We start from the raw sequence: 72,089 nt of genomic DNA on the forward strand, positions 1-72,089 counted from the left end.
TTGGAGTGAGGGGCCCAACACTTAACACAGCATTCGAGGTGCGGCCTCACCAGCGCCGAGTACAGGGGCACGATCCCCTCCCTACTCCCGCTGCCCACACCATTTCTGACACAGGCCAGGATGCCGTTGGCCTTCTTGGCCACCTGGGCACACTGCTGGCTCACATTCAGTCGGCTGTCGATCAACACCCCCAGGTCCTTTTCTGCGGGGCAGCTTTCCAGCCACTCGTCCCCAAACCTGGAGCGTTGCATGGGGTTGTTGTGACCCAAGTGCAGGACCCGGCACTTGGCCTTGTTGAACCTCATACAGTTGGCCTGGGCCCATCCATCCATGGGTGTGCACACAAATCTTACCCCCTCTTCCTGCAGCCTTAGGCATCATTGGAGGAAAATGCACTTGGCGGGCGCTAACAGCAGAAGGCAGACGGACGCCTGGGGAGCCCAGCATCCCCAGTGCCCCTCTGGGCACAGCCCGGGGGTGCGAGCAGCCCCTGCCCCTGCCAGCCCAGCCGCGGAAGCACCAACGTACTTACACCTGCTCGAAGGGGCAGTTTTTTCACCGTGCAAACGGATGCTTGGAAATGACGAGGGTGAGGGACAGAAAGCATGTCCTTCCTCTGAAATGTGATATGTTGATTACTATTTGTGTCTCTTCCAAACCTTATTTTCTGCTAATTGTGGCTTAATACGTACACAGCAGGCCTCTAATTTTCAATGGCTGCTTTCAGCCTGGCAGTCCATTAAGCCCCTGCCACGCTGGCAATCATTTTAAGGGCCTTTCTATTGATTGAGGCAGCGCAGAGAGCCGGCAGAATTTTCACAGAAGCCGTGACTTAAAAGCGGGGCTCCCCAGCAGGACACTGCTGAAATCAGTGGAGGAGAGCATCTCCCTGGCCTCAGCTGCTGATGACGCCTTTCCCCTGATGCAAGCAGAGAGCTGGTACAGACAGAAGTGTGGATCGAAACCCTTAGCAGCATCTCTGCAAACTGGGATTCCCAGGCCACTGCCTGACAGCGGTTTGGCAGCTGCTCTGAGCCGACTACTTCTTAATAACTAGAAGTCCTACTAGAATAACATGACCCAACAAATTCCTTCAGTGCAGAGGTAAATGCAGCATGATGGCCTGTGCTGGTGCTGGCAAATCCCTGTGGGAGACTGCAGCACACGCAGGACCCTGCGGCAGCTCCCCAGGAGGGACCGCAAGGACGAGGTTGTAGCGAGGTGGGTGCTGGTCTCTTCTCCCAAGTGACAAGTGATACGATGAGAAAAAATGGCCTCAAGTTGCACCAGGGGAGGTTTAGGCTGGATATCAGGAAAAACTTCTTCACTAAAAGGATTATTGAGCATTGGAACAGGCTGCCCAGGGAGGTGGTGGAGTCACCATCCCTGGAGGGATTTAAAAGATGTGTGGATGAGGCGCTTAGGGACATTTTAGTGGTGGACTTGGCAGGGCTAGGTTAATGGTTGGACTCAATGATCTTAAAGGTCTTCTACCACCTAAATGATTCTATGATTTTTTGATGCTGGGGCTGTGCAGAGTCAGTGCTTCTCCGTGGGGTCCCCAAGTCCTGGGCTGCACTGGAAATTTTATTCCTGTGGCCATCTGAAAAGAAGTGGAAACTATTTTTTCTTTTTGCACCTGCCTTTTCTTTTTTCATTGTAGGAAAAAAATGCATGCATGTCCGCGGCACAAAGTATTGCCTGTGCTGACCACGAGATGGTACTGCAACACAAGCATTTTTGTCAGAGACCATCGCTGCTCATGAAACGCCTCCTTTAACATGCCTGTGTTAGGGGTATCTGGCAGGAGTAACTTTTTGTGACACCGTTGTGCCTTGTCTTTAATAAAAGAGCGTTTGGCTTAGTTGGAAGATGGATTAGTTTCCTGGCAGAAAGATATATTCAGAACTGTGACAACTTCACTGTTTATCTTCAGTTTATTAAGCTGCAGCATACAAGCCTGTGCACTGGACTCAACAGATAACAACATCATTTTCCACGTAAACCAGTGCCTGTTTTTCTTAGCAGGAGATCCTTTGTTTTGACGGTACTTCTTCCAGCCAGCCAACATGCTTGGCCCAAACACGCAAGGTCTTACAGAAAACACATTTCACATTCTTCTGCAGTAGCAGCAAGAACATTTGGAAACAACCCTTTCCTCAGTGCCTTTGCACCCAGGGAAGCTGCACCTTTGCCTGATTACTTTTGTTCAGCAGAGATAAGAGGAAACACAGTACAAGACACACATTTTCTAAGCTCTTTGCAAAGAGCCACTGCTATGCTTTGGCAAACATGAAAATATATTGTCTTGATAGTAAGTTCAATTTCTTAGCGAATTACTGTTCTGGAGATGTAGGTCAGCTCAGCGCTACAGTGAATAACAACAAGAATATTGAATTTCTTCACAGCTAGAATTGTCAACAGAAAGGTAAAGGCAACTGGAAGAACTTGGGATGGGCCTTATCCTACGTAGAGATTTGCTGTGAGGCTGGAGTGAAGCTGCTGAATGGCAGCGGTACACTGTCTGCTCTGTGGATGAAGAAGAGGGGTCTGACACCCAGCACCATCACATCCCTCAAGAAAATCAAATGCTATTTTATCTGAGTCACCAGACCAATACTATTTTTACAGTCTGGACTAGAGAGCAACATCATTGCCTCCAAGATGCCCTCTTGACAATTAATTTGCTACTTTTTGATATTTAGTCATGCCACAACTCAACCGCATAAGGTTGCAATGTGTTAAATCAAGAGATCTTATTTTGGAGCTCATGAAAGAGATGAAGACATAAAAGCGGCCTCATTGGAGACTATTTTCAGAAGGACCACAGGCTCCTAACAGATCAACTATAGCTACAGCCCCTTCCCCATGTGTTATTGTGCTACACGCAACATGATGACACTCAGTGCACCAACTGCTCTTTGTTGAGCTTATCTACACTTGGGCACCTGTGGTCACCACTGTCCGCTTTCGTGCAGGGAACCTTCAGCCTTTCTCCTTCCTGTGAGTCAGAATTAGGCAAGACTTCGATCTAGCAGGGGATGGTTCAGCCTAGAGTGGAAATTTTGACCATGAAGCATGTTTTGATTTAGATTATATACATAGGCAAAGGGTAGAGAGAATCTCCCCGACCACTGGCAGACTGCACGGGTCTGCTGGTAGAAATTAAGAGTTCAGCACCGTACATCAGTGTGGCACAAACTAGTGTGTGTGATTTGTTCATGGAATTAATGCTCACACTAAAAGATAATGACAGATCCATTCATTAGCTTTTAGGGCCGGAAAGATAGTATCATTAGATCATGGTTGTAGCTGACAGCTAAATGGAAATACTTGACCATGGCAGATCAGGTTAGCAAACATTTTGTATAGAGTTATCCTGACCACACAGTGTTGACTCTAATTCAGAGCACAGCTGGCAGAAATCTTTAGTGTAAACAAATCGTTGACTGAAAATGTTACATTTGCAAATGGTGAATTCATTACGATTCTCTGATTCATGCTGCCATGATACTTTTTTTGTACTGGTAAAATAGTCCATTCTCAGTTCTCTAACCATTTTTGGTCTGCAAGCATTTCTGAAATAAAACTAATCTGTTCTGGTTGTCTAGAACTGCTTCCCTAAATTACTTGCTTTAGGCTTTCCAAACACCAGACAGAATCCTTTTTAAACAGCGCATTACCAGTTGGCAAAGGACCTAGAAATGGACATGTCATGACACATGTCATCAATCATAGTCACATGTGAAATGTTGAGGATTCATGAAGTTTTCAGCACTAATTCTCAACTTAGAAACACAGGAGGTGAATAACATGTCCCCATGGAGGAGGATGGTGAATAGTTACCCTCAGTATTTGTAAATGTATTTGTGAATCGGTCAGTAAGCTGTATCAGGGGGTCCAACATAAAGGTCGAAGGGCACATGAAGCCAATTAGAGACGATTCTCTGGGCTTTTGATACCTGCTAGCTAGATGCCAGCTTCATTTGACCCACTCAACACACATTCAGGGAAGAAACAATCAGTTTAGCCCTTGAAAGGAAATTATCAACAGGAAGCATTTTCATTTGTCTCTTAAAAAAGTCCCTAGCTTAGGTAGACTATGCTGGCCAGTTCTACCTGCAGGAAGGCTGGAGACTGTAGCTGACAGTGACCCTAACCAGGTGTGTTTGAAATCAAATATTGAATTACTGCACATCTATACAAAAATTTGGACATGTTAGTCAAATAAAAGCATTCAGATAGTCCAAAGTTTCTCCATAGCTTTCAAAATGTTTGTTTCTCAAGTCTGCATATCTCAACTTTTTAAACTGGATATAGACATCTTCTTTCCTGAAGAGGGAAACACCTAATGTGCAACTAATTCATTAGTTAACGTACCCTTCCTATGAGGATGCAAGATGCTGTGCATCCTGTCCATTTATGCATTTAATAACAAGATTTCATAATGATTTTAAAATGTGTATTTCTTTGCAATGGAGAAGAGTAACTGTGTAGAACCTAACAGAAAACTCCATAAAAGCTCTCCATGGCCAGCAGTGGACTTTACATCAAGCCCATTAGTGGTTTCCTGTGCGAAAACGTGTGAGTGATATGAATAAATGATATATATTCATATTTACATGAACAAAATATGGAAGACAATGGATTTGTTATGCTAAACACTGAATGTGGCCTGTTGTTTAGATTTCAGTCATCCATTCTTACCTGGAATAGAAAATTTTCTTTTACAAGAACTGTGGCTAGGGAAGTCCATTTATCTTGAAGATATAAATTACACTTGGAAATTTATGCAAATGCAATTATCCTTTATCTTTGTTTCAGAATTAAGGAAACATAAAAACCTTAGTGTGAGTGAAGACCATTTGTGAATATGCTGACAAAAAGAAACAAAATTTTAGGTTGAATTCAATTAAAAACTTTAATGACTAAATGACATTGATAGTTTGAAAAAATGAATGAATAACATATATTGAAAATGAGATTATAAGCGTAATTGTAGGAAACTGATGCTAATTCTGTGTTGCAGCATCTTAGAGAAGGTTAAACTTCAACATCCCCGTGGAGAGTGTAAGACATCATCTTTGTATTAACGCTTTTCCACTCTACACTTCTGCCGGGGTAAAAGAAGTTGCAATAAACTGATAAGCAAGATGCTTTACATTCTCACAAGGAAAATGTGGTATAACTGTCGTGAAGTGTGCTGACTGAAGGTGAGAGTCTCAGCTCATCAATCGGCTTCTCTTTGGAATGGGAAAAATGTAAATATCCACGCACAAAAATAGAATTTAAAAAAATAAAAACTCCTTTAAACACTGTATTTGTGGCACTAAATTTACATATTATGTCCTTTTCCATAAAAAAGCATCATCAAAAAGAACTTGTGCCAGTTTTGTATTAAAAGGCCTATAGAAATCTCGTAAAATTGCCTTCGTTGTTGGTAGCATAGGTCCCAGACTTCTGTCTTCAGGTCGTCTAGTGTTTGATGCAGGACTCTTTGTAATCAGAGCTTCTTGTTTCTCACTTAGAGGTCCTGTGGAAAAATAGAATATTATCTTAAAATATTTCACCAAAAATGCCCATGCTAAAGAAGACAAATGACTAACTCAGAAGGTTTGCCAAGGGAAGACAAATGGAATTTGTGTTAGTGGCAATGATGTTTCAGAATATTGAATATTTCAGAATACTGAATATTGAATACAGACTTAGATTAGTAAAATAAATCACTGTTAGTAAATATGGAAATAATACATTTTCCTTTCACATTAATTAATCATCTCTACAACAAGCAGCATAAATCATTTTTGCAGGAAAAAATCTGTTTTCAGAAAACAGCTATGACACTGAATACAACTTCCTGTCCATTTCGGAGTTGCAATTATTTTATACTGTTATTTCATTTTATGATGCGAGTTGTCTAATACCTGGTAGAAACTCTACAAGCTTCACTCAGGTAACCCCTTTTTTTGTTTGTTTTGGAGACTGTCAGTGGGATCAAAGTGGTACACAGGTATAGCGATGCCCCTGTTCCAGGAATAAATGTAAGCCCTTGACAACGTACTTCAACAAGATAAAAACCCACAGACTTTTCCAGTGTAAACCATATTCAGGAAGAAGATGCCAAGCTCTTCATCTGTTCAGTCTGCTACATCCAAACTTTCTCATCATCTAGGCCAGTGTTTGGACCAGCCAGACTATTTTGCAGCCACATTTTCATCCTCTTGCTACTGTCAAATCAACATTGGGCAACATTTTGTCTGCCAGCGTTTCTCCAAGGATTAGCAACAGATGTCTCAATCAACAGAGCAAAAACACAATTTCCCCCTTCTCCCCGGCTAGAAATGCAACCTTTCATCACACTCAGATTTAGATTCTGGATTGGTGCATGCTGGCAACAGCACGCACACCACGGTAGCACTTCAAGTTGTTTAAATTGCATGGGATAGCTCTTGCGCCTATGTAAGTCCATGACAAACAAGCCCTGACTGCCTTCAGAAGCAGGACTGGCTTCCGTATGGTAAGATGTATCCCTACATTCGGAATGGTTTTGCTTTTTTTCTTAATATAGACTTATTAAGATCTTCTAACACCAGCCCTTCTATGGGAATTTGGGAATTTTAATTTTGCTTGACTTCAGGCAACAAGATTAATGCATCCTTCAAGACAGATTCTCATGCTTCTGTTTTGTCTCTTAATAAAGAAAAAACAACCTAGAAGAAGGATAATAATGATTTTTTGCACTTATCTCAAAACAGCCAGAAGGCACCTACCCAGATTCAGAAACTGGAACACCATGTGCATGGTGTATTTCACATTTGATGCATGATCCTCCAAGCGAAGAACAAGTATCTGATCTTTGTCAAAAACTGTCAGCCAGTCCAAAAGATACACAACATAGAGCCCAACCTGTAACCTTACCTGTAAGCACAAAAAACCCAAAACAAATAAAAATTAATTCATCTTACAAGCTTCTAGCAGTAACAAACCAACACTCACCTCTGTCTTCTGGGCAAAAATCCCAAATATGTGCCTTTGAGGAACCATGAAAAGACAGTATCTGAACATTTTTTAATCTTCCTCTTGTTTTCAGTGCAACTTAAGGAAATCTTTGCAAATGGCTTTTCTGTTGGTTTGAGATGTTATTTTACTAAGGGCTTGGCTGTGCACTTGCTGCTTCAGCCACAGGTCTGCATAAAGCACTGCGCAGAGACAACCATATGCAGAAGGATGCTCGGACACCTTAACTCCATGCTCCTCTGTGCTTGGGATGACCCAGCTTGGGATGACGGAGACACTGAGGGCTTTGAGCCCCTGGATGAAGAGCAGTTGAAGGGAAGATGCTTAGTCCCACTACCTTCTCCAGGCCCTAAGGCTGCTTATTTCACCTTGATTATCAGCTGCACCAGATCACGCTGCCATGAGTAGTACAAATATTCTGATTAGGTGTCAGGAATTAGATTTGGGTGTATTTGCTTGTATCCTCTGATTGTAATAATTAGATTTAGATCTAAGCTGCAGTGGCAGTGGCTGCTAGACAGTGTTAATGGTGCATTGTCTGAGTACGCAATGAGACTGCCAGACTATGTTAGACCAGAGATGTGAAAAGGCGGTTTCTCAGCCTGCCCTGACCTAATCTCTGTTTTCCTTCCCGCCTCAATTTTACATAACAAGTTGAAACATGAAAAGGGTAGTCTGGTGTTCTTAAAAGTCCAACCTCCAACTGTGCTTATAAATATTTTTCTAAATCCCTTCAGGCTCAGAAGAGAGAAACATGAATCCCAAGTCATCAGCATCTTTCATAAAAGAGACTTAACATCTTCAAGTCGCATTACCGCAGAACCAATGAAGTCGGATAACAATAGTCTCTTTCGCTTCTTACACTGACTCATGTGACCTACATTGATACCTAAATTCCAGTAAAACAAGCCGTATTTTGAATTATTGCTAAGTCATTATTATCATAATGTATGATTCTGATGTGTGTCTTTTGTAACTTATAACAATAAACCTCCATATTTAGCAGAGTTCTTTATATATGTGTTACACAAGAACTTGAAACATGTTATTTGATTAAAATATCAGCCTAACATGCAATAATACCGGCAGGGCAGCACTCCAGCCCTTAGTTAATACCCCATTTCACTGAACACTGGGGCAAACGTGATGGGTTTTGCTTTTCTTTGTCCTAGGAGATGGAGGTGAGTGAAAGGCAAGCATCAGCTGCATGGTATAGTTTGGGATTGCAGCGCTTTCCCACACGGGCTTAGAAGGTTTTTAAAGCTTTTCACCAGAAAGAGGAATTTTAACTGGTATGTCCCCGTAATTTTCAGTTTTCTTGGGATCAGCAAGAACCTTGATTTTCTTCCCTATACAGTGTGTTGTACCGACTTCTTTTGCATTGCTGTTCTTCTGACCCAGATTGTCTCCTTCTATAAAGCTCCAGTGCTTCCCCCTATACATCAAAGGCATCAGCAGAGTTTCCCAAGCCATTCCTCGCTCCATAATATCCATTTCTGCATTTTCAGTTTGATCACCCTGGCTTGGCATGCCTTTCTCTGGGTAATCTGCTCTTCACTGATTCTAAGTGAGGATAAGCTGCCAAGCTCCCCTTTCTTTACAGATTAGCATCTATCAGTATTGACAATGTCTATGACACCTCTCGTTTCAGGAATATATTAACAAACAGCAAAACAAAATTCTTCTGGTATAGTCGCACAATGAGCACTGTAATGAGCTCACCAGGGAAAACAATCCCTACTTTTTCAATATATAACAAACCATGCACATAACAGACTTCAGCAGCTTGGCTGAAGAAGAAGCTCGAGAAGCCCATTGAGGAGCACAGTTAGCATTTGTGTTTTATTACGAACACCTGCTTGTGGCTCCCTGGAACGAGGCAGCCTCTGTTCATTTCCAAAAGTATCTTCTTCAGAGGGCTGCCTAAGACAACAAATGAAGATTGGTTCTGCACCCTGAGGACGAAGATAAGAGGAAAATCTTTCCTTCTGGTTCTCTCTCTGTTTTTCCCTCCCCACACTGGAAGAAATGCATTTGAGCAAGCAGATGGCTGGAAAATACTGTGATACTGCCTGGCAGCAGCTCGTGCCTGCGGAGGTCCTGGAGGCTATCATCAAAGACGAGCAGCTCCAGTCTACCTGCCAAGGTAAGTAAGAGGAATGTCCTGTTTGCCCTACTGCTGCGGGGCTCAAGCCTGTGCAATACACTCTTTTATGGTTATTTTATCGAGTGGAGGAGGCAATAAATTCACCTCGGAGACAAAGGAGGGAAGTATTCTCTCTGAGTCCTTTACAGCCTGAGCAAATAAAATAGGATTGAATGGCAAACTAGCCAGACGTGCTACTTCAAGTCAATCTCTTCCATATTATTCTCCCCCCTCCAGCAAAATTTGAAGTCAGTTCTAAAAATGTGAATTTTGGAATACTGAGCCTGTAATTCTCACCCATTCCCCTGCCAACAGTTTCTGTATTTCCTTTTATCATTTTCTGATGTGCACAATTTAGAAAAAAAAAAGAAAGGTTTTATCTAGTTATTGGTAGCCTTTTCTTGAGAAAGAATAAATAATTTATTCTGATTTTGAGGCAATTTCGTACCACAAAGATCCTTGCCAGAGCTACTTTTCGGAGAGATCTACAAAAAGCTTACACATTAAACTGTAATCTTCACTAAATGTGCTCTCCATACACTTGCACAATAGAAAGACTGTATTATTACTGTTGGCATTCATCAGGGAACAGACTGAGGAGACAGCTGAGCCAGTACATCAGCTTTTACTTGCTTACATATATATTCGTGTCATCCACTTTACAAATGAAAAGGGAGAAAGTTTTATTTCTTGACGCTTATTTGCACAGCATTTTGGTATTTTAATAATCTTGACCCAACGTACCATTAAACAAGCAAGGAATCAAATGTTCTTGGAAATACGTACGGGCATGGCATTGTTCAGGGTGTTGTTGTAGACACAGGCTCTCAGTGAGTAATCCAGCATGCAATTTTCAAACAGCTGCAGTGATTCTGCCACTTTTTCATGAAAATCTTCCACAGATTTATTAGCACTTGCAAAGTACAGATAATCGGAGTACAATCTGCAAATGAGATACGTGCAAGTAAATGACAGAGGGAATGAAAGAAGATTTATTTACATGACAATGGCAATCAGTTACGTGAGTGGAGGGAAAGGGCACATGTGTGTAACATTGCCCCACCGCCAGCCCGTTCAGCCAGTGACACATTTTCTATTCATTTTGATGGGTTTGGGCTCAGAGTAACAACCACTCCAGGGAGCTACTAAACATCATCCTTGCTTTCAAGGTCAGCATCCCTTGAGAACCTGACCCTCGTAATTGTGTGAGCCAATATTTTCTCCTGAAGGCAAGTTTTTCAAATGTATATACTTTAAATTTGTGTTATCTATGAACAGTAGCACTGGTCTCAGCACCCTCCTATATTTGGTGCTCCACGCTGCCATAGCTAGAAACAGTCCTCGTCTCAAAAGCTTAAAGCTGATTTCAAAACCAATAGAGGAATGGGATGGGTTAGAAAGAGTGATTTTTATACGATTACCAAGCTGGCTACCATCAAGAGTAGGAAAGAGTCCAGATTTCCTTGTTTTTTGCAGAAAGCTCCACCTCCAATCCTATATTGTCTTTCCATCAAAAACTTCCAATTTACAGCACCCTACCTCTTGGGTTTTTTAAGCTGAAATACTACAGCTAGGTGAGTGGTTCACATTTGTGCTACGGTCTGTAGTGCTGCATTCCCCAAGCAGTCCCACCTCTGCTTTGAGGACAGCAAGACGTGGGCCCATGCATGTCTGCAGCTTGCAGGCAAGCAGAGCCCCTGCATCAGCTGCTGCTGTGAGAAAAAGCCACCCACAACAGGAATTTCTCTGAGCTACAGCGGAGGAGTTTCCCCTCAGTTCACATTTTCAGCACAAGCTTTACAATTGCTTAATATCACTTAAAAAACATTATCTAAATTCAACCCCCTTTGGGGTGTGGTGGTGGTGAAACAACCCAAAACCTACAGGCAAGTAAAATATCTGCTTTAGCATCAACCCCTGAAACCTTGATTAAACTTTTCCAAGATAAACATGGTTCAAAGGGACAAAGGAAATGCTCTGACATGGCATAAATATCAGACGTGCTGAACATGATATTTTAACTTAGAAACTCTGACCAGAACCCCAACAATACCGCAGGATTTTGGAGACAATTTTGTAACACTTGAGAAGGTGTCACTTCCCCGAGTGTGTTTGCAGCACAAATATTACACCTCCATAGCACCCACCTCTCGACAAAATTCCAGAAATCCTAGATATCTTTCAGCCTCTTTCAAAAAACACAGGTGTCTAAGAAATTACCTAAAAAAATCAATTTATTTAGGTCTCATTTTATTGCTGCAGTAACCTTTTGTATTGCACTTACGTTATTTATTTTTTAACTTCCCTAGATTTCCACAGGTACTTAAAAATTCATCATTTAATTTAGAAGGTTTAGGCCCTAATCCAGCAAAGCACTTAAGCACAGGAATAGCCCCTCTACACTCATTATTTATGTTAGTGTTTTGCAAGAACAGGATTTTAATTCCCGTATGAAACAAATGAAGACTCTCCGTTCATTTAAAAAGGAAGAAAAGGGATACATTTGTTGCAGGATGCTTCTAATTCCATTTTTACACACTTTTTAAAAGAAAAATCACAGCAGACTATAGAAAATGAGTCAGGTCAGTGGCGCCCAACGCTATCTACAGGAGTCACCAACTAAAAAAGGCAAAGACTGATTTTTGTCCAGTTCTTCCCAGTCTGGCAAATGCACTTCAGACAGTTTTCTTTAAATGAAAAAACCCTCCATCTCAGACCAGAGGGAGGGTACCAGACTTGGATCAGTCTGGTCAGGCAGCCTATTTCAAAGCAACGCCCACCGGTGCTTGAGGACCACAACCACAGCACCACGTGTGTCCTTTCCCTCTGCCATGGCAGACCTTGGGTCCCTCATGCTGCACCCACCAAAGAGCCGCCCCACCAGCGCAGGGTACGAGGACGAGCTGGGGAGACGCTAAGGGGCAAAACCAGCCAACTTCAACTAAATTAGGCACACAACAGTATCTCCTGTTTGCAGAAAAGCACGTACATCAACAAGACTTGGGCTTGCCCAGCTTGTCCCAGGGATGGCAGGACCAACTGCTCCTGGCAGAGCAGGGGAAAAGCTTCTTGCAGGGGGAAATCAGCCAGCAGACATCATGTACAGCATGGGCCAGACTGCAATTTTATCTAAAAGTTTTAATATGACTGCTTAGTATTTCTAATCATCCATTAAAATAAATGCATCATTTTAAAGACATGCTGACATCTTATGGAAAACTACGTTCTTGAAGACAAGTTCACTCTCTGCAGGGCAGTTGAGATTTTTCTGTATTTCTTTCCATCTGTTTTTAATTCTGGGGACATCTGCCTGGAAATAAAACCTTTGCTGATTAGGATTTCAGCTGATCCGGCTCCTTGAAGTCATTTCCCTCAATCACCATCCATTACAATGAAATAATGACACCATTGACATGCACCATCACAAACCTTGGTGTCCTCCAAACATCCCCCATTGGGGGATAGACCAGACCCTGTGGAGGATAGACCAGACCCTGTCCCAGACCCTGTGCAGCACCCACGTCCTCGTGGCTACTGCAAGACAACTGCCCCGCTGCCCTGCATCGCCGGTGGGGCTGCCCAGGCTGCCTCTTCTGCCACGGCTGCTTTTGCTCCTGCAGTTCTGATGAGCTATCAGCAACAAGGGCGTAGGGAATGGTAAACAAAAAGAAACCAATTTATCATAAATACAGTAAGGGAGATGAAGCTGACTTTTTATCCCACCCTTATTAAAGCTGGCAAAGAGTTACACCCACATTACAGAGGGTGGTTAAAGCAATCAGGGAATTTGTAATTTACATGAGGAAGCCACTTCAGCCAGCTCTCGCATAAAATTACCATCTGTTAAATCCTGAGGTCAGGAGATGCCATTAAAAGTTGAGAGCTGTATTTCCTGACATAGGAGATGGAAAACACTCTCACAGCTCTGCCTCTCACCAGTAGCCATGTCCTGCCATCGGGGAAGCTCGTCAAGGAGCACCCGTCCCTTCCCGCCGCCAAGTCGCTCCGGGCAGCTGGGCAGCTGCCGGGCAGCGGGGTATGGGCCGCCTGCACAAGCACCCCATGACTGCCCTTCTCCCAGTGCCCCAACTTGCACCAGAGCCTGGTCCCCATCATCATCTGCACCCCTTTCTCTTCCCTGGGTGTTTCTAGGGTTTTGCCCTTGAGCACTGCCCTAGCCCTAAGTATCCAGAATATCCCTATGGAGCTACAGAAAGAAGGAATTCACACCCCCTTGGTCTGATCCTTTTGGACTCTGCCTCCAGGCCCGCCACCCTCCACGTTACCCTCATCATCCTCCTTCAGAGGACACAGTGGAAAGAAATGCCCCAGAAATCTGGAGGAAGACTGGAGAGAAAAAGTGAGATGCAAGTGGAAAGACGGGCATTCCTGGCTAATGCAATGGAGAACCATTCAAGAACAGCCCACACCTTTGCAAAAGCAGAGCCTTTTCACTGCAAACAAAGTCAGGAAGACCAAGGATGAACTCCTAAGCAGCTGTTGGCTGTGCAAGTTAAAATTGCCTCGTGAAGCTTGATATGAGTGTTGCACCAAGCATTTTTAAGATTAAAAAAAGTTTGTGTCATTTTCTGACTCTGGAGCTATTTGCAATCCTTTAATCACTTTGAACAGCATGCCCATGAAGACATAAACCTTATTATTTAACATGAATTGAAGCACTTCACAGGACCACTTATGCTGAGACCTATAAATGCAGTGCCATACTCAGTCTAGTGAGCCCTGCTGAGAACCAGGGCATATTAGCTCAGGTAATGGAGTTATATTGCATTTGGCAATGTATACATTCTTTTTTTTGGAGTACCTCAGGTGTCCATGCATGGCACTCGCTGTGGCATTTACACTCACATGCCCCTCTTTAAAACACAATCACAATTACATATGGCAAAATACACGGAACAAAACCCCTTGGCAGCTCTCATCATAAACCAAGTGACTCTGTCAAATACCATGTGAACATTTGTTTGCATCCAAGAGAGTGAGAGCGAATAAAATTATTATAGTAAGAAAATTGTCTTGCGTACTTTAGCAATATGATCCTCGCTTACCTTTCAACAGGGTCTCTCAGCATGATGATAAGTTTGGCATTTGGTTGGAAGGCATGGATAAAATCCTGGATTAAGAAGGGAGGTTCTCCTTCAGTACTGTTGTCATAAAAGAAAATCCAAGCGTTGTTGTCCCACATAGTCGAGGCACTGGCCTCCCCTGGAAATTAAAAGCATCTCTGCTAGTAACTCATGCCATTCTTTGTATCGGAGTGGAAATCAGCTGAATTTTGAATTGGTGTAGACTGTTTAAAATTCACTTTATTAATTTCAACATACCGTGCTGATGCTTGCAAATTGATCTGCCTAGTACTCCCCAGAACCAGAGCAGTCACACCGCCTTGTACCTTTGTGAATGTCGTGATGGCTAAGGCAGGTTTTATTTAATTCCACCTGAAATATTACCGTCCGCTAATCACACTGCTTCCTGTTAGTGGTTAACGCTTGCAAATATATTTGATCTGGGCTGGAACGGACTGCTTATGGGGTTGGCCCACCCTCCAGCGAGGAGGCAGGAGCTCGTCGCTGCAGAAGACCTGCCGTGCTCTCTGCAGCACCCAAGGGTTGGTTTTAACACTCCCGATCGCAGAGAAGTAACTCGTTAACAAATTATACAATTTGACACAGACAAAGAGGTGAAAACCACCATTCCAGTGGATCAATAGTGCTTAGAACATAAACAGGAGCGTCTGTGAGCACATGGGAAATATTTAAAAAAAAATGCACTAACCAGCTGAATTGTGTCACTGCTGTTTGAAATACCCCTTTTTCAGAATTAGCCATTATCAGAGCTTTTTTATAGAACTACAATTATTCATGTAGGCTAAGTCAAATGTAAGTATTTGCTAAATATTAGACAAAAGAAAAAGTCTACAGAATAAATGACACATTTGGTTAAATGCCAGATTCTGATATCCTTAACTTCTGAAGAAGCTTACTCTGAAAGTAATGCTACAGGGAGAAACACCATCAGTAACGTCTCTGCCACAACAAGGTATATGATGCTTCAGCTGCTAAATAAATGATCTGATACGATGTTTTGAATTGTGTAATCTTCCCTGTCTTTTTAAGTAATACTGGCATTTATGTGGCACACCACTGTTTAATAAAACATATACAGAAGCTTTTTGGAAACTTCCACTCTTTGACAGTCTAATGAGAGCTAATTCTTGTTAATGAGGTTTTTTGAATCAAAAGGAAGGAGATGAAAAAATAATAATGTTGTAGGCTTATAGACTTGCACATGATTTCCCTTTTTTTTTTCTCTCCTGGGAAAGTCCAATAAAGATTTTAAAAGATGGCCAAAACACAACATGAAATAGTCACTGGCTCCAAACTCCAGCTTTACATAATGTGATTCATTAATAAAGTCTGGGAGTTGTTAGAAAACACATTAATCTTCTGTCATGTTCATTTTGCCTGTTTTCAGAAGGAGGAGATCAGGTCCACTGGCTAAAGCTGAGTGTCCACAATAGCTCTGCTTTTCCGCTCTAAATTAATTAGCCAAAGCACTACCTAATCATTGGTGGGCTTTCACTTGTCAATTAAAACTCAATTAGCCCAGCTCCCACACTGGGTGAAGCAGAAACACAGAAGACTAAATACAGGAGAAGAGCTGAGATAGCCGTACCACAAAAGCATCATGCAGCTATTCCTGCGCCAGCAGAAGATGGTATAATGCAAATGGGTACAAGCACTTGTGTACGCGCGTTTACAAAACACTGCACTCCAGGGATGAGAGTGACCTTGGAAAGTCAATGCTACGTCTCCGTGACAGGAATGGCTAGGCTCAAAAATGCTTGCCTAAATCATGCCAACGATTAAAGTCTATGACCTCATCAAGCCACCTATTCCTCTCTAGAATGCCTTTTATGATCTTCCTTCATACTGCTCTGCTCTGTAGACCTTGGATCATATTTGATGCTCTATTGGATTTACTCCAATTAGCTCATATATAGTGACCAAACCTAAGAACATCTGCTTACACATGTGCTATCTGAACTAAATAAAATCACTGCATTTACACATAAATGGGCAGATTCTCTTAACATCACAGACCAGAACGCTCCACAGGAATTGTTTCAGCTGAATCAGCTGCCACCACCACGTATCTGCAGGCAGAGCATGAGCCAGGGAAGATCACAGGCACACGACCAAATCATGCTAAAGCATTAACAGGGGCTCAAGGCGCTGCTCTAATACAGTCAGTCCAGGATAGGCTGTGTTCAAGAAGGCAAATCTTCCCAAAACAAGATGGCTGTCAAGAATTAAGAGGGGGGGGGGGGGGGGGGGGGGCGGTTAAAAAAAAAGAGAAATCATTCTGGTCTCTGCTGACTCTCATAATTTTAATTTCCTGAAGCAGCCAAAAATACTCCTGACAATTTGACAGTGTTCTTTTCTGTTTTATAATACAGATTTAATATCTGCAAAGAGAGCGAGCCATGCAAAACATGAGATAAATTAATCACTGCTGTAGTAATTATGTCAAATTATTGCAGTGCAACCAAAAATATATTAGTTTTCTTATGGACTTAAAGGACATATGAATTATTAAATTGCCTAAAGAATAGATGTATAACCTCTTTATTCAGTCATTAATGGACTAAAATCATACTGTGTTTTCACAAGACATTCCTCTGAATTTATCCTATTAATGATCACAAATAAACAAGTCCTGCTTAAAATGCCTCAGGCTAGATCAGTGTCGTTCTCTTTGGTTCATCTCTAAGCAGATGGGGTTTTTTTGGGAAAATGCAATTATTATCCACTAAGTATAATATCCAAAGAAGCTTAACTTTTCAAAATTATGTAATATGATGAACTACTGAAATGTTTATAGTTCTAATACGATTTTTCCTTCTAGTCATCTGAAATAAGAAAATGGAGGATTCTAAGGAAACCTGATATTCATACAGATTCGTTTTAGACTAGCTAGCTTTGTTTTGTTTTTTTTTACCAAGGTCATAAAAGTCTGACTTAATGAATATAATCATTCAGGACTTTTCCTGTAAACTTAATAAGAAAAGCAAACAGAACCTTAATGAAACAAGAAATGAGACTACAGGAAAAAGAAACACAAAGTGAACTCTAGAAAAAGCTGTAACAGGAGGTAAGTAATCAAAGATGTATGTTGCCAATTAGATTAGTGAATTTAATTAGTATAAGCACTTCACCCATGAAAGGATGGGAGATGTTATTGTAAGTAGGAGGAAAATCTGCAGCTGTCCTTGATGGCAACATTTCTTAAGACCCCATCTTGCAAATTTTGCTCAATGTTGACTATTTAATAAAGCGAATGATGCACTTAAATGGAGGCTGAGGAAGAATTGAACAAATGTGACTATAGCCAAGTCTCTGGTTTAAACAATGTAAGACATTGTCACCATTTCATCCAGCCAACAATAAGTTAAATTTTTTTGGTTAGAATGAGATGAAAAAAATTATTCTGAGGGTATTCCCTCTGAGGGCAGGCAGCAAAAATCTTGTCTCTATTTTCTGTAGAATAATGACTCTTTTCAACGGGGGGCTGTCTCTTGCACAACTAGTATTTTCATGGAATGTGTCTGGTTTCCCTGGGAAATTTTGAGGTCACAGAGTAAGCCTGCAAAAATTCTCTTCCCCTCAGTTTTCTGGTTTTAGCAGACAGCAAAAGCAGAATTTAGACATTTCTGATGATGTTTCTCATGGGCACTGTAAACAGATGGCGAGCACGGTGGATTGACCCCTGTGTATCGCGGAAAGCAATCCAGGGATCCCTCCCTAGAGCCCAGTCCTAACCACAGACTTCCATAAGGTACAGTACAACAGCATTTCTAAACCTTTTTTAATGCTAATCAGGTAGTTTAATATCAACTGAAAGTGTAAGATTATCTTCAAATAGTAACTTGTACTGTGATTCTACGTTCCATGCCTGAAAAGAAATGCTGTGTAAGATAGCTTCAACTTGACTCTGTATATTCCTGCTCTTAAAACTTGCATTATCTTTGCTGTTAACGAAGCAGCTCAGGAGTTTAATCATATCTATTTCACTCTACCATAGGCTACATAGGGATTACAGAATCACAACGGGTGGAAAAGACCCGTAAGATCATCAAGTCCAACCACCAACCCAACCCCACCATGCCCACTAAACCATGTCCCACAGTGCCACGTCCACATGTTCCTTGAACACCTCCAGTGATGGTGACTCCACCACTTCCCTGGGCAGCCTGTCCCAATGTCTGAACATTGACATCGGACGATGACACAAAAAATGGTGGTCCTTCTTCCTACATGTATCTTCTATTGGAACTTGAGAAGAGACGGTTGGAGCTGTGTTGCTATCATGGAAACTGTCCCAAATCAGCTACAGGATTTCCGCAGTACCCATTGCATGTTGTAATACCACAATTAGTGTGTTATCCCAGACACATTACTACAGCATTTGAACCTGAAGCTACAATCCCATCACTACAGGCAAACTGCTTGTAATGAAAAACTCTTTGCACCTCGAATACTGTGTTCAGTTTTGGGCCCCTCACTCCAAGAAGGACATTGAGGTGCTGGTGCGTGTCCAGAGAAGGGCAACGAAGCTGGTGAGGGGTCTGGAGCACAAGTCTGATGAGGAGCGGCTGAGGGAGCTGGGGGTGTTCAGTCTGGAGAAGAGGAGGCTGAGGGGAGACCTTATTGCTCTCTACAACTACCTGAAAGGGGGTTGTGGTGAGGTGGGTGCTGGTCTCTTCTCCCATATAACTAGTGATAGAACAAGAGGAAATGGCCTCAAGTTGCGCCAGTGGAGGTTTAGGCTGTATATTAGGAAAAACTTCTTCACTGAAATGGTTGTCAGACACTGGAAGAGGCTGCCCAGGGAGGTGGTGGAGTCACCATCACTGGAGGTGTTCAAGGAACGTGTGGATGTGGCACTACAGGACATGGTTTAATGGGCATGGTGGGGTTGGGTTAATGGTTGGACTTGATGATCTTACAGGTCTTTTCCAACCTTAATGATTCTGTTATTCTGTGTGATTCTGTGAAAAGAAAAGGAAAACAATGTTTGAAGGAGTCAGCAAGGTCATTCTCACTCTTTTTTTTTTAAAAGATTTAATTAGATGCTGATGTTCATCAGACATTCATTGCTTGCTCAGGCATTTTCTAAAGATAATCACAACCTTTTAACAAAGTAAGTGACCACCCTCCAGGAAAAAGCACAAACTTCTGCACTATCCATGCACACCAGAGAAAACCATCATCAGGGACCCTGTGCTGTGAGCCATCCACACCTGGGAAAATGCCCCTCTCATGCCTCAGCTACAAACCCAACCTGGAGCTACAGAGACATATTTCAGAGGCTGTATTTGCCGTACCAATTATGATGTTGTTCATCTTGCTGTGCTCTTTTGCCGCTTCGCTCTGCAGCACGCTCTGAATCTGATGTGCTGCTAAGTCAAACAGATCAAGGTAATCTTCCACTGGGTAGCGATCATGAAATCCATCCCTCAGACGAATGATTCCTAAAAACAGTGAAAAGAGAGAAATTTAAAAAAATATATATATACTAGCAGAGAAAGATTAACTGCTGGTGTAAACCAAGACGACTTCATTGACATGGCTGGCACTGAGCCAGCTAATGTCAGCAAAAAATTCGACCAATGAAGTGTAACACTCAGATAAAAGTGCCAATAATGAAGTAGCTGAGATTTGAGAAACTATACGACGATTAAGCCATAAATTCACAGTGATAGAAAATATCTTAAGTGTTCTGTTTTGTAGTTCCTGCATGAATAGCTTGCATTTATTTTTTTCTCAATTTAGCTTTTGGAATGAATATAAAAGACCAGGTTCTGCTTCTGCAATATAAATTGAAGTAATATTGGACTCCGACTAGATTTACTGTATTGAGATTGAGAACAGACTCTGATGTCAAATATGCAAATCAACATGCACTTATCAAAATCAGAAAAGTGGGAAACCATTCATGTTTTTATCTTTCACAGGTATGACAACAAAGCTCCACGATAGCATCTTACTTTTCTGCTCTCCTTCCTTACACTCCAGGGTGTGTTCACTATCACCTTCTCCCTGCATTTCTCAGCATCTTGAGCTACATCTGTGATTTTTATAGTCCTTTTGCCACTCTTCTTTTCAACTCTAGTCTCACTTCTCTACTTTCTGTACATGCTGCCCATGCTCATCTTTGCATTCTTGCTTCCTACCATACCACAAGAGAGTTTCTCAAGCAAGCAAGGGTCAAGGACAGCAGTGGGAAGGCAACGGAGTAGGAGGAAAGCTAATAGTATAGAGCAGGGCTTCTCACCTCTCCCTTTCCTGTTCCCACAAGGCCAATAATTATCAATTATATGAGAGGAAAGCTCAGCAAGGGAGTCCTTTTGTCCATTCCCTCTGATTTTCCCCATTAGGAAAGTGGGATTTAATGAAAGTAGAAGAAAGCTCAGCAGTGTATTTTGACTTGTTTTGAGGGGAAAAAAAGGTACATGCATGGTGCTACAGACTGCTTTGGGAATAGAAATTGTGCCTAAGAGCCAGGAAAGAGAGACAGTCAACCTGGGACGAAGTCCTGTAGAGCATCAACCATCCCAGCAGAACAGGAAAGCAGTGATTTGCAAAATGGGGCCTCTCCAGGAGGGCTGTTTAGCTTCATCTGAAATTAGTCAGTCTCATAAAAATCCACTGAATCAGAGAACGCCATAGAACAAAGTGACTTTCTTCTCTAGATAAGTGTTAAAAACTAAACCAAGTTAATAGCCAGGAGCATCAGAGTCAGACCCACTAACTGGCTCATAAAGGGGGCTGTCTCACTTGTTAGTCTATTTGTTGCATTCTCTTCCCCCCTCCCCCTTTTTTTTTTTAAATAGCAACCATTAGTTAATATACCGTTGAGGCAGAATGAAAGGGCTGAGCCACCAGGAGCAAAACTTAATCTTTCATTCTCAACGGCAGACAGCCTGAGATGATGGGAAGGTCATCTCTACTGATCTCCTTCCCATGAGATTCCAAGCTCTGCAATCTTTCCTCATTCTTCAGCTTTACAAAATAACTTCAAAAAATTTAATTAGGCAAAGAAAGTTCTCTTCATGGATCTGCACTTGGTCCCCAGTGGCTGACCACAAGACTGTGCAAGTGGAGGGTTTGTGAATGCCAGCACAGAGATGGGAATTCATCCTTGTTCTCAAATTATACGCACTCCAGCCTGATTTCTTACACTCTTCTGCCTGTTCAGTAGGTCCAGTTCTGAGCTTTAGTGAGTCCAGCCTTGCTTTAGTGTGGTTGGATGCACTACTTCCTCCAACATTAATTCCAAACATTTATGCTGAGGCTAATGTAGATGTAGAGAACTATTTAGTATAAAGGATTTTAGCCTAACGTATCAGTTTGGTTCAGCCTTTCCTGCCAGCACTCTCATGGAAGACACGGTTTTCCCCAGATGGTTTTGCTGACAGTCCCTGCATCGACACCCCCCAGAGACAAGCAGCGTGGCATTTGCACTGGAAGTCGTCCAAGTCTAAAATCCCCTTTCTTCACTGATCTGACTTTTCACCTTCAAGTCAGGACGTAATTCTTATCATTTGTCTTCAGTCAGCCACTGACTGTGATGAACGAGTGCCTTCTTGTGGGGCTTCAGGGGGCACACGATGCTCCTCTTGTTTGACTTTGTAACTAGCCCAGCTCCCCCATTCACACTGGAACCTCCTAGGACTGTCTCCTGAACTGGACCACATTATCTCAAAAGCAAGTATTTTCACGATATTGCTTTAGCTCTGAGTTTATAACAAACATTTAGAAAATGTCTAAAAAAGTATTTTAGCCACTTTCTTATGGTATTTGCAAAGGAAGAAAATACAAACTCTAAGAACATGGCAAAACCATTTCTCTATGAGACTACAGATTTCAGATTTTCAGATTTCATCTGAAATCCCGGCTCTGTCGCTGAGCCCTCCTCCTCACTGAGCAGCAAGGATCAAAGCCCTCGTCTGCAGGAGCTCAGGGTTCTTCTGGGCTCCAGGGCACAGGGAAGGGAGACGGAAATGGCAACACCTCATGCAGGAGAAATAAAGAATTGAATAATATAATAAAATAAAGAACAGAAGCAGCACTGCATGTGTCCCAGTCCCTCATCAAGTGTCCTTCCTTGCTGTTAGCCATGGCAGTTCATTAGAAGAGATAGCTTTCTATTTCAAGGAAGCTTAGAAAAGCACCAAAGGAAAGTAGTGATGCAAAGTCCTCATCAAATGATCTACCCCACAGTGCCAGGTTTTCCCTTGTTCCCAAGGCAGTGTCTGCAGTAAAGCAACAGCAAATGAGAAACAGAAGTGATAATGTCATCATAAAATAACCAGTATCTTCCTCTTGGAAATAGTAACATCACTGAAAAGCCTGTGATCTTTGATACCAAAGTCATACAAAATGAGGGCATACCAGCACTTAACAGCTAGACCCAACAAGGGGAAAATCCAGAGCCTGGGTGGAATACAGCAAGCATTATATGCATCCGCATTTAGAGGAAGGCACTAAGCTCACAGCGGAGTCTGGAATTGAAAACGAGCCTTCTGCATCTCATCTAGTCTCTAACCACAAGATTGACCTTCCTTGGTGCCCAGGGAAGAGAGAACAAGAAGGACATAAACATTTCAGATGGATAAAACGATGCACTCAACCCCACTGCCCTCAGACACTCTTTGAAGGTGCAATCACGAGGGGTGGATGTGTCTTGCTCCAGCAGGCCATAACCTCAACTATGCAAGTCTGCCTTCAGAGACGAAGGGTCGCTTCATGAAATATTGATGTCACCCAGGAAAAGAGCATCAAAAATAAGTGCAGGTTCCTCGGTGTGAGAGTGCTTTCTCATGCAGAGCATCTACTGTTCAGTGCTTGACTAGACCTGCAACACTAACGAAGCTCCTACCACAAAGAACAGTTGCATTTATTGAACCATAAGGACTGATGTCACCCACATTTCAAATACTGACTCAATCATTTATTCATGTAAGAAAGGCTTTACAGAATTTTGCAACACAAAACTATCACTGCTATTCTTTAAATCTCCCATCACAACCTAATAGCTCCTCTTCCTGCTTTTACAAATTCACAGGGTTGGTTTTATCGAGTGTTTTTATTTTTTTCCTAGATTTTCCAAACCACTGCAAATAAACCAAAATAAATGTGCATCTCCTCAAAAAGTTTAACCCAAAACATCATTAAACAAAAGCAGGCTGGAACATACTGAGCATCCATCACCTGGATTTTTCAAAACTATTAACTCCAGCGTTTTCAAGGTAGGCCAATATGGAGCAAATCCATGAACTTCATCCCAAATATATGCAAGAAATGTCAAAGTTTAATAGAGAGAACTCGCCTGAATACCAGAGGACATGTTTACTCACCAAACCGTTTTCTTGTCCACCAGTGCGGCTCTTTGATTGCTGAGAACCGAACATCGGGGTGCAGCCTGAGCCGGTCGTACAGGTCCGTGGTTCCACACTTGGGTTGGCCAATGATGTAGAAATGGGGGAGACAGCGCAGGCGGTAGTGTTTGTCCTTATAGTGGTACAAGTGGTTCCAAAATACCTTCCTGAGGTAATCAAATATGGTTCGAAAGCGCTTTGAATATAGTGCATAGGAGTTTGTTGCATAAGGATCTGTGGTTGTGTTTCCTCTGTACTCTTCATACCAACAAGGATTCTTGCTATTTGAAAGGAATTTATTAGGAATTGCTGAAAACATCTGCAATATAAAAAACAACAATTTCAGTCAAGGCAGCAAAAAATTGACAGTTATACTTTTCTAACTTAGCACAATAAGAACACAACAGAAACACTATGTTGACATTTTTAACCCTTATTTTTTTTAACTACAAAGACAACATAACTTACTTCTTCTGATGACCCTGGAACCAAATCCTGTTGTGTTGGTTTTGGTTGGGGTAGAGTTCATTGTCTTCATAGTACCTAATATGGGGCTGTGTTTTGGATTTGTGCTGGAAACAGTGTTGATAAAGCAGGGATGTTTTAGTTACTGCTGAGCAGTGCTTACACAGAGTCAAGGCCTTTTCTGCTTCTCACACCGCCCCACCAGTGAGTAGGCTGGGGGTGCACAAGAAGTTGGGAAGGGACACAGCTGGGACAGCTGATCCCAACTGACCAAAGGGATGGTCCATACCATATGACGTCATGCTCAGCATATAAAGCTGGGGGAAGAAGAAGGAAGGGGGCAACGTTCGGAGTGATGGCGTTTGTCTTCCCAAATAAACGTTACACATGATGGGGACCTGCTTCCCTGGAGATGGCTGAACACCTGCCTGCCCTTGGGAAGCAGTGAACGAATTCCTTGTTTTGCTTTGCTTGCATGCATGGCCTTTTCTTTACCTATTAAACTGTTTTTGTCTCAACCCACAATTTTTCTCACTTTTACTCTTCCGATTCTCTCCCTCATCCCACTGGGGGAGGGAGTGAGCGAGCGGCTGTGTGGTGCTTAGTTGCCGGCTGGGGTTAAACCACAACACCTGTACAAACAGTTGGACTGTGAGAGCAGTACATTCAGAAATCCTTCCAATTTAAGGCCAGAAAGGACCTCAATAATCCCCCCAACTCCCCTGTAACCCCAAGAATTAAAGTCAAACACGTAATACTCAAACCAAATTAACTTCCAGTTTTTAACTCTGAAATACAAGGTTTGCAATGACTGGATTTGCAGGGAGGCACTCTAGTAATCAGTTATTAGAAAGGCTCCTTTCTTATTTATCATTTAAGGTGACCGGCAAATATATGTCAGAATGACTTCACATGAGACAAGGTAAAAATTCAATGAGACTGTACAGCTATCGGAAGACTGCCTGATTTTTTGTTTCAGGTGTCAAGACCATTTATATAACTCATCTATTTCGCCCATGACTCAGAAGGATGTGATCTACAGTATCAACTTTTCAGCTGGTGTAAATCAGGAGGCTCTAGATGGTGTAAATCACTATATGAATATCTGAGCAGTTGCACTTTTTTTTTATCTCAGTAAAAGATTGACCCAAAAGTCTTGAAATAAGCAAGTATACAGTAGTTTCAGACACACTTTAATTCATACTTACATGTGGCTCCTGTTTCCTCAGCTCTTCTAAATCAGGGCGCTGTCTCGTTATAAACTCTATCTTTGAAGTAATAGTGTCAATAATTAATTTAATGCTTGGATAATCCTTTACGTATGAAATATTCATTTTAGAAGGCTGGTAATGGTCTTTCATGTCACTAAGGCTTTCGTTGTCCATTAAGCTTGGATTGCTAGTAAAAGCTCCGTAATGGAAGGGTGATGGTATTAACAACAGGCCATGCTTGGCTCCAGTCAGTATGTAGGACGCCATCACTAGAGTCATTATAATCAACCCAAATATTAAGCTGCATAGCTTCCCCTTCCTCAAGCAGAAAAATCCATTCCAGCTTTCACTGTGATCAGTCCTTACTTCCAGAACTGCAAGCAACTTCATCTGCTTGCTATCGGTGTACAAAGGGACCTTATTTTCTCCTTTGCAAACAGGACACTTCTGGTTATTATGATTAGGTCCGCGGCATCTGAAACACTGTCTGTGCAAGTCATTTGGTAATAAATGTATGCAACAATTAATGCAATACCTCATATTACTACTGCTAAACTCCTGTATTGATGAGCCAAGCACAGCCATAAAAATGTTTCTGAAGCGTATGAGTCATCTTCTGTAAGTTTGAAATTATTTAATTCCTTGAGTGATTCTATGACTACTCAGCAATGCAAAAGGACAGCTTCAAACCAGAATAGTTAAAAGCACTCAAAAAGTGACATATGCCATATAAAGAAAAAAAACCAACAACCAACACACAAAAATAGATGTACTGTGGACGTGGTTTCCAAGAATTTGGCTCAGTAAGAGGAATGTGGCGAAGTAAGAATTAGCTACACAACTGGCTCAAGTATTTCCCATTGAACAAAATGAGAAGGAAGAAAAATTGTTATGTAGCATGAAAATATGCAAAAAATAAAAATAACTCATTGTCCACTGATTTACGCTGGAAAGGCAAATATGGGTAGAAATTCCCAGGTATTCTTAAAACAAGTGGGTTCCAAAACAGACCGCTGCTACTGGAAGCTTCATCTTCCCAGAGATGGTTTCAAAGACTCGCATTGTACAACCTAAAGAAACAAAAACATATATATAGATACACAAAGAGTGGCAGACATCATATTTACATGCACCTTCACTCAAAGCCATAGCAAAGTACAATCTACCACAAGCAACTTCACAACTCTATTTGAAAGGAAAGGCGTCTTCTATTTGCCAAGTATATTAATTACAGCACTCACAATATTAAACCCAGGAAACGTTTGGCTTCAAGTTCACAGCGAGCTGCCCCTTCTTTTCAATCACCCATCTGCTCACATCAATGAACAGTTGCTACCACAGGTAATACTACACTACTTTTCTCAGCGGCTCACTAACTTATCTAACAGATCTTAATCTGCTCTTTAAATCTGGAAGCATTTTTGGACAGTGTCTAATAACACAGGTTTAAATATTCACCCTCTATCTGTGCATGGGGACCTTAAATTAACTGTCCTGAAGTGGGGTAGGACCCTAGTTAAGAGGACAAGGCAAGGATAAGAGAACAGTCTCCTTTCAAGCACACAAGATAAAAAGCCAAACAAAAAACCAAAAGCCACAAGTAAAACATTCAGCCAGTTGAAGGGATGAAATAATAGACATGAGCAAAGGCTCATGGCAGTATCTCTGGTTTCGGGACCAAATGATTCTGGGATGAGAGTAGCCACCCGCAACACACTGCAAACCACCAAGATACTTTCAGCACTACTAGCCGAACACATTTTGAAAACATAGTGCTCGCTAAAAATGGTAAGACGTGTTACTTAAGCAAAATGTACAATCAGTACCGCCGCTTCAAGGCAAGACCCTGGATCCAGCAAATCCTCTTAATGGTGTGCACTTAGGTATGGGAGAGGTCATGCAGAAACCGTAGGAGCAGATGCCCCCTTGCTACAAGGCAGCCACCACGGGCAGGGACTTGCGCACTCGTGGCTCACATGAAGGTCTCCACATCCACACAGACCAGAGGCTGAAGCACCCTGCTGCAGAGGGTACGTGCTGTCCTTCTTTAAACACTTCAACACCACGGCTGCTTACAGCCAAAAAGTGACCAGAGATGTTTAAAGTGTTTATGGCAAGCTTTGGTCTTGGTTTGAGCGTGTCCATGCTTGGCTTTCCAGGCAGCATTCAGAGCAGAGACACTTAAAGTCACAAACAAGTCATCAGCTTAAGGATGGTCTTAATTAAAGCATATTTAAGCATAGTTCCTCTAGAATTTCTGTTTTCATGGTTTATTAAATACCTTACTGGAACTATCCACATTTTAAGGTCAAAATCAACTCTTTATTTTGAGAAGCTGGATTATCAAATACAAAAGTTCACAAATAATATACCATCTTGTATATACTAGAAAATATTTTTATTTTCTAGAACTACTTTTCAGGGGGAACTAAAGACAGGAAATATTTTAAAACAATCTTGGAAAGTCAGAAGCAAAACAATAAACTGGCATAGGATGAAAAGGAAAAGAAAAAGATGGGGAAAACCTAAGGGACAGTAGTAGTAATGTATGGCTCTGATGGGCAACTTCTATTTTGGCTTTTGTCACCTCATAAAGACAGAACTCCCCTTTAGCACCTGGGAATGAAGATTCCTTAAGGATCCAGTCCTGTGATGCTCCTTGTCCATCCCGATGGGGATACACATGAAAGCAGCGACCCAGTTCCCCCCCAACACCTCCATTTCTCAGCATCACCCAGGAGCTGGTCTGCCACAACCACTCTGAGGAACAGAAGAAGGACTTCCCCTTCTGTCCATGGCCAACGAAGGGCATACGGACTCCACAGATAACATATAACACTTTATTGCGGATAAAACAAGTTGGAAGAATTCAGGAGCACGACAGCTTTACCTGAACAGAACAATACCTTTTGCCCAGAAGACTATGGATGATGAAATTCTAATTAATTAAATTATTTTTCAGATGAAGTTAATCTGTGTAATAATTAACTTCACTAGACCATAGAACCAGCTCATTGCTTTATGGGATATCTAAAGGTCCAACATTCACTTTTACTACTTAAATCAAAATACATTTTCCAAGTCACCCTAATCAAAATATGAAGTAGGAGAGATGTTTGACAATTCACACTTATGAAAAATTAGTGTAGAATCAGAGTAACACAAAAAAATCAGCACCACTATAGTTCTCATATAGGTACAATTCTTCTAGTTACAATACACCTCAGTAACCACGTTCAAACTTTTTTCTCATTACTCTTTGCCAGTGGCTCCCTCCTCTGGACTCACACTAGTTGCTCCTTCTCTACAAAAATCCATCTTTCCTTTTAAGGCTCAGAAATGCTTCTTCTCTGCGTTGTTCCCAAACATCTTTCTTTCTTCCCTGTCCTCCAGTGCCCTTCGTTCCACCCAAAAAAATCTTATTTAACTCATCCTTTTTCACACTTCTGTCTTCAGCAGAAGTCTTCCTGTCTGACTTTGTCCCTTGGCTCCTGAGAAACAACACAGACTTACACATTTCAGAAGAACACATTTGTGTAATGTCCAGGACACCGACAACAAAAATAATTTCTCATGACGATACAATGGATACCCAGAGGGTCCTCTGATTACTCCTACAACACAGCAAATCATAGAAGTATAATCCTTACTAATTTTAAGTCCCAGAATTTGGCTATTTTGCCTTTAGTTCTTTCAACTCTTCTTTTAAATTCTTAAGAAACATTGAAATAACTCTAGATAATAACTCCTGGCTCATTCCTACAGAAGTGTCCAGGTCAAATGGAGCAGTCACTTCAGACCCCGCATTACTCATCGTTCTTCTTGCTGCATTTTTGTATGAGACAAAGTGCTTTTGTAAAATTACTTGTAGCCTTGATGTTTCTCCCACCTAATACTGTTACATATTGGAGAAGTTCAGCAATCAAAGCAAGCAGACTGTATCTCAAGGGCTCAAGAATAATTATTTAGATAAATACTGAATGAAAGCATTTGCAAAATACCTTCCTACAGAAAAAAAAAGTTCATTTCCCTAATGAGTTTATTCCACAAGTCAGATGAGGCAGACAGAAATCGTAGCATAATCATTACTGACTGTATTTAAACCAAAGGGAAAGAAATCAGTGTAAGACTTCTCAAAGAAACTAGTTTTCAAAACTTCTCTAAAGAAATTGGCCTGTGATGATTTTGACAGAAGTCTGAATGACTACAGAGACTAAATCAGATTCATATGTGTAATATTAAAACCAGAAAGTTTATGCTTTCTTATACATAAAATATTCCTCCCCCAAATCACAGAATCACAGAATCACAGAATTGCTAAGGTTGGAAAAGACCTGTAAGATCATCAAGTCCAACCATCACCCCAACCCCACCATGCCCACTAAACCATGTCCCACAATGCCACGTCCACACGTTCCTTGAACACCTCCACTGATGGTGACTCCACCACCTCCCTGGGCAGCCTGTTCCAGTGCTTGACCAATGAATGTCCAAAAGAATGTCCAAAAGAAAAAGAGAAGCTATGGAAAGGCAAGGGGAGAGAAGGATTCAGGATTTAAAGCAGGAAAGAGCTCAGCGGTTGTCCAAACACCACCGATGGTCCTAACTGCTGGAGAGAAGGAGGATGAGAAAGGAAAGTCTGACAACAAATGGAAAGTTTCCCCTTTGCAAGTCAACATTTCAGGCAGCAGTAAGACACCTGAGCAAAGATTTTCTAAGAGGAAGCAAAGGAGGCAGGAGGAGACTGAAGTACTGTCAGGGCAGATTCGGACATCATCCATAGAGGTAATAGAGGAAATCATGAAAACAGAGATAATTCCCAAAAAAAGACTGTAGCCAAAGAGAGGATGGAAATGAGGGCCCTGGTAAGAAAAGATGAGAAAGGGCAGGTGAAAAAACACCTCTTAAAAAGATGCACAAAGAAGAGGCTAAAGGTTACAGTGGTAGCTATAGAAAGATCTAGTAACCAGAAGGTAGCCTACAGCATCACTTCAATTAAATTAATCATGTGCTACACAACTGTTTTCACACAATCCTTCCACCCTGACCTCCTCCACTTTGACACCCGGAGAGTATCTCACTATTCTCCCAGACCCCTGCTCTCCAGCTCCTTGCTGTTTATTTTCAGAGGGACTAGTTACTATGCACTGTCTATTTAGAGAAAAAATAAAACCATTTAATTTTCCAGGCCTCTTCTAATGGGGATCTGAAACTTGCTCAGTGATACTGATTGAACAGATTTATTTGAGACAGCCTTACAGAATCAATTCAAGACTTGTGTATTTGACATTAATTCGCAAATTTTTAAACAGAGCCATCAAGAGATACATTAATGGATACAGGGTGCAGGATCTAAGACAAACTGCATAAGCTTCTCAGTCCTATTTTATGTCCATTTGTATGTTAATAAAATGAACTGTAATTTATTGAATGCTTCCCAGATGCAGACACTTCTCATGAAACTCCAGTACAAAATTACAAACTCAAGGAAAAATCCTGTTAACTACATCTTTGACAGCTGAGGAAAATGCTTTATCGGGAAGCTGATACAGGAAAAAAATCCCAACAAAATATGCTTAGGCTACAGTAAAACTGAGATCTTAATCACACCAGTCATGAGGGGAAATTTAAAGTTCCACCGGCAACCATAACTCTGCCAACTTATGCATATGCACTACAACAGGCTGCTTAATTAGATGATCAGTTTGACGACCCACCACAGGGCAATATGACATATTACTCAGCTAATAGAATAGAGATGTGATTTTATTTTTTTTTAAATAACTGCTAGTTGCAGACTAGTTGCAGATCATTTTACATGATCTTCCATGTCATGTTCATGTACTAAAAAAACCCAACTGTAATAAACACATAAAAGACAGGATATAATTCCCTACTGTCACTCCCTTCTTTTTACCAAGAAGTTTTTAATAAAAGTTCAACCTTTTACCATGCAATGAAGGATGCCCACCAGAAGGCCAGGATCTTTCCCCAGCGGAAGCAGCCCTCGTTTTCCTCATTCACCCCACATAATCAAGATACCTACAATATCTTTTCTGTTTGTTTCTTCCATTCAACATTTCCAGTAGTAATAACCACAGATATACTTCACCGTTTTTGCCTTTCAATACAGAAAGCAGAAGGATGTGAATTGCAGACAGAATACAGGTTATGAGATTTGAGTTGGTAATAAACCATTTATGTCTTTTTATATTTTAGTTGCAAAACTGCTGTCGGTTCACTGGCAGAATATTACTCTCTTTACACAACAAGCAGTGTCTTTATATATTGTTGAATAATGTAGCATGTAATTTCCTCTTGTTGAAATGAATGGTGAATTATTTATGATCATGTCTATACGGTGTTTGTCTGTTGTACATAAACGTATACCAGCGCTAACCACAAAGCAGAAATCAACATCAACCTTTTCAAGCTCCTTGGCCAAAAGCAATCATCTTCATAAAAATGAGGATCTTTGGGAATCTCCTAAGTAGGAAACATGGATATAAGAGACGACACACAGTGGAATGGGGAAAAAAATGAATAGCTATCTTAGATTTCAATATAGCCCTGCTGAAGCCAAGGAGACCTGCACCACTCTTTCAAATTGAAGCAGACTCAAGCGAACAAATATATTTATATGCAACAAAGAACTTAACTTAATAGTAAACAGATGAGACCTTTTCCTTGCTGCTTTCCCTGTGCAATTCCTTCCGTATATAAGAGGAGGACCCGCTGGGTGCACAGGCTGCGGGATGCCAGCGGGAAGGCTGGCAGGGAACACTTGCAGGTACCACAAAAGCAAACAGCACAAGGCAGAGCTGCCTGCTAGAGCCTTACAATAAACTCGTGAAAAGGCAGTATCCGCCATGTCCTACTCATTGCCATATGGGAAGCTAAATAGGGCAAAAAGATAAATTCCATCAAAAATAAAACACGCAAGATTTTTCATCGTTCACATATTTTTGCTCACTATATAGAAAATACTTGAAATTTGGTTTTATTTCTTTTAAATAAACATTTCATAAAATTCCTCCCCTTTCTCTTAAAGGATTGTAAGGGAAGACCGTAATCAAAATGGCTATAAAAAGAAATTACTTTCATGTGCTCAGTCATATAACTAAAATTCTCCTTCTCTATGAATAAGATAAAACAGATGGAATAGATTTTACATGCACACACATCTTCTGGACATCTAAGCGTATGACCTATTTTTCAGGTCACCAACCTTAATATTTAATGTGCTTTCCTTCGTTCATAATTCTTTAAAATAAAGATAAAACAAACTTTTGCTAGCACTCTTAAGGCTAAATTTTATACTAGCCTTGTTAATTTTAATCATATTCAGCCTTTCCTACTACGACATGAAAGAGTGACATGCTGTTAACCTATTATAAACACACTTCAAGTACACCAGTAACACATTTCTCAGCTTGACGTATAACTGTTTCTCTGTTTGATGTCAGCGTAGCTTACAGCACTTTGTTTCCTCCCTTCACACAATATAATTAAAATGTGGAACTCATCGAGGCCAAAAGTATGAATGCATTTGAAAGCCTTTAGACAATTAATGGAGGTTCAATCTGTCAATGGCTGCTGTCTCCAATTCCCAGAAGCTAGAACGGGATGGGGACGGGAGAAATCTGTTAATACCTGTTCTTACACTCTTTCACTGAGCATTTATTACTGCCCATGGCCAGAGGCAGGAGAGAGGGACAAGAAGTATCTGTGCCCATTGAAGATTTGAGCTACTATTGTCCTCTTGGGCAGGTCACAGCCTGAAGATACGGATGGGTAAGACAAGCTAGAAAATAATCCACCAACTCCCAGGTTAGATGGGATGAAGCCCAGCCAAAGCGTGCCCCTCAGCTACAACTCCCACAGATAGGATCTGCAGTCTCACAAAACACATTTTCTTTTTTCTTTCTCTCCATTTTCCTATTCCTGCTCATGTCAGGCATCACGTCAAGGATTTGTATGTTGATGTGCTTATTAGAGCTGAGAAAAATGGTCTCTTTTTCCCAAGGAATCTTATTACTTCTCAGCAAGAGTGAAAAACTAGAAATATTAATATGTGGAAACACAAGAGCACTTCATGTTCTTGCTCTGTTACTTCCTTATTATGGAAAGGCCTTCAGCCGCTGTGACGTCTGTTATTTCTCCATGTGATGAGAAGCAGTTGCACCACGAGAAGATACTTCAGCTGAAGCATCATCCTCTGCAGCACGTAGCCCTCACCCCCACCTTCTTCTTTTTTAAATGAAAGCTACAGATGCTATAAAAATAAGGATAAGCACCTTTAGCAAAAAGAAAAAAAAAAAGGATTAGGCAAAAGATAATACTGCTGGATCTCATCTGGTCAGTAACTTCTGAAGGAGCATATGGCTCCTAATTTAATAATACCTAATGCCATTCTTTGCGTAACAGCTATGTTGTTTTACCCATAGTCTCCTAATTGTTTTCACTAATCTGGATAAATATTCTCATTGCCTTCCCTGTCAAATCAGGGAGATTTATTTAATTCAAGTTCTCAGCTCATGCTGCTGATGTTTTTTGAAATCTCAGAGCAAAGCTGATCCCACACCCTCCGCAAGCACTCCAGAAATGAACTTCCCTTCAATAATATTGCACTCTCAAGAGCTCCTGTGAAGACAGGGCTGTCATTAGTCACAAAAAGATGTAGGTCTCTAAGTGAAACGCTGCCCGCAACCATACCATGATAAACTTTCCATGACTCACATGAAGAGGAATAGAAACATGAAAGGGCAGAGTGAGGCTGGTAGAGTAAAGCCTTCATAAAATTTTCATATAAAAACCCCACAATATTTAGTAGCAGTGCAGCACAACCACGTAATTCCTCTTCAGTTCCTCCATCACCCATTGCAACGTGGCCCACAGCAGTGGGGACCAGCTTTCTCCCTGTACAACAGCAATTCTTCAGCCTGTGCAAGATATGTTTATGGCCTCCAGACACATCAAAAACCTGCAAAACTTTACCATTACAGATACTTTTTAGCTATCGAGCTTACTGGAGGGGATAAGGATTGAACCAGACTACAGGCTGCACAATGGTTTTGCGCTCAGACATGGTCTCTTCAGAACCATCCAACGTATTTGTACAAGTGTAGTGAAGCATTTGTACGGCGTGAGGAAGTTCATCCTGTTAGTGGGCAGGTTGTACTGTTTTAATAAATAAACACTACAAGTAATAAAAACCTGACCTAAAAAAAAAAAAAGAAAGAAAACGATCCTAGGAAAGGAGAGGAGTAATCATAGATTTTCTTTATCCTGCTTGTTGTACACATTTGGCTCCTCAAGTTAACATTTTTGGAAATAAACTTTGCCTGAACTCACATCTATTTACCTCAAAGAAATCAACAAGCTGCCAGAAAGAAGATATGTCAGTAAAATGAGTATCATGAATCACTGACCTCTGCAAACTCCTTGCAAAAAAAGAAAAAAAAAAAGCTATTGCGGTGGTTTAGAAAAACAGCAGGACTCATTACAAAGCCCAGCAACCTCCTGCAGACTGAAGTTACGTAAAACTCCACTATTTGCTTAAAAAAACTAATTTAAAAATCAGTAAATGCAACTCCCAAGAAATTATATAAACCCACTACAAAGATTTTTAAGGCAATCACTTGAAAAACAGTCACATTTTAAAAGCTAGAATATGTGGTCATAACCCATGATTATACATTCAACCCGCTGAACAACTGTTGAACACTTTTTCAAGTGTAAAATATTCTTTAAAGGACCCGGTTCTGAAGCCTTTTAAAGCCAAAGAAAACCTCCTGAATCGCCACTGAATCAGCAATCTTGCCTAAATAACAACTGCGGCTTATTCCATAACCCAGCTGGTTTCTTTCTCAAGATCTAATCCAAACACACTCTGCTCCTTCCTCATCAATATACTTCCAAAGAAAATGTGTGAATGGAACAAATGTCACCCTCCATTTGCAAAAAAATCAGCAAACTCCCCTAAAATCAGCGTAACAGCAGTCATCTCAATCAAATAAGGACCCACTCTTATTATTTGTGCTGCAACGCTCAGGAAATAGTTACTGAGCTTGAATCACCACTCAATTAGGGCATCAACACTGCCTGAATAAACAGACTATTGGAAGCACGGAAAAAAAGAGGGGAGAGTAGGAAGGGGAGCGGGAGACTGTCCTGGATCACCTACAGCATGGTCATGCCTTCCCCCAGAAACCTGTTATTACATCTGAAGTCTTGCGCAGGTTCCTAGAAACTACCAAGGTCCGGTTTCTTGCGTTCCTAACATGCCACATCCGCATGTTCTGATGTGTTATTGTTTGATTTGCCTTGAAAATGTGAAAATAATAATTAAGCTTGGTATTACCCATTTTTAATTTAAACTATTTTTCAGCAGAAAAAATATCACCAAAAAATATAGCGACTTCTGTGTTGTTTTTTCTTTCCATTTCACCTGATTTAAATCAGTCTAGAATCAGATCCATCATTTATTTTTGGGCTCCTTGAAGAATAAAATGTCCAGACAGCAAAATAAAACAGAACCAAAGCCAGCCAACCTCCTACTGATAAACTCTGAACTCTATTATGGTCTCCCAACCAGATCTAAACTAGCATACAGGTTTAGAAGATAACAGACTGATTCCTCCACATTTAAGGCAGGGATGAGATCTCACCGACAGTTCCTCCGCAGTAACACCTTCCTCAGACCCACACAAGGTCATTTTCCAAAAGCTAGCCCCATGCCAGATTGATACTGAAGGTTTTAGGAGAGCTGAAGAGAAGTGTAGGGATTTGGGGCATCAGCACTGTGGTGACTTCTCCAGAAAGGCAGGTCCGAAAGCCCTGGAAGAAAAAACCGCACCACTGCCGGTCACCCAACCTGTGGCACCCAGCACCACGAATCCCTCACCCTGCATCAGGGCAGAGCTCACACCAGGGTGTTTACATCCTTCCTCTTGTACAAACATGGAGCAAAAATCTGTTCCCATGTATTTATAAGGATGCTCAGAGCAGAATTTTGCCTACGGTACACACTGGCTTCTCAACTCCTGATCAAAACTTGCTGCCTGTGATGTGCAACATCTCCAGCAATTCATCTTTTTACTTCACTTAGTTTCTATTCATCTCACATAGCGCCTTGCTACAGAAACACTGACAGATTTATACAGAATATGAAAAAATTGCACACTGTAGAAAAACTTTGCCTTTACAGAAATTACTCCAACGCATGTCTTCTCACAGAAAAGCCATTTTAAGCCAGTTTCAGAAATCGTTATGCATGGTCGAAGTTTAGCATCTTTTCTTTTTTTTTATTTCTCATAGTAACTGCGAGCAACCTCCCAATATATCCTACACAGTCCTTGAGGCCATCCCACGAAAACAGAGATAAAGCGACGCATCCATTCTGTGGGCCTTGCAGATTCCTCTCCCAAAAATCTGGAACCAGATTAAAAAGTTCTGGTATGCAGAATACAACCAGAAATCACATCTATTTAACAAAAAACCAGTCAGTCCCTCATTAAAATGATCACATCACTAAAAGCCAGAGCAAATATAAAATACGGATGCTAATGGGAGTTAACTTTTACCCCTTGCTAAGAAAAAGTGTATTTTCTTAAATCTCCAGAAAGACACTCAATGTCAAAAATAAGATGAAGACAGACATAGAAGGTTAAATCACTTATTCAGTGATTTAATATCAGTGCGAATTCTTCAGGTTGAATTTGCCTTTTTTTTTTTTTTTTTGCTATTTACTTTCTTTGGTTATGTAGCAAAAGAAAAAGAATGAAAGAGCTCAGAGTAAAGGTAAAGGGATCACCTCAAATACAACTTCAGGTGCACAGAGTGAAAGTGATAAGGCTGGTCTTGCCACGGATATTTTTATTACATTTTTAATAAGATCAAACAGCCGTTGAAATTTCATTCCCAGCAGAGGATATCACAGTACTTTACAATAATAGAAATTCTTACCTACATGCTCTTTCAAGGAATAAATCACACTATCATCCCACAAATCAGCCAAATTCCTATTATAAGTACTAATGCAACAGGGAAACACGAAGCATGAAGGCTGAATCTGTTATAAGCTCTTCCACTCCAGATATTTTTATCAAACAAATCCAGGGGGTTTGGGTGTTGGCAGGTGGGAAAAAATACCGTATCTAAATACAGCTCCCATATGCCCTGCAGTCAGGCTGTAATAAAAAATAAATAAGTACTTATCTTCAGAAAACTCCAGAGGCAAAGAATTGGTCTAGTATTGACAGAGTTCACTTATCAAACGCAGGCTGTTTTTCCTTACGCATTTCTTTCTGACAGCTGCCCATCCTGCTTTATTTTCAGGCTTCCAAGTTTGCTTCATTGTTTGAGTCTCTGGACAGATACTGCTGTAATTTACTCAAATAGCTCTTCTGGAGCAACTTGCTCAATAGAGATAGGGGTTTTCCCTTCATGCAAAGCTCGGTTTGGTGAGGACAGCACGCACGTTTTCATCACCTTATCTGAACACAGGGAAATTGCTCTGGACAGCCAATTTCTCTGTGTCGGCCACAACGTGAGGTTCGAGTGACCGCCTCAGATTTAGGCATCTGCCATCCACACCTTTAAGGTTAGGTGAGATGAACACCAAAACCTCATTGTGCTAAAGCAAAATAACTCTTCACATTCAGAGTGCCAGCTGGCTCTTATCTGAGGAAGAGATGGAGAGCTAGTGTAGCACAGTTGAATTTGCAGGAAGAGATCTTTCAGTGCTGAAGATTTATTCTAAGCACGGGTCTTTGTCTCTTGCATTGATTACTGGTCCAGAACCAGCACGTGGGAGAAAAATGTTCTGAGAGTATTTCCAACGGTCCTGCCAAGCATTTGCAGCCTCGGCACGCTGCAAAATAGTGGGCATTCACAGTTATGTTACTCTGATTACCATCTTGTTCTTTTTACACATTTGATTTTACTTGATTTTAGCAGCTGCTACCTCAAGTTGATTTAAAGTGAGAAACATATTCTTTCCACCATCTGAAATCTAATACTTACTGCCACTTTGCAAATGATATACAGTATGAATTACTAAATCTTGTGGGTTGTGAGGGATTAGCTGCTAAATTAAGGCTGCTTTTGAGGGATGAATAACATTATATGGAATAAATAGGATATGCATACCGTAATGCCTTCAGTGTCTGTTTATCTCCTGGTGTGGTGAAATGTTTTTGCATGCAATAATGCAACCAAATGGTATCTACTAGAATTCATTTGATACACCTTCACGCTTCATAAACATGCAGCCTTTCTGAAGGGGAGCGGTCTATGTGATACGTAACATTGCTTTAAATGCAGTATTGTTGTGACAATTCTAGAGCAACGTATATGCTAACAGCTGCTCATTTGATTTTTAGTGACTGAGAAGGGATTTTCCTCCACCTCCAAACTGAATTTTCTCCATAAACTTTACTATCTTAACCACAGTCATTTGAATTTTTTTGTTATGACTCATATATGGTACCTTCTCCATGAGACATACATTAAAATGGATGGAAAACCATATCTCATCTGTACATAAGTACCATGTAAGTACTTTTTCATGAATAGGGCATTTCATCTTTCATCTAGTGCTGAGTGGGTGAAAGGAAACATACACAGCTGCATCCTGAAAAGACAAACTCAGTATTAGAGACTGTCATTAAAGTTTCTTGTAAATTCAAACAAAAATTAGTCCACAAAAACTATTCATTGATGCCAAATCACAACTGTGGCTTTGTTGCAATACTTTTTTAAAAAAATCCCTCTTCCAAGCTTAGTAGTAACTTTTATAAATGTTCAACAACTTTAATTCTTTAAGCAGCAAATTCTTTAAGCAGCAACACAGCAGATAACTCTCAGCCCACTGAAGTACCAAGAAACTACACCCTTGTTCCAAAGTGAAGTAGGTTCAAAGTCCAAGTGGAGATACCAAAAAGGTCTGAGTATTCTCAAGAAATTGCTAATTAGTTATCTCTGTGAGAGTATCACCAGATAAAATTCCTGCAGGTAACTTCTGTATCACCAGATAAAATTCCTACAGTTAATTAAGCAAAACCTTTCTGATGGAATATATTATATCGCTTTCAGCATCTTAGGGAAGTGTTTATTCTGCATAAGTCAAGCAACATTCACTTCCAAAGTCTCCTACGACTATTCGTAAGAGTTTCATCGAAGGCTTAGACTCCATCACTCATCCGTATCATGTGCTCTTCAACTACACAAAAGTGCAATAAATTTTTACTAACCAGCTTACAAGATAACATCGTTCTGAAGATGTTTCTGCATGGCTAAACTCTGTTTTCTGTTGCTAACAAGATATATCTTTACAGGCAGAGCACATACTTGATATGGAACCTAATGCTATTTGATAACGGATTAAACACTCATTATTATCCTTTCATATCTTTAGATCATCACAGCTAGAGAACAACACTTCTATCATAAATTTCAAAGAAACTAAAATATCTTCATTTACTGATTTCCACTATTACAAGAAAGAGAACGTGTTGCATTTTTTTCACCAGGCTCTCAAAAAAATCACAGCTCTCGATACAATTTTCATAACATGGTAAACTCTAACTCAGTAATCTTGCAACTGCCCAAACACCCCTGCTTACAACAGTAATAATAAAAAGAAAAAAAGCCATGCTTAGTATGGGACCCAGTAAGTAAATACTGTCATATCCAGAACAATAATAAGATAAATCTATTCCTCAGCCACTGAGTCGCTGACTCCCTTGACTCGACTGTGTATTCCTGCAGGTTTCGCCCGTGTTTGGCTTCAGTATACTTGTTTTCCACTTGGAAAGAGCACAACCACAAATACCTTTTCATGCTTTACGTTGCACTTAGCTGGACTGCAGATTGTAAACAAACAAGATAAAAATGTGAGACCTTTTTTTACTGATTTTCCATGAAAAGAAACCAGGGGAAAAAAACGAACCAAAAACCGAACTCCACGTAACGATGAACGCACCAAGAAAAATTTGGCATGCACTCCCTCACACCCTGCCTCTTCTGCTGCGTTTTCTGCAACATAAAGGCGACATTTAGCCCAGCAAACTAGACGGTCTTTATTTGTGGGGCAGAGGCAATCTGAGGCTAGCTCTCTAGGAGACTTTCTTCCCAATGGAGATGTTAATTACTTAACTGCTGTTGTAGGGAGACTGTCTCAAACCAACCTTCCACTCTTCCTCTGCTCAAACTGCAGAGGGCTCAAAATTCACTTTTTAAGGCTGTGCATTGAGAAATTGAAAAAGAAAACCCACCCTTGATGGAGCTCCCAGATGGCACAAGCGCCTAATTCACGTGGTGGTCCTTATTGACCCCTACCCGAACACCACTTAGGTGCTACGCAGGGGTGCCGGGGACCGGGATGCTCTTGCTCGCTCTGTGGGACAGACTATCTCCTGAGATGGCCCAGAGGACGCAGTGTTAAGGAGGAAGGGTGAGCAATTGTTCTCAAACACTCTGCTCCAGCCCAAAAGCTCTCACTCTACTGAAAAATCCCTGTGTGCCTGGGGGTAGCAGGGCACAACTCAAAAGTGAAGAGCGGGAGGTAAAATGAGGTTTTATTTTTAAACACCAGTGCTTAGTGATATATTTGGTTCTAGAAAAATACAGGAGGACATGGAGTTGCTTTAGGACTTTGCAGCTGAAATCGACACTAGTTCTGGAGCTCAGGTTCCACTTCTCGAAATAAACCATTTACCAAAGCAATTCACAGAAGAAATCTAAAATGAAACAAATTCCATCAACTGTGGTTGGCAGCCAGCTTTGCAAGAAGAGATGCATGACTGTTAATGATAACCCAAAAGGCTTAGTTTTTAATGCAGAAAAATTGAGATAGAGTATTAATGTTATAAAACTTTGCAGAGAACCAGAAGCCTCTCCAGAATATGTCCCACAAAATACTTTACAAGGACCTAAAAGCTCCAACTTTAGCAGAATTAACATATCTAACCAAAAACCATCTCCCGCAAAAATACCTCCCAAGTGTTGAACTGCATTTCCATCTCTTAAATTTCTCTGTTGCCAATAGTGTTTACTCTACCTCGAGTCAAAGACATGAATCTTTGATTCCACGAGATTGGTGTAATAACTTGGTTTAGGCTATTAATGCATTTAAAGTTTTCAGACACGCAGAAGACTAAGATGGCATCAAGAGGATACAGATGCATTTGGAGGGGACACTTTTTATGTGAAATAAACTACAAGTTCCTTAATATATGTCTGCAGCAGGGACTACACCAGAAAAAAATGGTTATTTTAGTGCCTCAAGTCCAGAGAAATGTGCAAAATGGGTCCATATTGTCCTATTGTATCAATAATGCTATTAAGTTACAACTACGTTTTTAGTGGTCACCAAAAGGAGTGGTATGGTTTCAGAAACAAGGCATTGTAGAAGTTGGCCCGTGCTCAGTTCCCTTTAATGCTTTCCACCCTCAAGAACGCTGGTAAGAAAACACGGCATTTGCCACAAAAAGCCGTATCAGTCATTGTCTTCTACAAAGATCACTCCATGTCCACATCTAAAGACAGCAACATGCCATAAAGTGCCATGAAATGCCATGTCTTCCATCAAGGCTTCAGGAATGCGTGTCAGCAGCTGGCAGGAGCAGCTTCAGACACTGCGACCCCTCCGTCCTGCGTCATGTCCTCTGCAGCGGAGGTCCCAGAAAAGCAAAGCTGACCCCACTGTCCACCCCATGCCCAGCTCTGGCTTGCCCCCGGCTTCAACAGAAAGAGCTCCAACACCATTTCTTGTCAGGCAGATGTGAGGGCCTCCATGAGTCTGGACAATGAGGTTGTCAGCCAAATTGGTTGTTTTGGTTGGGTGTTTTAATCATGACTTGCTGTGGTGCTCTCCCCATGAAAACCCTCCACCCTTTGGCAACTTAATTGTTCTACGAGTTCATCTCTTTGCTTATGCTTTCAAGGGTAGTTGGCATCTCGGCTGTGACAATCCCCTTCTGCATCTCCAGCGTGCTTCAACAGAGCAGCTCCCGCTTTGTACGGCTGGAGCAGAGCTTCGAACCAGACAGAGTCAACAAGGGAAGGCACCCAGGGGTTGGCTTTCTGGCTCTGATGGACAAACTCATTCTAGTGGACAAAAATGAAACCTACTATGTGAATAACTGAGTCAGTCCTGCTGCTTTTATAGCAGTTAATTCACCAGTATGTGGAGAAATTAGGCATGCCAGAAAACCGTTCATTCTAGGTATGTAAGAGAAATGATAGTCTCAGCACTGACCATTTGATTTAATTTACAACTTTCTCGCATGTTTAAATCCTGAAAAATGCCTTCAGCATCCAAAACATTTGTAATCAAAGTAAGTGACTTCAGAAGTTCAGAATAATCTATAAACTCAGAAAATGTCACAGTTCTTCTGATTAAGTGAAAAAATAAATTATATGCTGATAATACACCTCAGCTTCTTTCTTGCATGGCTCAGTGTTATAAATTAGACTTTGAAAATAATAATAATAGCAAATGGAATAAAACCTTACAATTATATACTTTTTCTTCCCTTACATGTGAAAACTTGACTTTGAAGTTATTCTTACTTTTCATCCTAAAGGTTACTTACACAGGGCTAAGCTACACCAACAAAACTGATCTGGAACAGACAAAACGTATTCTACAAACATGAACATTTAAATACAACATATGTATTATTTCATTAATCTTTTTCTATAGAAGCTTCTGTCCAACCTGAAAAAATAATTAAATTAGTAAAGGCAGTAGTTTCATTGCAAATATTCATGCCAAACACAGCAGACTCAGGGGGATGCTAGAGTGCACTCAAACGTATCTCGGAGTTTGGTTAACGTCCACATGCATCAGACCCTTGGGGCATGGACAGTATTTGCTTTCTTGGAGTAACTCCCAATGGAAGATGTCAGAATGCTTTTCAAAGGCGTTTTTCAAGTTGTGGATGACAAAATGACAGAGTACTGACATGCGTTACCTATACTACCATATGGCATAAAATGGTAGAAGTCCAAGAAAAATCTAAATCTCCTAACTCACCATCTAGAATCCCATTACATAGGGATTGAGGGACTTTGAACAAAATTCAGGTAAGTATTGTACAAGGTAGAAAGTCACTGGCAATCCAATTTCTAAATAAACCATCTAAGGCAGACAGCATTGAATCTGAATTTCCCCCAGTAACCATATTAAACAGGGCAAATTTCAGTCTTTCCATAAGCTCAGAGGACAGAGAACGTAATTTTTCCAGCCTTCCCAAGCTGCAATCACGCTCCCCATGCCAGAGCCGCGCCGGAACCTGGCTGCACAACGGTGGCAGCGGGCACTTGCCGGGGCCAAATCTGGCAGGTGGCGATTTCGGGAGCAATGGTGCAAGACTTGCAGCTGGGAAGTGAAACCCTTGGTCTCATAAACAACTCTCAGTTAAGAAACTGGAGCCCTCATTAATATAATTGGTTTCTTAGTAGCTGCTAAAACACTAATTTGCTGCATTTAGAAGTCAACACCATTTCTACTAGTTAAGGAATGCTTTGCTCACCTCTATTTTTCCTCAAGCATAGAAGATAAAGGCGGAAAAAAAGTCTGTGTCATATACTCTGCCTCCAGTTAGCGAATGCCATGCTAGAGACCATTTTTCACCACAGATGAAAAATGCAGGTAGGTAGTCTTTCAAAACTGCTGCTCCTGAGGACTCAAAAGGAAAACAATTTGGAGAGCAACCCTTACAATCATTCACTCGGAGCAATGGATTTACGTCCTCCAACCTGCATGAGATCCACAGAGCGGGTATGACTCCATCCCAGACTGAAATGTGAGTTAGAAGACACATTTAAAACGTAAAAACAAACTACAGTACTACCCCTGGGGAAAAAAAAAACCACGTTAATCATTACCCTTCAGGAAATGACTCAATTTTCAGTCTTTCTGCTTCAAGTCCAGAAAGTTAAATTTCCCCTTTCTAACGGTGCTGCCTTTGAGTACAGACCAAAAAATAAGTGAGCACGAGGCTTCTGTGACCATGGAGCAGGAAGAGGGTCTGCACCTCTCAGTTTAGCATCTCTGGTTACGGGAGGAAAAAAACACCGCTGAACACCACGACCCCCGTCACGAGCCCTTTGCTCGCTCTCACCGGTGAGCAATCAGTCGTCTCATCCCGCTCACTGCTACTGTCCGTGTTCACTGGGGTCAGGAAAAACAGCTTTGCGTTGAGTACCAAGTGTTCCTTTTCCACTTCAGAAAGATATCCCCATCATTGTTCAAGGAACGTGTGGACGAGGCATTGTGGGACATGGTTTAATGGGCATGGTGGTGTTGGGCTGATGGTTGGCCTTGATGATCTTACAGGTCTTTTCCAACTTTAGTGATTCTGTGATTCTGTGATCTATCTTTATTTACACTTTCCTCTGAGGCCTTTAAACCCTGAGGATTAATTGCATCGTTCTATAAGTGGACACTCTTCTCTGACTTTCGAAGCAGTCCTTCCCCTGTCTACACACACTTCCACCTTGCTTTCAGTCCTGCATGGCTTTAAGACTCATCTCATTGCTTTGAACTTGGCTGAAGATGAATACATATTTAAGCCACTGGTTAAAGTGTCTTTAATGATATTAAAACGATCATTAAATAAAAATCATTTATTATTTAATAATAAAACTGTCCTTTCCATAAAATGTACTTTCATCCTTTTGAAAATTCAGTAAGCCTATTAATTATTCTCCTAAAGACTGAATTTCAAAATGTCACTGCTGACATTTAAGGCTTATAAAAAATGCAAGTCTATCCTATCCGTGAGAAACGAGTCTATACAATCTATTTTAAGATGAAAATATTTAGCAAGGGAGACAGTTGCCAATTACGAATACAAACAGAAACAAAGCCACTTATAGCAAGTTGCTATTTTTTTTTTATCTTTTACATACCAAGGGCATATTTCTCCCCAGCACAGTGATGCAGAAAATAAGTGACATCTGGTGGCTATATGCCACAATATAATAAGGCAACTCATTTCAGTGCTGTTAACCAAGTCCATTTTTAAGTTTACTGCTTCTCAGTAAGGCTTTTTAGATGTCTTATTTATTTTGACACAGATACTTCTGAGACTCCTAGGCATCACGATCCCTATGCATGGTGACAACTGTTGTTATCTAATTCAAGTAGGATTGTCATATTCACATCAGGAAGAGCATGACTCCAAAAAGGAATTAGCAAGGCATAGCAAAACGGGACTAAGATTTAGCTGGGCAACACCAGTGAGAATCGTACAGGGCCAGCCTGTATGAAAAGGCTGCACAGAATTTTGCAAAGGAAATCCTTCAAGTGCTCAAAGCAATTCATATCAACTCGGCTTTCTCTGAATTGTTTTTCATTAGATTTTAATTAAACAAGAAAGAAATAGCTGCGATTTCCATTCTGAGCTTAGCAGCGTCCTTTTACAAACGTCAAACAGCCTTTCCACTTTTCATACCTTATTGATCCTCAGCAATGGTCACATCTAATCCATCCACGCCACCTGCACCCGAACCTACACTCGAGACATAAAGCAATTACAGCTCTACTTCTAACTCCTACAGCCCAGAAATGAAGTTCTCTTTTAGAAAGCTATAAGCCTCTCTTGGATAATTAATAAATATACTGTCAGTCAACTACAGTTAAAATTATAAAATTGCTAGCACTGCAATTTCAAGGCTTGTAACACCAATTTCTTCAGTAATAACTATTTACAGGGAAAAAAATATCTGTAAGCACTATCTAACAGAAATCGGATGAAATATAAACAGACTCTAAATATTTATCAGCAGAGGAAGTTCAAAAATATCCCTGTAAAAATAAAGCGGATGGCAGGCTAAATCCAGAGCCGTTGAGCGTTCTTCGAAGGATGTGCTCGGAGGAACTTCATTTTCAGTTTGACATCGCTAAATCAAATTAATTCCTTCCTCCTATTCAATTTCTACATAAAAATCCTTGACACCAAAAGGACAAAGCTAAAAATGTCCCTAAAACCATGCCTGAATGCTGCACTGGATGCAAGAGGCTGCCCGAACTCCGACCCACACAATGCAGTAACGCAGTACTTTAAATAAGGAGTTCGACTTTGGGGCTTTCCATCACTTTTAAGGCCTAAATATCCTTAACAGGAACGTCCACCTGCACGGTCAGCTTCCCTTAGCACCGACTTGGGCACACGTCTGTAGTATCTCATTAAAAGGAGACCTCTGGGATAACACAACAACTGATATATTATTTCAAAGAGCAATATTATTTCCTTTTCACATACCCTCATCCCCACCAGACATTATCTTCACCTTGAGACTTCCTGCCTGAACTGAAGAACAGACGCACAGAAAAGTACAGCTGAATGACTTTAGCTCCAGTCACTCATCAAGAAGAAAACTTTTTAAGGTCCCATTTAAATTTGTATTTTTAAATCCTGTCATGCTGAAGTCAGCAGGAAGACATTTCATTGACTTTAATGAAGCCAGAGGTTCATCCTGAGAATTGCTGTTTGGAATGAACACAACGTTTATACGATCTCATTTGAAACCCTCAGTTTTTTTGTTAAATGCAACTTAATGATATTTGCTATTTCAGAATTATTCATTATCTTTAAAAAATACACAAAGAAGGTTATTAAAATACTGCAGTGTAAAATTTTTAGTAATTATGGTTGGGATATTCTTGTTCCAGTAACAGGCAAGTCTTTTTAATGCACAAATATACATTGTCATAAAGTTTCCATTCAGTTTCTACTACTGAAAAGCCTTAGAATTTAGGAATTGTAAAAGTCCAGCAAAAATCAGTGTTGATATTTACACGCTTACCTGTATTTTCACAGTACGTTTTTAAGTGGGGTTTTCTTTTCCATTTATTATCCAATGTACTAGTACAGCAAGATAAAAAACTGGAAAACTGGATAGATTACTACACCCACTTAATGGGTACCATTAAAAGAAAAAGCTATCAAAACTCAGCAGCAGCTTTTTACGCGTTCCCCTGTTATTACACCAAAATGAGTTATTGCAACATTGTAACTCTGACATCAAACAACAAAAATACTCAGTTTTTAAACCTGTATGCAGAAATCAGCAGCAGGTGATTTGAAGGCATCTGAGAAGGATATTTTACCCAAAGAGGTACTGAAATCTGTTTTTTTTATTAAAAAAATAGTAGTGGGGACTTAAGGTAAAAGCTGCTCACTGTCACCCACCACTACAGCCACACACGTCGTCGAGCGGAGGACTCCGAACTTCTCCAAAACAAACGGAAAACATTTTCAGTGCCCACAATTTAGAGGAGCAAGATTCTGGTCCCCCTTCCACCAGTGAAAACCAAGAGCTGAATTACTCTTGATCTAGCCTAATGCAAGAGAAATCCACGTGGGATTTCCATGGATACCAATATATATTCCATTTCACTGTGCTGTGTATTTTTAATCTTGCTGATCTCCTCAGCGATGTTCAAAAATCTTCTCTGAAGAGTTAAACACTTCAGTATTTAAAATAGCCTGATGTTAGACAAATGATTTTTTCCTCTTCCCTATAACGAGACGGATGAGCTTAGGTTCCACCGTTCCCTTCTGTTCACCTCTCACATCTCATTTCTTGTTGAAACTCTTTTAAAGCTGGTATAAATAGCTTTGCAAAGTAATTCTAATACTAAATGTCAAGAGCTATAGTGGTTTCATTCTGATTTATCCTTATCTGTTCCTCAGGCAAGTTAATCCTCAACCTGAGATACTGTTTTCATAGCTCTATAATTTATGAAATATTTCATCTAAATTATTTACTTTATGAATGGGTCTGATGAGTTGCTCAGGGTGTAAAGCTGTAATACTCAATGCTGAAGTGCTCGAGAACACATTTTTGTCTTTTTAAATGAAGAGACTACCGCCGTGTCTCGTGCTGTAATTGCTGTTGGTAGCCTTTAATCATCCATTTAACTTATTTAACATTAACAACATCTATTTAATATCTATATAGGTCAGTTGGAAGACAAATTTCTCAACTAACAAGTAGTCAGAATCGAAGAGGCTGGAACGGAATATTAGATGAGGCATTTGATGAACTTGCAAAAAAAAAGTGTTGTTTTTAAGACTTGCTAAAGAATTTTCAGGAGATGAAGCTTCCCTGTGAAGAGCTGGCCCTGCAGGCAAACCCATCTCATTACATGAGATACACTGCTAATAATCTATTAAACTACCCTTCCCCATTTCCTCCCATTTCTAACTTCACACAGCCCAACCTCCTGGCTGCACCAGTCAGACAGATTCCTTCTCCTTCTTCGGGTTAATAAATTCTGGCACTCGCAGGCCATTATGTGCTAGCTCAGCACAGCAAGGTTAACACTGGGCTCTTACATTTTCCTCAAATCATGGGCAAAACCTTCCAGAATCCTGATTCCTATTACTTTTTTTGCTGAGGTCTCTCCTCTTTGTTGGTACCTCACTACTAATTTGGTGCCAGATCTAAAGCACTTTAATTAAGTGCTTTTTCCCGTACTGCTCCAAGACCTGAATTTCAGCCGGGCATGTAGATCGGGTAAGGACATTATCAATATTGCAAACTCACATCTAACGTGCTGCCCACTTTCACAGCACTCTTTCAACACCGCTATCTACCAGGCTTCTTCCACCCCCTAAGTACACATTGCAGATAACTCTTCATTATTTTTCCTATGTATCTTACAGAAGTTCGCATTTTTTCAAAGCAGTCTTGTTTTCTCTGTGCATTTATGAAACTTTTTTCTTCACACTTTCTGTTTAATCTCACAGTTCTTCCCAGTTAAAACTCACCTGTAGCACAATGACTGCTGTTATTTGAAAGAAAGCTCCTTCCTTAGATTCCATGCAATCCTGAGAAGTTACCAGGTCTAACTTAAACTGGGCAGATTTCAGCCATGCACCGATACATGCAAGAAAATAGTAATACAAAAGTCTTTTTCAATCTCATCAGCTTTTCTAACTTTATGGTAAGGTAGCAGGGTACATTCACCCACACTGAACATCAAGGGTTTTTGTAGGAAAAATAACTCCTCGTGAAACATATTTTTCCCTACTGGAAGGCGTGAAGCAAATACAAAACGTCAGTTTTAGCACTTTGCTATTTAGGTACAGATCTGCACCTTGTACAGTGAGGAACGACCTGCCTTAGATACAGAGCTGGCATAAAACCCCATGCTTATTTATTAAACGGTGTGCATATTTGATGAGTCCAAATGATGGCACGTGAAGTTTTAGAATAAAAAGTGTGTATTTAGCAGTGCTTGGTTTACAAAAGAATAAAGGCCTGTGTCGCTTCCCTACCTCTCCATCACCACGTTTCTTCACGGGACTGTGTTCATTTCAAAGGAAACCCATTACACAGAGGCCGGCACCCTGGCAGCCACGCGCCTTTCCCCATCCCTAACGCTGCAGGGGCTTCAGCTTTCTGCAAACCAAGGGAGGAAGGCTTGCTGCAGCAGGAGCCCCAAAAATGTTTCTGGAGCTGGGTTAGCTTGTGTTTGCTCATTTCTGGCAAGTTCATAAGGAAACCAGCAGGCTTGCCACTTCAGAGATTTGGAAAAGAAGCATTTCAGCCAGGCCAAGCTACTGCGGGAATTTTAAGAAGCTGGATCCGGGAATGGGAAGAGGCAGGGCGATGGGTTGGGGTTGGCGAGTCCATGACCTCTGGCGTGCTGCCACAGGGGGACAGAGGGAGGGCAATGGGACAGAGCCTGCCATGGACCACTCGCTCCTGTTGATGTTCACCATCACATCTGTGGGACATGGCTTAATGGGCATGGTGGTGGTTTTTTTGGTTGATGGTTGGACTTGATGATCTTACAGGTCTTTTCCAACCTTAGTGATTCTGTGATTCTGTGATCTGGTCTCTCACCACCACCACAGCTGCCTTGTCATTGCCATCAGCCACCGGTACCCAACTGAACATCGTTTCTCTTTCTGTTTGTTCTTGCTAGGTATCGGGCACATCACCTGGTTATCTCTTCTTCCAGAGGATGCCACGGTCCTTAAAACTAGCGCTTACAAGCCACGTTCAACAGCTGCTGGAAAGCAGGTGTAACATACATTAATAAATATTCCATGGCAAAGCTACATTAACTGCTTGCCCCTGAAGTGCTGTTTAGTGGCATGTCAGGCACAGCTGTGTAATCAAAGGATTACAGTGCTCCCATTGCAACACGCCTGCCGCACTCCGGCTCCTCAGTAGCTTTCCTGTCTCCCTCGCATGTAAAAACCAAATCGAGTAACCAGGACAGAATTGTAATCATGTCTTTCAGCCCGGGAAACACAAATGAAAAGGTCATAGGGACAAACAGCCAGTGTGACTGTACAGCATGCTTTCTGTTAGATACATGGACAGTCCTACATATTACTAAGGGAATGAGCCAACAATGCTATATGTAATTAGTTAATTTTAGTGAAACTGTAGCATAAGTGGAGAGATCAGTGTAATTCAGGCTGCATTGAGATAAGAACCTGTAGAAGCCTTCCCCTCGCATGAATAGCTGTATTTAGACTCCAAATCTGGCACCACACTTCGTCAGTAAGAAAAACAGTGCACTTCACTAAAACACACAAATAAATAAGAAATACTAATTTGTGGGGGAAAGCAGTGAAAAAAATGCTCTCTTATTGGAGATCTACCTTGTTTTTCTGCAGCGCTTTGGATTCTTCCAGCTGAGCAACACAACTCCAGCCAAGGAGTATGGTGGGAATTCAGAGTTATCCCTCACTGTGCAAAGTACAGAGGAAAATGGGTGGGTACAGGAGGAACTGAAGCCTGAAGACGGCGATTAAGGAGCCCAGTTCAAATCAGGGTACAGCTCCTGCAAACTCTATAGGATGTTGGAAACTGGGTGATTCACATCATCCAAGTATCCAGGGTAGCACTGAATGATTTAACAGATCATTTCCTTGGGGTTTCTGGTTGTGGGATACACAGTCTCTAAGGATACAGTAAGTGTAAGGGTAATTAAGACTTGGAGGGAGAGGGAGTATAGTGGCACCTGTTTAAGTCATGGCTCTCTTCCCCTGAGTGATGACAGAATCACAGAATCATTAAGGTTGGAAAAGACCTGTAAGATCATCAAGTCCAACCACCAACCCAACCCCACCATGCCCACTAAACCATGTCCCACAGTGCCATGTCCACATGTTCCTTGAACACCTCCAGTGATAGTGACTCCACCACCTCCCTGGGCAGCCTGTCCCAATGCTTCACCACCCTCTCACCAAAGAAATTTTTCCTAATATCCAGCCTGAACCTCCCCTGGCGCAACTTGAGGCCATTTCCTCTTGCCCTGTCACTAGTCACTTGGGAGAAGAGACCAACACCCACCTCCCCACAACCCCCTTTCAGGTAGTTGCAGAGAGCAATGAGGTCTCCCCTCAGCCTCCTCTTCTCCAGACTGAACACCCCCAGCTCCCTCAGCCGCTCCTCATCAGACTTGTGCTCCAGACCCCTCACCAGCTCCGTCGCCCTTCTCTGGACACGCTCCAGCACCTCAGTGTCCTTCTGGTAGTGAGGGGCCCAAAAGAGAAAGAGAAACACAGTTGAATGTTCTAACTTCCTAAATCAATACGTCATTTTGGCCAGATCAGGCCGCTGCTGCTAGCTTATCTCTAGAGAAAGTGTATCGGAACAACGTTAAAAACACAGAACGTAATGGTAACACAACGCTGAGTTACAGCCTCTGCTGAAATCATCTGGGCTGCCAACATAATCTTTGCCCACTGAAACTCCTGGTTCTCATAGAGCTCCTGCCACAGGTTGCTTAAAGTAATGTTAAAATATAAACAGTCTCTTATTTGCATCTCTGTGATTATGCCTGCATAATCCTATCCTCGCTAATGCTGCTATTACATAACCTCATCCTTCCACTTCAACCACATAAAATAATGCAAATATGAGAGTCTGCTTCAACCTTCGCATTTATACAGTTTCCAGATACCTACTTTTAGTTTAGCAAAGAAGATAAAATCCATTACTGTCTTCCATTGCATTAGTGGAATTAAGTGTTTTGTCATGTAAATCTCCACTGTTTCATCATGTTCCTGTTACAAACCACCAAATAAAACACACTAATTTGAGATTAGTCCTCCTATTACAAAATCTGAACCATAAAACTATTTTGTTATTGATTTCAGAACTGCATGGTGCCTGCACTTACAGACACAGGATCTAAGGGCCATTTAAAAATAAATAAATAAATAAAGGTAGTTTCACCACTAAATCTTCATACAAGTGGTTTCCTCTTTTCTGCATTCAAATTGATTTTCTTTCTTTTGGCATGTGAAGAGCCAGATGAATCCTTTGACTCAATGCCCAAGAGTGAAATGGCACCAGTAGCAGCAGAGAAGCTCTCAGGGCAAGAGACGTGTGACAACATTTTAATCACTGACAAAAAAAAGCTTCAAGACAACTATTCCATTAGTATTTACTGTTTATAAGTGAGTGTGTATATATATGTGTCTGCCTGCCTGTCTGTATATAAAATACTTATACCGATGTATACAAACAGCATAGATATAAGTACATATGTATAGTTCATATATATTTTGACCTCGTATTGATGGAAATTTCCCTTTTTCCCAGAGGTCAAGTAGTCCCCAGTTAGTATCGAGTGCCATGCCGCTCAATTAGGCATTTGTTTACACAAATGAGCGCATATGATTTGCAGTTAAACCTTAAAAATATTTCCTCTTCATGAACAGTTCCAGCAAACTTTGAGTTTTAATCTGTAATCTGCTCAGCTGACTGCTCTGCTTTTTTTAGTCACAAAATACAAAAGGCACGTGTTTGTTCTACAGGAGGTGATAATGATTTTTCGTCTGGCTAACAATTCAAGAAATGAAACCGTTCTTATGTCACATGCAAGCAAATCAATATGAAGAGAACTTTAGGCCATAGAACCATATAATGGAAAAAAAAATACAAATACATTTCCATCTCTCAAAGTTTGGGAGGTGTTTAGATGCACCATCCTAGAAACACTGTCATCTATCCTATTACCCTGCAAATCTAGCAGCCTCTAAGAAAGCCAATTCACTGCAGAGTACGGCTGTAGTATTACAATGAAGCAGCACAGAAAAAAACCCACCAAAAACCCATATATGACACCACCAAAGTTCAGCTGGTGAATTGTTGCTTAACAGACTGTGACCATAATAACCCGTCACTGAACCTTGACTGCATTCTCAGCAAAAGCATGCTATGAAGCTATTTTTAACAGCCGACAGCTTGCGTTTAAGAAATACCCCTCTTCACCTAAAACTACGCATCAGTGAATGGCAACATCCACCCGAGGCTTAATTCTAGGTGGGAAGCGCTGCCGGAATTCCACGAATCTTTCCGAGGAAGCCGCTTTCCAAGTCTCTTCTCTCCCAAACCACGGTAGGAGCAGCGCGACCAGGCAGCAGCAGGCAGCAGGGACCTGCCCGGCACCGGCAGCCCGGCGAGACGACAGCAAATTGCGTTATCTTTGTCATCATTCCGCCCCCCCCGGAGCACGGACCTGCTCAGGGGCACCTTTTAGAAGAAGTGCCCCCCCCGCCCCGCGCTCGCCCTGCCGCGGAGCCCCGGGGGATGCTGCACCCGCGGAGCCCCGAGGTGCCCCAGCCCGCACCCCCCGCGGAGGGGACCCGCGCGGGGAGGAGGGGGGGACACTCCCGGCCCCCCGGCCCTGGGGAGGCACGGCCGGGCTTCACCTTGGAGTAAGGCGGGGGGGCAGCCGAGGTGTCTGCGCACCTCCAGAGCCGGCAGCCGCGGCGGGAGCACCGCGCCCCCGGGGCCGCCCCCCCGGGGCTCCGCTCCGCCGTGCCGTGCCCTGCCGTGCCGTGCCGAGCCGAGCCGTGCCGAGCCGAGCCGAGCCGTGCCGTGCCGTGCCGTGCCGTGCCGAGCCGAGCCGAGCCGAGCCGAGCCGAGCCGTGCCGTGCCGTGCCGTGCCGTGCCGAGCCGAGCCGAGCCGAGCCGAGCCGAGCCGAGCCGAGCCCAGCCGCACCGCCCGGTGCTGCCGGCTGGCCGCCCAACTTCCCGCGAAGTCCCGCCGCCTCCAAAGTTGGGGAGCCGCGGCCCGGGGAGCCCCCCCCATCCCCGCGGCGGCCGCCCGCCCGCCGCACCTACCTCCGCCGGCTCTGCCCCGCGCCGCGCTCGCTCGTCCTCCCATCCGCGCCCGCCGCCTCCGCCGGCTCTGCCCTGCGGGGGGGGGCGGAGGAGGAGGAGGAGGAGGAGGGAGGAGGGAGGGGGAGGGAGGGAGGGAGCAGCCCCGCGCCGCTCCCCGGCCGCGCTGCGCAGCCCGGGAGGCGGCGTGCTGCCGCTCGGCGCGGCCCCGCCGGCTCCGCGGCGGCGGGGGGTCCCCCGCGGTGCCCCCGGGAGAAGGACGGGGCGGGCAGAGCCGCCCTGCTGCCGGCGGCTGGGCGCGGGAAGGGGCGCGGAGCCCCCCGGCCCCGGCGGGGCGGTGGTGGCCGCGGGGGTCCGGCCGGGCATCGCCCCCGCGGGTGGCCGGTGCCGGCAGCACCGCGGCGGGCAGCAGCAGCTGCCGGCTGGGCTCGCTGGAAAGCTCCTGGAAGGAGACGGGCCTCTCCTGAGCCATCCCAGAGGAAAGGCGAGCCGCGCGAGCGAACGGCGTTTAGGTGGAACCCGCATCCCGGATTGCGGTGGGGCGGGCGGGGGTCAACCCGGGGAGAGCCGTCGCTCCCAGGCTGGCAGGTCTCCATCGCCTGAGCGGGTCAGGCTTTCCTGCTGCCCACCTTGCGGGCGGCGCGCAGCACACGCTGCCACGGCCCAATTCTGAAACGGCAGCAGGACAAGCGTTGGCTAAGAAGCCAAAATCTTCTACCCAATAAGTGCGAGGTTCATTCCCAACCAAGAGGATCCTACCATGTATACATAAATATATATGTATATGTAAATGTACAGTCTGCTTGTTAAGTCATCCATGTGATACATGCACATACCTTCCGTGATGTAGCACGCACACTTTCACGTGAAGGTTTAATGCAACGCTTGCGAAGCTGATGGGATCAGAAGCTGTTGTGCAGCTCTGACTGTCTGCGACTGGCCAAGGTCTGTATGAGCACGCTGGAGGAGGAAAGCTCTTCGTGTTTCCCTCCTGACACTAACTGAAGCCACTGTTGGGCTTAAATCCACGTGTTTCATATTCAGCAACATTCTTCCTAAGAAGCTGAGGTGGGGAAGCACGAGCTAAATATGAAAGGACAGTGAATACTGTATTTTAGTATTTCCTTTCGTGATCAAGTCCGCCTTTGGTTATAACTTTCAGAAGCATCTAAAACTTACACAAATCTGTGGGAATCTGTTTTGAAGTGAAACCATACGTAACTTAGTCGTAAAGTACAAAACAGAAGCTTCCAAATTCCACAGCTCTTATGGGGAGCCAAACAGTTTAGGCATTTCAAACGGGTGATTACACATCTGTAAGACCGTCTAGAACTAACTGAGAGACTGACTTAAAAATCACGCATGCACGAGTTTCCTACAGCACGGTGGATGTATCTCTGTTCAGGTCACATCTGATTCTCACCTAATTCTTAGCTAAAAAAAATCTCACAGAATAAAACACCTGCCTAGGTGAAATCTGTGATTTATAAAATGTTCACACATATTCAGTGTCTCTGGTCTGGGTTTAATACGCTGCCCTCCAAGGCCTTTTTAGGCCTCCTGGGATGCTCTGAATAGCAATTATGCTTAGCCAGATTCCTGCATAATTACACTCCCTTCCTTTTTATGTATTTAAAAAAAAAATAATTCAAGGAAGCTGTCATGAAAACAAGATCTTCATTACCCGGGGAAGTCTCTGTTCATGCTATTCCTCACCAGCAACGAACTGGAGTAGGTATCTTGATGGTGGTGTCTAAATGCGGTAGCTCAAACTTCCAGACACAAGGTTGTGTCTATCCATCTCACAGACACTTACAAACTATCTTCAGCTTTACCTGGTGAGATGGGGAGGAAAATACAAAATTTTATAGCATAATAAATCACTCTCCAGGAACTAATTGTGTTACCACGAACAATGATAGTCAGAAGAAGACCAGTCAGAATAAATAGTCTAAAAATACCTAAAAACTAAGACTGGACTTTAATTCTCATGATTCAAGATGTTCCAGGAGGGAGGAAATGAAGAGATTTCAATATAGAAATTATAGTAAAACTGTCTTGAACTAGATTGGTTTTCATAAAACTAAAGCTCCTGACCTCCACCTCTGTAAATACGATTTCTGCTGGTTGCCGTGCTTACTCTGCAATATGAAAAGGATCATCTCACTTTTTTGTACATATTTCTTAACTCTGAGCAGGTTTATCCGGTAAAAAAGACGGGAGAGCCTTTAGTAGTGTTGCAAAGCAGGCACGCAACTGGTACTGCGAGTGCGTGAATTTCACAGGTGATTTTTTTACGCAGGGGAGTCCTTCCTCTTTGCTGCCGGCCGTGGTTTGGGGCAGAAATCCGGCGAAGAGGTCCGGTGGCTGGGTTTGACAGCAGCAGAACTGTGCATTTATAGCCAGATGTAAGTCTGGGATAAACAAATCAGACTGTGTCCTCAGAGCACCGCTGTAATGCTCGGATGCTAATCCGGGGAAATGGACTGCTCTTCCTCCCCGTGCCCATTACAGCGTCAGCATCTTTAGGTTATTCTCACAAAGAGGGGTTAGAAATGCGGCTATTTCATTATAAATGCAGCTTCGTGCTTCCTCTCTCCCAAACTCGGAAACCAGAGGAAGAAGTTCATTGCCCGCAAGCACCCGGCAGACTTCTGCTTCCCACTCCTGCTGCTTTTGGGGAGCCCTTTTCCCATGACCCCCCATCACCAGGCGCTGCTTTCCAAAGCTTTTCTCAAGGGACGTTGCCGCAGGGTACCGGCATAAACTGATACCCTTACGTCAAATTGTAATCTCACCAGAAACGGATGTGGGTTGTGACAGGAAAAGACAAAAACTTCCCCAAAACGTCTCTGTCCCCCTCCTGCCATGAGCTGCGAGGAGCAAACGGACGTGCGGAGTTCCCCAAGAGAGCTGCCTGAGGGAGCAGGTTCAGGAATCCCCCTTTCCCCAGAGAAGCAAAGGGGGAGCTGGAGCTGGAAGGGAATCATTTACTGGGTGGGGACCTCTAAATTCAGCCGGGGAGTTTCCATGCAGTAAGTCTGAAAAACCACAAGGTGATATGTATGTTTTACTTAGCAGTTTTCGGACTTAACACTGCTGTGCCGCTGAGCCGCCCCTGCTGAGCCGAGACACAGCAAAGCCCAAATTCCCGGCGACGTTCAATCCTGTTGAATGCACGGTTGCTTTCTAACACAGGCTGGGGTTGGGACGGGCAGCCACAGCACCCCAACACCCGTGAAGACTCTTTCGGTTCTTCTTCCAGCTCTGAGGCTGGGCTCTGAGCTCTGAGTTGGTGCTATGAGAAAATTGCGGAAAGATTTATTCTTCTTAGTGGTCTGTTCTCCTCTTAAAATATTGGTATAATTGTCGCCGGAACTAATGGAATCTGTATGTTTTAAAGAAATGCATTACTACTTTTATTTTCCCCATGGTATCCCGGCAACAGACACATTCCTAAAATACAGATCACTAATTTCATATCTTATACATCCTTTGGCTCTCAGTAAAGGCTATATCAGCCTTCAAATACTCAGAATGCTTTCTACTGTTTTCCCAGCTTGGACTGGGAATTACTCTTCTTGGTGGGCACATCCCTGGACTGCACCTGGGAGTTCTTGTGCAGTCTTTAATTGAAGACAAAGCTTTTTCTCCTAGAATAGGCAAAAATTAATACTGAAACATGATTAGATAAAACTGTCATAATTCCCACAAACGGCCTCTTAGATTTTAATGATGTTTGTGCAGAGCCAGTTTCCCTTTGCCTACTGACCTCCTTTTATCCCAAGTTATAAGTCCTTCAGCACCCTAAAGACTTCCTTTTCATTTGTGGTATTTATGCCCTCCAAGTACTTGTTGAAGGGTATCATTTCCCTCTTAGTCATCATTTATCCAAGCGATACATATTAAGTTCCTTTAATCTTCACTCATAACTCAGCCTCTTCAGACCCTTAATCATTTTTATCGCTCTTCTATGAATTTCTTCCAATTTGCCTGCATCTCTCTGGCAATGAGGTACCCAAAATTTAATGCCTTTTTTCAGGTGTGATCTCCCTGCAGCAATACAAAAGATGTTACCTCCTGCTATTTTCATCTACCACTGATTTAACAATACACTGGAATCATGAAGTAGCCGGGAATCAATTAAAATAAATAGATTTTCAATGGTTCAGCGCTCAGAATTACCATAATGCTTTTGTGGCACCGCACGCAAGGAGAAGGCTCGAAGCCGGTTGAAGCCTGCTGCTTTTGGAAATACATGTGTGTGACTTCTAGGGCAGGCAAAGCTTTTAAACCTGCTGCACGCACAGCTCTGCGATTCTCTAAAGGAATATGAACGAGGAGTTACGATTTAGAAGACAAATGGAGATGGGTTCAAGCTGGCACCAGAAATAGCTCACGCATGCTGATGGCTTGAGGGTTTCACCCCGCTCCTCCTATAACTCTTAGATATGTGACACCAACCAAGGGCTCGTCGCAGCAATGGTGAAACTAGGGGAGCCAGCAGCCAAGGAGCTTGACATTAGGTTGGTTCAGGCTCTTATTTAAATTGTTTGCTTTAATATAAAAAAAAATTCTTTAGGAATCTGTAATACATCATGAGCTTCGATTAAAGAAGAGCTTGAGATAGCTAAGCAGCAGACTAAATGGGAAAGATGCTTTAAGACCTCTCAGATCTCTGCTAAAATGATCAAGTAATGGGGAAAGATGCTCTAAGACCTCTCAGAACTCTGCGAAAATGATCAGGTGGCTTCTCTGTCACCATTGCTTGGGGTTCCTGACTAAAGGCACACATCACTGCCCCTGAAGTCAACAGGAGCTCCGCTCCTGGCTTCTTCTTTCCCATATGAATAACCCTCTTGTTTCCTATTGCTCTTGTGAATAAGGAGGAAAGAGCGTTACTCTTGGAGGCATTTAGTTTCTGTTACAGAATAATCTTTTCCCCTCTGTGTCATATATTTAAACTGTCACTCTCCAGATCTATTACGTATCTTGATATATTTTGTCTCTGAGACACCGGTAGAGAATTGTAGGTCACTGGGCCATTTCGTGTGCACTCCAATGCCCGGAGTTTTTACTTTTATGTCATTTATTTCTCCTCCTCCAGCTCCTGAATTCAAAACGAAGCATTGAAAATTTGATCAGGGATGTGTCCTAATGAGCGCTTGGTTTATATGTGTACCTTATTTCCTTAACTAATTCTTGCCATTCTATCTACCTCAAGAAAAATCAGATTAACTGTATTTTATAAGCTCTTTTCCCTGTATACTCTAGTCTTTCTTCTTTCCCATCTGTTGCTTCTCATTCGTGCCTAAACCTCAAGTTCCTTGCAAACCCCAGCCTTCAGCAGGGGCTTAGAGCTGAAAAAAACCAGACTCTGGCATGAAACAAATACTCGTATAATACATGGGCATGGATGTGCGTGCATATATGAATCTTTCCTTAAGAATTATTTACAATCTGGATAAACACCTCATAATGCTGGACAAAAAAATGACTGTTTCTTTTAGCCATCATGTATAAATATTTCAAGTACCAAGGCTGATTTGTTAATGTTGAGTTTGTGGGATGAGTGCTTACCGTATGGACTTGCCATTTGCTGCAGTAGAAACTAATGTATGAAGAGCAAACCCTGTTCCTGTACGAGAGGGGACCTGAGAGGGGACCCAAGGGGTACCTGGGCGTTCCTCACACCTGATAAGAAGTTGCTACCTGGCGAGTATTAGGGTAGGGAGAGACAAGATCTGGAGCCCAGCTATGAGGTCCCACTCTGCCACGCTTTTGCACGCTCCATTTTAGCCCAGACGGTACCTGGTTCAGGGAACAGCATGGGCAGCGACTGTTCCCGTAGGTATGAAGTCACTGATGAGGTCAATGCGTGAGGTCAGCCTGCTTTTAAAAGAAGAGGGTTTACTTGTGCAGGGATGGCCCATGCCCTGCTCCTTTCCCTCGGGACCAGAGCATGGGCCCTGACCCTGTACAGCTGCAAAGAGATGAATTTCCAAGCGTGCTTACGCTAGATTAGCCTTCATTTTAGATACACAAATAAAGTCATTTAACTCGCTAGATGTTGTATGAAAAATATCAAGATAGATCCACTGTCTTTACCTTCAAAGTTATGAAAGCCATTATTACAAAGATAAATCACATACCTCCTTGCTGACATAATGATAAATGTTTTCTCCAAGTGTTATTCTAATTTCAGAAAAAATGAATATTCCTTTTTTCTACCTTTTTTTTTTGCTAACTCAGGCTTTGTTACAAAGTCATTTCAATTTGCAATCATTCTTCCAGTCCACCTGCAATGACAGAACTGATAAACACTTTCTTATTATAATTTTTAATGACTACCATAGTTGCAACAGAATTTTGGCTTTAGGAAGAATACCAGAGATGGCAGAAAACAGAGAGATAAAATTCAGTCTCCATCATACAAGCTGAAGAAATAGCACGGGAGGGATGAATTTCATACACATATTATCTATTCTTAACACATATTTTTTTCTGATAAGTTTCTACTCACATAGTTAAAACACTGCCATACTTGAATCTGTAAGGAATCTCTTAGTTTCTCCTCGTACTGGTTACTTCCCCTCTCCCGGTGCCTAAAAACTGATACATAACAGCAGAGCTTCTGCACACGGGTAATATCTTGCTGAATCAGGCAGTTTGGGGCAAAGCCAATTCCTGTGACTCCTGTGGTCTCGCATGAGAAATTACTTTTGTTGAATAAGCGTTGACCAGTTAATATACGGTGCTCATGACTCACCATATATTCCAAGAGGACTTTGAGATATTTCAATGCTGTCTCTGTATTTTTACAATCTAAACATATTCCCTGGAGATTTACTCAGCTTTGCATTCTTTTTCTCATACACGTTTCCAGGGTTTTTATGGGGGAGCAAAGAGGGAGCCTAACCATCGCAGGCAGCTCACTTAATTTAGCACAGTCCTGTCCTTTCCAGTTCACCCACCTGCAAAATGGGAATAATAATAAGCACTTAAGGGAGAGTATTCACATGTCTAGCTTGAGACCTCTAATGTTAGGCTCTCCAGAGGCTCAGCAGAGAGAAATAGCTTCTAATTCAGATGCTTTGGATGGGCTTCTAATGGAGGCTGCTTCTTTCTGCTGGCAGTAAGGGAGAGCAAGTTCCCAGCTCAAGCACCCCTGCATCAGGCACTTCAGTTACATGCCGAAAGCCACTGTGAGCATCCCCTTTCATACCTCATCCTCCAACCATTTCCATGCTCAGCTTCCCGCGACGGAGCAATATTTGATTAACTCAATGGTTTTCCATATATGCAAAGTGGAGTGGGTTGCAGGATGAAGACCATGGATACCCTCAGTGATCAGCGAGGGTGAATGGATTAGCATTTCAACAGCACTTTACATGTATTAAGCTCAGTGAAAGTGCTATTAATTATCAATATGTTCAGCCATTGTTATTCATTAGTGGTTAGGGCAAACTACCGAGACTCAAGATCTTCGCATTTCAGTCTCAGGACTGTGACTGTGTGATATTGAGCAAGTCCCATCGCTTCTCTTGGCCTCAGCTTTCCCATCGTTAGGATATCTGCCTCATTCTTAAGTGTGATGTGAACCTTAATTAGGCTTGAAAAGAGCTTTGAGAACTTCTGGTGAAAAGTGAAATATTAATGTCAAGCATTACCATCCAGCAGATGAGACAGAGCGATAGTCTCACCCCTATTCAAAGAGCTCGGACTGGTGCCATGGAGCCCTTCAATGGCTTGTGAATTCTACCCAGAAATACTGAGGACAGAGAAGCACACCGAGCCAGTTCTCCTCAAAGTGAGAGCCAAGAAGCACCACTGTGGAGTTCAGATTTGGAAAACCCATCTCTCTGCTGCTTTTCGTCTAGTTGCGCAGGCAAACTGCCCATTGGTATACACAAATGGCTCTTTAGGCATCTAAATATCCGCTTCTGGACACAAAAATACAATTTGTGAGTGCGTTTCACATGGAAGGACTAGCACAAAAATCAATCTTTATTTCAGAAAATCTCCTCTTCAGTGTTTAGTCTTTGTGTTGATTATATGAATTAGATCCCTATTACAAATGAGCCTCATGTCCTAGAAACTAACGTGCTTTGCTCAAGAACCAAGACTTTCTGTATTTCATCATCATTCTGTTCATTAATGATCCGGCTTTCCTGGCAATGATGAGAAACGTTTATTTCCCCGGAGTATTTCTGGATGGTAAAATTACCGTGTTAGTTGTGGGCAATTGATGCTATATTAACTCGCCAAGGCCATATTGCCATATTTAATCACGCTGTTTGGAAACTTGGCCACCTTCCTTCACACCTCTGGTTGCCACGATACCCTTTGGCCATTATTAATTTATTCAATTCACTTTTATGCTTAAGACAGTGGCTGCCAGCTTCTAACTGCTTGAAAGCCTAATAGCAAGGCAAAATGAAAAAATGACAGTGACATACACACTACTGAGAGGTCTTAGTCTGCATTTTAAGGACTGTTGTAAATCAGAGTGGTGGAGAAAGACAGATTAGCAATGCCAATGTAGAGAGGTGAATGTGCATGCTGGAATCTACATACTCCTGTAAAATGCATCTACATTTCATTTATTCCCAGTTCTAGTAACACTGCCATAGTGGTGTGGAAAAAAAGCCTACAATGATAGCCAGGTCAAGCTCTCGCACAGTTCCTTAGGCTCCCCAGGGGTGATTGACTGAGTTAGTACAGGTTCCCACAGTGACACAGCCACATTTCCTTATTTACATCTACCACCCTCTTTACGTCTCCCAAACAGAAACAGAGAAAGACGTTACTCTAGGCTATCACATACAACAAATTCTTCTTCATTTCGAATGTCTCGTAACTTCTGTCTCCAGGGGTTTGCTGATACTCTCCATCCCATTGTAAAAACCAGCTACCTTCCCCAAACTGGAAAGCCAAACCCAAATATCTGAGATGAGATGGGCTACATATCCACACATACATACTTTTTGTCGGGATTGCACTCAAGAAAGTTACATTAATGCAATGTCAGGCTTGAGATCTGCCATCTGCTAAACCAGGAAACCTTAAAGTTAAATTCACTATCAGAACCAACGCTTGGCTGCTCTGCAGTTGCCATCTGTAGTTTTTTACATTACTGTTTATTCTGTTAAATTTATGCCTTAGTGTGTAAAAATGTCCACAAACTATAAAGCCAAATAAGCAATGTGACAGGGTTCAGCGCAGTAAAGACAACAACTTTAAAATTATCAGATTTTGTAGACTTAAAAATCTCAAGGCTTAACCTTACGCAAACCCTTGGTTTTTAAATTTAAAGTATCTGTGCTTAGTATTCCAAATCTTGCAATATCCTTATTCCCTCTGACTGCACTTTCAGCAAATTGACATACCTCTCATGTTAGACCAACGAAGTACCATGTGTTTGAGAGCTCCTGCTTCAGAATAGGTTATTCTCTCTGTTGTAGAACATACTACTACTGGTATGAATTGCTCCTATAGAAGTTATTAGGTCATAGAATCATAGAATCATAGAATTGTTTAGGTTGAAAAAGACCTTTAAGATCATTGAGTCCAACCATTAACCTAACACTACTAAGTCCACCACTACACCATGTCCCTAAGCACCTCATCCACACGTCTTTTAAACAACTCCAGGGATGGTGACTCCACCACCTCCCTGGGCAGCCTGTTCCAAAGCCTGACAACCCTTTTGGTGAAGAAGTTTTTCCTAATATCCAATCTAAACCTCCCCTGGCGCAACTTGAGGCCATTTCCTCTTGTCCTGTCGCTTGTCACTTGGGAGAAGAGACCAACACCCACCTCACCACAACCCCCTTTCAGGTAGTTGTAGAGAGCGATGAGGTCTCCCCTCAGCCTCCTCTTCTCCAGACTGAACACCCCCAGCTCCCTCAGCCGCTCCTCATCAGACTTGTGCTCCAGACCCCTCACCAGCTCCGTCGCCCTTCTCTGGACATGCTCCAGCACCTCAATGTCCTTCTTGGAGTGAGGGGGCCAAAACTGAATACAAGATTCGAGGTGTGGCCTCACAGAGCATGCTGCAGTAAAATCATGCAAAAAGCTTTGGTGCTCAGTTTCTTGTGGTCCCAGTCTCAAATTCAGCCTGCATAGCAACAAAGAAAAATGCTTGGGAAATACACAGGGATGCAAAAATCCCCTTATTTGATGATTTACTTGGAGGTGACTCTTTTTTAAAAATGCAAAGTGACGCAATATGAGAGGGAGCAAACTTCGGTGTGGTTGACTCATTTATTAAATTGGTTCTGCAATGCAATGACTTCCACAAAGTCTTCTTCTCTGGTGGGCTGCAATTTCAGGATTTTGTCCACTCATCCAGGATTTCCAGTGGTTCACACCAAGCAGCAAGACCTCCGGAAATGTTTGATGTGTCTCCCACAGTAATGCAGATCAAATGTACAGATCATTCACGGCCAGTTCAGTGTTTCTGGGCTGTGCCAGGCCAACTGCTCTCGCCTTGCACAGATGGGCTGGAGACATGCGGGAGGTCTGATGTGCCTTGAGCCGTCTGAACTGACTGTGCGCTTGCAGATCACCCGCGGACAGGACGTCTGCGCCTTCCTGGAAGCTCTCAGCTCCCTGGGCGTGGGGCTGTCCTGGGACATGACCCCTGGCTTTGCTTCGTTTTATGATACGGCAACAAAATCATGTGCTCGGACAGTCAGCGGTGTCAAATCAGCGGTGAAGCTGGTCTGGCATGTCCTGGCTGCAGCTAAGGTTGCTCCAGGCTCAGCTGGTGTACAAACCGTAGGGAAAAAGGATGGGAAATGAAAGCAGTTCGGATGAGAAAATGTAGAACTGCCTAGAAAGGCTGATGTAGCACCGTTGCTTTTTTTTCTTCTGGATCAAAAAAGAAATTTCAGTCTGACCCATATGCCAGGATCCATGCAGAACCCCTGAAGACCTATATACACACTGGAAGACAAGTGCCCATATGGTGTCTTCATTCATTCACTGCAGTGCTGGTAGGCAGCAGAAATACCTCAGGGAAGAATTGGGGCTGAGAAGATATTTTTAATAAAACAGACTGCAGTGATCTATAAATAGGAAATAATCATTGAGCTTTTTTCACAAATATCTAAATTTCTATCTCATATACTTTCCCTTCCAATGCTGGCAGTGAAAAAACAGAAAAGAAAGCTTTTTTGTACTATAAAACACTGAGAAAATTTCCCAGTTACTGGTGTTCTACTGTATCAAGGTTACTGTTAACTTTATTAATATTAATGTTCATTTACACTACTGCAAAGTCATTTATGTGATAAGAGTGTTATTATCTTTATAACAATAAGTATTTATTAAAAGCATGTACAGTGAAAATTGGTAATATGATGAGGCATTGCAAGATAGAATGCAATGAATCCCTTAGGAAGAATAATAGAGATTTCTGGCTCTTTTTATTCCTCCCAACAACTTCACAGTATAAAAAGAAGCAAGATAACAATGCAGGCTTGAAGTCGCTTATCAGAATTTGCAAGTGCTCTGAGTGTTTATCCTCGGTGAGAGCTGGAGGGATCCATTTCTAGAAAATTATTATTGTCTGTCCTTTGAGCAAGAAACTCTCTTGCTGTTTTTGTTTAATTAAACTGCCACTGTCAATTACTACCTGCAAATAACATAAAAGTATTGAATGGCGAACTTTGGAAGGCACTTGGCAGTCACCAGGGCGTTGTGAACTCCCTCTGCCCTCCCTGCACATTTATTGAAGGTGGGAGGTCTGTTGCAAGATGAAATTCCCCGTTTCTGTCCGTTTCCCACTTCCTTCAGGGAAATAAAAACGATCCCTAGTTGATGTGGCACCATTGATTAAAACATCAGCATTTCCATCCCAAGCGGCAACGTTTGCTTTAGTCCCGAACGCTTCGTGTTTGCGGAGCCTTTCCTGTCGTGCTGGCGAGGGCTTCCTCCCGGGGGGGCTGCCGCACGATGCTGCCCGCTCCGCTCCTCTCCTTGCCGGTGGCCCCCACCCAGCCCTCTGCAGCACTGCCCCGGCCAAATCGGGTGCTCCTCTTCCTCTCGCTACTGGCACGTCCTTCTGTTTCCAATTCTGTAATCAAGGTTTTATTCCTGCCTTTTTTTTTTTTTTTTCAGGAGAAAAAGTGGTGAGCTTTATGCTCAGCTATTTACCCAGGCTCTAGGGCCGGCAGCTACACGAAGACGGAGCGGTCCCAAAGCAAAGGAAAACAAAGGGCCGTCCTTTCCGCCCGTACGCTGTGTTCCCTGCAGCTTGGCTGGAGACTTCCTTAGACAACAAGAAGTCTCACCGCCGGGCTGCCGCTGAGTCTGGCAAGTGTTGCTGCGTGAAAAATGACAATCTATTTTTTCTTTTAAACTGGTCACCAGCTGAGCAATGGCTTCTGGTGCTGGAGAGCTGAAAAGGTGACCTCTGATAAACTTTCTGGGCCAACAACCTCTTATACTTACTGCCACTGTGCACTGTAGCTGAGGACTGCAGTTTGGTTATTAGCTGCTCCAGAAGCCCTCTCCCTGATTCCAAATCTCCCCTCTTTCATCCTGATGTCAACCCAAAAAAAGTGTGAGGACAAGTGTTAGTGACATATATGGTCTTAATTGAATTGGATGCAATCTCTGACCAAAGAAACTGAATTCTCAGGAAGATACAACCAGAGAAGTTCCACCGCCAAGTCTTTTTCTTTTTGGAGTGTAATTTTTCCGTAGGAAACTCTTCAACTCAGTGGAGTTGAAGGCATTGTGCTCTTTTGATGGCCATCCATAAAAAGATCATTTCCCATCATCTTTGGGTGTTGAGGATAGTCAACTCTGGGGTAAGATTTTCTGTGATGTACGTGGGCTGTACAGTCAAGATAGTACGTACCTGGACTCCGAGCTTTATTTTCAAGGTGTACAGATATGAAATACCATTACAGTAGAGTGTAATGTTAATTAGGTTTAGTATTCCTCCTGTCTGGTTGGTCCAGCACAGTTCACTGCTTTTATTTGTGCATAGATTGGACCAATGTTCAAGTATTTACTTGAATACCTGCTCATCCCACATACCTGTAAATACTTATTTTCAGTAATTTTTGTAATGCTCTCGTCACAGGAGGAAATCTGATGTCCCAACCTGCTCTTTTCCAGAGGTGTGTTATTGCCCGGAGCCATTCCCACATGCTCGGGGTTTGATGCTGTCCCCCAGCTCCGTTCACCCGGCCTCAGACCCCCCCTGCGCAGCTGCTGAAATGTCACTTTATCTCTTTCAAAGAGACCTTCCCTTGCAGCGTTTTCAGATCACCAAGGCCATTTTGGTGCCTGGGCTGGCAAAAACCTATAAATAAAGTGTGGGCTCACGGGAGCTTCTGTGCTCAGAGAGCTGACAGTCCCCACCAGAGATGGGCATCGGGTGCCGCATTTCACACCCTCCTCCCCTGCGCTTGCAGAGAAATATAAAGCCTGTGCTCAGTCCCACTTCTGCTCTGGAAGACAAAGAGAGGGAGGGGTATCCTGGCATACACAGTCTGGCTGGGATATAGAGCTGGGAGGAGGAGGGACAGCCAACGCTCCTCGGGCTGCACTTGAGATGGGACACGACGTGGGAGCAGTCAGACACAGGGACAGAGTCAGCCCAAGGGGAGGGACTGCCCTTTGAAATCATAATGTTACAGCACCGTTGTCAATACCATTCTTACATGTACCTTGAAAACATTGCTCTACTAAATGTTTTCGAAGGTACGCTAACTTCACTTTAAAGGTTCTGAGCAGCTTTTTCCCATGTCAGGTACTATGCTTAATTTATATCGGAGATGTTACTTCAAATAATCAGAACATGAATGCGATAAAACACAGGGGTGAAAGAACCACAGCTAAAGCGACACATTTATTTTATGTCCCAGATGCCTTCACTTTTTCCTTACTATTTGAATTCTCTCTTCTCTCCATATTACAGATTTAGCTTTGATCCATCCCAGCAGAATCAACAATCTTCTGTAAAAGTTCTTTTCAGTTTGAGCCCTTTTTGTGATAACAACCAAAACAGTACTGAAAGAAGATTTGGATTATATTTGTGTGTGACTAGACTATTGATCTCACAGCCCAGGAAATGAAAAAGAAGATGAAATGAGTGTGATTTTTAAATTTGACTGGGAGGAGGGGGTCAGGATGAAGCCAAGCACAGGTCAATGCAGCGTGTGATTCTGTAGGGACTCCAACCGCCTCAGAAACTCAAGTTGCAGTGTTTGTATGACATAAATTCAGCTTCTTGAACTCACTGGGGACCTGGTTTTCTCAAGGGAACATCTTCAGCCTTTTTAATTTACCTTACTCTGGTTACCTACACACTGTGGAGAGACAGCAGCACGTTCTGGCTTGCAGGGGATGATCCCTGTCTTGAACACCTCCATTCCTACCCCTCATTCACCCAAGTCCAGCTTTGATCCCGCTTGTTTGACCGAGGGTTTTCCCCTGAGAGGGTGGAGAAGGACTCGCGGTGGGTTCTTCTCTGAACTTCAGTTTTTCTGCAGTGAAGAAAATGTGCCTATTTCTGGCACAAGGTCCTTGTATCTCACCGCCAGCTGCTCAGACCTCTTCTCATCTCAACTAGGACTTGGCTCGTCATAGCAATCATGAGGCAGATTGGTCTGAAGGGAGACGGCGATGCCTGTCTGACTCTGTGCTGTGAATTTTTTTCTTCCTTTTCCTACTGTAAAGCATTCTTCCTTCCCCAGGCTGCCCTTAAGAATCTAATTAGTGGCCTAATTACCACCCCCATACTATGCCCTAGCTGACCTTTGCTGGCTCGCATTCTCAGTCTGCCTTCCCTTGTCAATATAATTTTGTGTCGCAGGTCTGCAAGGTCTGTGCTACTTCCTCCGTGCATCGCAACGTCGCTGCACTCTACTCAATGGTTATTTTTATTCCGTACTCCGACAAAATTGAACGGTGAAAGGACTGTAAATTTTCAACCTCGAGAGGCTCTTCATTAAGCAACAAATAACTCTCTGCACCTACTTGATATTATCCTCCTGTTAGCTGTTTGTCACGCGACGTGCCTTCCTCCCCACTCAGCCTGCTGTGTCAGTTCCACTCAGCTGACAGAGCCAAGTAACTGCACATTATATTATGTTTTCTGATCCTCTGACTTTAATATGAAAGCAACAGCACCATTTTTATCCTCGTTGAATTTGGTTCCAAGACTTGCCCTATCTCACCGTTGTTATCAGATGTTGGCAAGCAGTATTTCACAGGACCAGATCCCGATACTGTCCTACAGGAATAGCTTTTTATGGCTTCCACACCACTGCTGTTGCTAATGGCATTTCCACACAAAGAGGTGCTGTCCAAAATAATGAGCCACATTTAATGCATCAACATTCTGTTCCTGACACTGTCCCACCAGGACGCCTGGCAGCCGTGGTGCCTCTACAGTCCGGCTGCCCCACGTCTTGGGAACTGTTTGAGCTCCAAGTCCTTTGTGAATGCTACCTGCCCTGGGGGCAAGTGATATCACAGCTTTCTGATAGATGCATTGTTAATTTTCAAGACACCGTGCATCAAAAAGCCAACCACCACCCTGTGAAGTATGTCATAAAACAAATACTCCTTTCCTGCTGAAATGCATTATTAAAGCCTCTACCCTATAAATCCCAAGTAGATAACACTCTCCATGGCACCTTGTAAAATAAGCAATTTTCTGCTACCAAGGAAACAAATTCTTTTTCTCAATCGCAGCTAAACTCCACCAACACGGTGACAGACACAACATTGCATCTGAGTTTGTTTTTGACAGCGTCATACATTTCTAACTCTGTCAGCAAGGATAAGTGTATGAAGCTTTTCACTTTAAGAGCTCTGGATCAAAATAGACTTTCTGGGACCTGTTTCAGCCTTGTCTATACCAGACTTCATGCCCTAACATTTCCCACCACTTCCACCACTGCTTCATTGCAAAGGTAGAATTTAAGTGCCAAGATCAAATCCAGACCAAGTTGCCTTTGAAAAGAGGGAGTTAGGCTGGGATTAGACAGATAGGCATTTTAGGTTCCAAAAAATATGCTTTTTCACCCCCAGAACATGTCAGGATGAAGCTCGCCATGTATCATACCCCGCCATGCATTGCTGGGGCAGAAACAAGGAACATCTGCTTGCTGTATCAAACAGCCCGTTCTTGCACAGGGTATCATGACACAAGGGCTTCAGGTACCAGCACGTTCAACAGTATTCTTGGAAAAATCTCTGGGAACGCTGTTAATGCATGAGAAAGGCAAGCTGCAGTACGCAGTCACGACCGTGTGTACTGTGGCCGTCACAGCCCTCGCTAAGACCAACACGGAGCAGGACCTGGAGAATCACAGAATCACAGAATCACTAAGGTTGGAAAAAACCTGTAAGATCATCAAGTCCAACCACCAACCCAACCCCACCATGCCCACTAAACCATGTCCCGCAGTGCCACGTCCACACGTTCCTTGAACACCTCCAGTGATGGTGACTCCACCACCTCCCTGGGCAGCCTGTCCCAGTGTTTCACCACTCTCTCAGGAAAGGATTTTTTCCTAATATCCAGCCTAATCCTCCCCTGGTGCACCTTGAGGAAGTGCAGTTTTGCAGCAGCAGAGTGTTTGAGGTGACATATCAATTTGACTACATTTTCTAATTTCCTGATGAAACAGTCAAGATTTTGTTTCAATAAGATGTTAGCTTCATTGTTTCTTTGGTTTTTTGGGTTTTTTTACTATAGCACTATAGTATTGTTTCTTGATCATTATTGTATCAGCAAATGTTAACATTTTATTCCAGTTTGAAATGAGAAGAAATGAAGAAATTCCAGCATTCGCCTACAAAATGAAACCGCTATTTTCTAAATAGCTCTAATCAGCTACCAAGACATCTGAAAATAATATCCTATTTTCATCCATTATAAGTCTCTGCAGGGATACAAATTTATTTCTCAGAGTGAGAGGTCTATGGGATCATTCATTTCAGAAAGCTATGTAATGTCTTTCTGTTGTGTTCATTTCTAGAGCAATCAGGAGAGTTAACTTAGTAGTTCATTGTTATTTTTCTGTTCTTTGGTGCATAGAGTGTATCTCCCGTGTATTGAGCAGCTGCCAGCAAGTGTTCAACATCAACAGACCTTACCAGGGTCCATTTGTGACCACAGATTTTAAATACAGACATTTCCTTTTTCTTTTAAAGACAAAGTTAAATTCAAGAAATCATTCTCTACATTATCGTGCATTGAAGGAGCAGCCAAAATAAGTTTGTTTCATATTATGGGTGAAAAATGGCTTGCTCTCCAGCTCAGCAAAGACAGATCACTCAGCATAAATCCCTTGTATTGAAAGTCCCTGCTTCTCACTACCAATACAGAATTCCCAATAAGAAGAAAACATACTTTCCTTTTCCTCGTCATTCTCACAGTTCACATGACGTGTATCCTATGCATTTAAAAGCATTTCTATTTCAATATTCAAAAAGCAAAGCTTAAGTGGATAGGTATTGCAGTAGGCTCCTGTAAGTGGTGAAAGAGCTGGACTGGAACCACTCTACGTAATTATACTGGGATATTGGCGCAAATTCAGTCACCTCCAAGTCCATCCTGCTCATGAGAGAGCTGCGTAAATATTTGAGTAAGGTCTTCGGGGAGCTGATCTACCCATCAGAACGGTGATACCAAGCA

General features: G+C 42.4%; 1 protein-coding gene across 1 annotated transcript; it reads right to left on the reverse strand.

Annotated features, from left to right (window-relative positions):
- Positions 1-5,017: 5,017 nt before the first annotated feature.
- CHST15 (carbohydrate sulfotransferase 15) lies at positions 5,018-25,899 on the reverse strand. Its single transcript, XM_009813390.2, has 7 exons — positions 25,298-25,899; positions 23,604-23,943; positions 19,569-19,715; positions 14,230-14,386; positions 9,950-10,106; positions 6,771-6,918; positions 5,018-5,533 (listed from the first exon to the last, which is right to left on the reverse strand). The coding sequence occupies exons 1-7, from the start codon at positions 25,883-25,885 to the stop codon at positions 5,343-5,345; spliced, it is 1,728 nt and encodes a 575-aa protein (XP_009811692.2). The 5' UTR covers positions 25,886-25,899; the 3' UTR covers positions 5,018-5,342.
- Between the last annotated feature and the right edge of the window lie 46,190 nt (positions 25,900-72,089).

The sequence above is a fragment of the Gavia stellata genome, chromosome 9 (genome assembly GCF_030936135.1).
Source record: "Gavia stellata isolate bGavSte3 chromosome 9, bGavSte3.hap2, whole genome shotgun sequence".
In the NCBI taxonomy this organism is placed as follows: domain Eukaryota; kingdom Metazoa; phylum Chordata; class Aves; order Gaviiformes; family Gaviidae; genus Gavia; species Gavia stellata.

Bases quoted from the DNA above. Each gene is read 5' to 3' on its own strand.
- CHST15 (XM_009813390.2), bottom strand. From the start codon at position 25,885: ATGGCTGTGCTTGGCTCATCAATACAGGAGTTTAGCAGTAGTAATATG. The intron at 23,944-25,297 runs GTAAGTATGAAT...TTTATATTGCAG, and splicing joins TGAGGAAACAGGAGCCACAT to ATGTTTTCAGCAATTCCTAA. The intron at 6,919-9,949 runs GTACGTATTTCC...TTGTGCTTACAG, and splicing joins CCCTGAACAATGCCATGCCC to GTAAGGTTACAGGTTGGGCT.